At 44.5% G+C, this 72,089-nt stretch overlaps 1 protein-coding gene across 2 annotated transcripts; it reads right to left on the reverse strand.

The window, feature by feature from the left end:
* Positions 1 to 10,322: 10,322 nt before the first annotated feature.
* Positions 10,323 to 36,382, reverse strand: ABHD10 (abhydrolase domain containing 10, depalmitoylase). Of its 2 annotated transcripts, XM_040424230.1 has the most exons (6): positions 36,218 to 36,355; positions 25,269 to 25,328; positions 17,109 to 17,292; positions 14,804 to 14,915; positions 12,585 to 12,722; positions 10,323 to 11,754 (listed from the first exon to the last, which is right to left on the reverse strand). In XM_040424230.1, the coding sequence occupies exons 3-6, from the start codon at positions 17,171 to 17,173 to the stop codon at positions 11,413 to 11,415; spliced, it is 657 nt and encodes a 218-aa protein (XP_040280164.1). In that variant the 5' UTR covers positions 17,174 to 17,292; positions 25,269 to 25,328; positions 36,218 to 36,355; the 3' UTR covers positions 10,323 to 11,412. The 2 variants fall into 2 exon arrangements, with proteins under 2 accessions (XP_040280164.1, XP_040280163.1); XM_040424229.1 differs by lacking the exon at positions 25,269 to 25,328 and having other exon boundaries at positions 10,327 to 11,754; positions 36,218 to 36,382.
* Positions 36,383 to 72,089: the final 35,707 nt, after the last annotated feature.

Genomic DNA, 72,089 nt, shown 5'->3' on the forward strand with positions numbered 1-72,089 from the left:
ATTTAGTCTCATCAGACACTACTCGCTTGACCCTGAGAAACTGGGAGAAAGGCAATGATTGAATAATTTTCCTTGGATGGGAACTGTTGAAACAAAGCAAGGTATTAGTATCGGTGGGTTTCGTATACAATTCAGTATATAACACTCCTTCCTTGAGCACCACTTTGGTGTCCAAAAACTGGATCTCAGTCGTGGAGTGAATAAGGGTGAACTGCAGATCCGGATCATGGCTATTGAGAAAGCCATGGAAATCGACCAATTCAGCCTCAGAACCTGTCCATATGAGGAAGATGTCGTCGATGTATCGCCACCACCTCAGCACATGTCTGAAGTGGTGGGATAAATAGACGACATCCTCCTCATAACAACGCATAAAGATATTTGCGTAGGTAGGGGCCACGTGAGACCCCATCGCCACGCCGCTGCAGATAGAATGTATCTCTGAACAGAAAGTAATTATACTGCAATATAATCTTGAGCAAATCAATGATGAATTCAGAGGCCTGTGGGGTATATGTGGACCCCATTAGCATTTTCTCCACTGCACGGATGCCCCTCTCATGCACTATTGAGGTGTATAGTGACGTAACATCGAATGATGCAAGTAATAATGGAGGCACCTGTGTTAAGTCAATGCCCTGAAGCTTGACAAGAAAATCAGATGTGTCTAGTATGTAAGAAGACCCACCTGTTGAAAAATCCTGCAGGACTTTGTCCAAGAAGATGGAAGTGCCGCTGAAGATGGAGTCACTGCCCGAGACAATCGGACGTCCCGGGGGATCGATGAGGGTCTTGTGTATCTTGGGCAGCACATATAACACCGGAGTGACCGGATGTGCTACCTCAAGATAATCACAAAGACCCCCATCAATGATACCAGCGGTCATGGCCTCCCTCAGACATCTGCGTATGATATCAGTGATCTTAAATTTTGGATCCGAGTCAAGGGCCCTGTAAACAAGCGGGTCCCCCAGTTGTCGCATAATCTCACTTACATACTTGTCAGTGTCCATCACTACGACCGCACCCCCCTTGTCCGCAGGTTTCAAGGTAAGGGTGGGGTCGGATCTGAGGGACTTGAGAGCCTCAATCTCAGAGGTGGTCAGATTGGGGTATCTGAAGTCCAGGTCACCACTGGAGGATGACCGGAGCTCAGAAATCCCAGTCGGACAACACTGATATAGGCATCCACTGCTGGTTCATTGATAATTGGTACAAAATTGCTCCTTTGGAATAGGTTGAGAGACCCCATGGTGAATTCACTCATCTGGGGCTTAACAACTCTATCCTTTTTGTGAGACCATATTGTTAATTTAATACGGCGGAAGAAAAAAATTAATTAGATTCCAACTCAAACCAATCTGTGCGTGAAGTGGGACAAAATGAAAACCCCTTTGAAAGAACACTCACTTGAGCAGGGGTTAACTCTTTGGAGGATAAGTTGACTACAGTCATTTTCTCCTCACTGTGTTCGTCTTGGTTACCATGGGTCGATTCTTGTTGCTCCGTAGTCTGCCTGGTCCTCCCGTGTCTACGGCCACCTCTCCTGATTCGTCGGTGCGTCTCTCCGGTATTTGTGGATTTAGGTCTAAAAAAGACTGCTTTTCATTTGAAGATGCCTGGGTCGTTTTCCTCCACCTCCTCACGTCTCGCTGTTGAGTATTGTGTTGTCTCTCAGTTTGCCAATTGTAGACATTTCCTTTTTTATAGTCCTCTGTGTGCCTGCACCACTTCGTTCTTTTACTCTCCTCCGATTCCAGCTGGAACTGCTTCATTGAAGTGGATGTATCTTCCATATATTTGCTGAAATCCTCAGGGGATAAAAGAGACTGTAGAGCTGCCTCCAAGTCCCTTATTTCAGAAAGCAAAGTTGAGAGTTCATGTTGTAGATATTCAATATTAAGTAAAATAAAGTCCAGTGAGTATCGATTAGACAAAGCTTCAAATTTTTTGCAAAAAAGGGGATTGTTGTAAAAAAGATTAGGTCGGATGCTGGATCGCATCCCTCTGGGAATCTTCTGTGTTCTATGATATTCACCAAATGTCGTCATATGTAGACGGAGGGATACCATACGTTTAGAGATAGCCTCAAACTTACGTTTTAGTTCTTTGGTAGACGGGGTGTTGAGGAAGGTGGCATCTCCGCCTATGTCACGCAGGATGCAAACACGTGCATGCATGTATAATATATATGCATGCATTAACAGGCACATTATAGGATGATATGCGCAGATGTGCCCAGCATCTGCGCACATCTGCCCTTAGTAGTCCACAGGGGCTCATTGTGGCCCCTGTGGGGAATATGTGACCCCTAATATGTATATATATCCCCCTATGTGTCCCCTCATAGATATATATCCCAAAATCATGTCCATATGGTGCATACATGTGTATGGATGTGCCCCAAGCATCCATATACAGTCGTGGCCAAAAGTTTTGAGAATTACACAAATATTAGTTTTCACAAAGTTTGCTGCTAAACTGCTTTTAGATCTTTGTTTCAGTTGTTTCTGTGATGTAGTGAAATATAATTACACGCACTTCATACGTTTCAAAGGCTTTTATCGACAATTACATGACATTTATGCAAAGATTGACATTGAAGAAATAAACAACAGCACTCAATAAAGAACTATGTTCTGGTTATTTATTGGCAACTTCACCAAATTGTGACGTTTCGGTCGTAGGACCTTTATCAAACACAAGTTGCCGTTGAGAAAATGTGTGAAGAGTAGATTGAGCTGATGGTGTATCCACACCCATATAGACGCGTCTATATGGGTGTGGATACACCATCAGCTCAATCTACTCTTCACACATTTTCTCAACGGCAACTTGTGTTTGATAAAGGTCCTACGACCGAAACGTCACAATTTGGTGAAGTTGCCAATAAATAACCAGAACATAGTTCTTTATTGAGTGCTGTTGTTTATTTCTTCAATGTATGATTCTGGCTGGGAAGCCAGCACAACAAGCACCACAGTCCACAATAGATAAGAGTGCCACGTCTTGTCTATTTAAAATTTATGCAAAGAGTCAGTATTTGCAGTGTTGGCCCTTCTTTTTCAGGACCTCTGCAATTCGACTGGGCATGCTCTCAATCAACTTCTGGGCCAATTCCTGACTGATAGCAACCCATTCTTTCATAATCACTTCTTGGAGTTTGTCAGAATTAGTGGGTTTTTATTTGTCCACCCGCCTCTTGAGGATTGACCACAAGTTCTCAATGGGATTAAGATCTGGGGAGTTTCCAGGCCATGGACCCAAAATGTCCACGTTTTGGTCCCCGAGCCACTTAGTTATCACTTTTGCCTTATGGCACGGTGCTCCATCGTGCTGGAAAATGTATTGTTCTTCACCAAACTGTTGTTGGATTGTTGGAAGAAGTTGCTGTTGGAGGGTGTTTTGGTACCATTCTTTATTCATGGCTGTGTTTTTGGGCAAAATTGTGAGTGAGGCCACTCCCTTGGATGAGAAGCAACCCCACACATGAATGGTCTCAGGATGCTTTACTGTTGGCATGACACAGGACTGATGGTAGCGCTCACCTTTTCTTCTCCGGACAAGCCTTTTTCCAGATGCCCCAAACAATCGGAAAGAGGCTTCATCGGAGAATATGACTTTGCCCCAGTCCTCAGCAGTCCATTCACCATACTTTCTGCAGAAGATCAATCTGTCCCTGATGTTTTTTTTTGGAGAGAAGTGGCTTCTTTGCTGCCCTTCTTGACACCAGGCCATCTTCCAAAAGTCTTCGCCTCACTGTGCGTGCAGATGCGCTCACACCTGCCTGCTGCCATTCCTGAGCAAGCTCTGCACTGGTGGCACTCCGATCCCACAGCTGAATCCTCTTTAGGAGACGATCCTGGCGCTTGCTGGACTTTCTTGGACGCCCTGAAGCCTTCTTAACAAGAATTGAACCTCTTTCCTTGAAGTTCTTGATGATCCTATAAATTGTTGATTGAGGTGCAATCTTAGTAGCCACAATATCCTTGCCTGTGAAGCCATTTTTATGCAATGCAATGATGGCTGCATGCGTTTCTTTGCAGGTCACCATGGTTAACAATGGAAGAACAATGATTTCAAGCATCACCCTCCTTTTAAGGCTACTTTCACACTTGCGTTGTTCTTTTCCGGCATAGAGTTCCGTCACAGGGGCTCTATACCGGAAAAGAACTGATCAGGCATGTCCCCATGCATTCTGAATGGAGAGTAATCCGTTCAGTTTGCATCAGGATGTCTTCAGTTCAGTCGTTTTGACTGATCAGGCAAAAGAGAAAACCGTAGCATGCTACGGTTTTATCTCCGGCTAAAAAACTGAAGACTTGCCTGAATGCCTGATCAGGCATTTTTTCCCATAGGAATGTATTAGTGCCGGATCCGGCATTCAGAATACCGGAATGCCGGATCCGTCCTTCCGGTATGCGCATGCGCAGACTGAAAAAAAGGTGAAAAAATAAATGCCGGATCCGTTTTTGCCGGATGACACCGGAAAGACGGATCCGGCATTTCAATGCATTTTTTCGACTGATCAGGCATTTTTAAGACTGATCAGGATCCTGATCAGTCTTACTAATGCCATCAGTTAGCATACATTTTGCCTGATCCGGCAGGCAGTTCCGGCGACGGAACTGCTTGCCGGATCTCTCTGCCGCAAGTGTGAAAGTAGCCTAACATGTCAAGTCTGCCATTCTAACCCAATCAGCCTGACATAATGATCTCCAGCCTTGTGCTCGTCAACATTCTCACCTGAGTTAACAAGACGATTACTGAAATGATCTCAGCAGGTCCTTTAATGACAGCAATGAAATGCAGTGGAAAGGTTTTTTTTGGGATTAAGTAAATTTTCATGGCAAAGAAGGACTATGCAATTCATCTGATCACTCTTCATAACATTCTGGAGTATATGCAAATTGCTATTATAAAAACTTAAGCAGCAACTTTTCCAATTTCCAATATTTATGTAATTCTCAAAACTTTTGGCCACGACTGTACATGTATATTATATATGATGTCCCCTGGTTCACCTGAAACCAGATGTATCAGTGTGAATGTGCCCCAAGCATTCGCACTGATGCCATCTGGTTAATTGCATCAGAATGACCGGAATCCGGTCATCCTGTATGCTTCAAAGAGCTCAGATTCAATAGAATCGGAGCCCTTTGTAGTATTCATCCCCAGCTGTGCTGGAGATATTTATGCATAATGGGAAGAGGGGAGAAACCTCCCCTCCTTCTATTATGCGCATTCCAGCAGCACGATTACTATCACGCTGCCCGGAATGCAAAGTGCGGCAGGCGGGAGATCAAAGACTTCTCCCGCCTGCCAGCAAGTGGCGCGGCCCTGCTATGCGCGTGCAGGAACGTGCAGTCTGGCGCGGTGATGTCATATCACCGCACATTGGCCCACGTGTCTTTGCCCGTGGCGCGCGCACAACACAGCGCGGGCGGCCTGGGGGTGCGGGCTATAAATGTCCGGCATCCCTGCACTCGGGGTGGTTGGAGCCTGCAGCCTGGACCAGAAGGATCCCCCTAGAGACGAACAACCCCCCTTGAAGATGAGCATAAGTATCATTAACCCCTAACTACCCTATCCCACCAACGAATACCTACCCTATACCTATAGCCCCTACATATATACCCCTATTCATTAACCTTCCCTATACCACCAACGATTTACCCTGATTTACCCCTATGTGCACCATCCCACCAACTACCTGTGGCCCCTACCTACCCCTATACCATATACCCCTATCCCTGCTGTCCTACCATTAACCCCTACAATCCCACTGCTAGCCACTGCTAATGTGGTATTTAATCATTGCACTCCTGACCAGCTTGACTGCCCCATAGGCTGATTTTAATTAGTGTGAGTATATAGCTTGGCCTGCTCCCCTTCACTCACTGGAAGCCATTTGACACCAGGAGAGAGATAGTTTGTGGACTCTCATTGCAGTCTTTGGTGGCCATTTGGCACCAGGAGTGGTGTGGAGTGGGCCCGGCGTGCATGTTGGTACCTGCATTCCTTGGATATAATGGAGGCCATTTTGGCACCAAAAATGACAGAAATTAAAGCAGGCCCAGCATGCATGTGGAACCTACACTCCCTGAATTATATGGTAGTCATCATACAAAATAGGTAGAATTTAGTGTTAGGAACCCGTCCTACAGAGATCGCCTTGACGTGCGGCAGACGGACTCAAATAATTTTGTACAAAATGATTTGCCAAGCATCTCTAACTTATTAGTATAGCATTTGCAATTATTATGCAATTTTGTACTTTATTTGGTTTGCAGTGAGCTGTTGCATTGCATGTTTTGTTTTACAGCCCTGTAGGGAGGGATAGTTCCAGTCCAGGTTGGGTGGGTTGCTAGTGTGTGTGTGCGTGTGTGTGTGTGTGTGTGTGTAAGTGTATTAGGCCCCTTTCATACGGGCGAGTATTCCGCGCTGATGCGATGCGTGAGGTGAACACATTGCACCCGCACTGAATACCGACCCATTCATTTCTATGGGGCTGTTCAGATGAGCGGTGTTTTTCACGCATCACTTATGCATTGCGTGAAAATCACAGAATGCTCTATATTCTGTGTTTTTCACGCAACGCAGGCCCCATAGAAGTGAATGGGGTTGCGTGAAAATCGCAAGCAAGTGCGGATGCGGTGCGATTTTCACGCACGGTTGCTAGGAGACGATCGGGATGGAGACCCGATCATTATTATTTTCCCGTATAACATGGTTATAAGGGAAAATAATAGCATTCTGAATACAGAATGCAAAGTAAAATAGGGCTAGAGGGGTTAAAAAAAATAACAAATAATTTAACTCACCTTAGTCCACTTGATCGCGGAGCCGGAATCTCCTTCTGTCTCCTTTGTTGAATAGGACCTGTGGTGAGCATTAAATACAGTTACAGGACCTTTGATGACGTCACTCCGGTCATCACATGGTACGTCACATGATCTTTTACCATGGTGATGGATCATGTGATGACCGGAGTGATGTCACCAAAGGTCCTGTAACTGTATTTAATGCTCACCACAGGTCCTATTCAACAAAGGAGACAGAAGGAGATGCCGGGCCGCGATCAAGTGGACTAAGGTGAGTTAAATTATTATTATTATTTTTTTAACCCCTCCAGCGCTGTTTTACTTTGCATTCTGTATTCAGAATGCTATTATTTTCCCTTATAACCATGTTATAAGGGAAAATAATACAATCTACAGAACACCGATCCCAAGCCCGAACTTCTGTGAAGAAGTTCTGGTTTGGGTAGCAAACATGCGCGATTTTTCTCACGCGCGTGCAAAACGTTCCCGCAACGCACCAGCACATTTTCCCGCAACGCCCGTGTGAAACCAGCCTTATAGATAGTGTGTGGGGTAGAATTTGGGATTGTGTAGTGTAGTTTAGTACTGTATATTTAGTGCTGTATTTATGGTACTGTATTGTGTGTATTGAGTACTGTAGATTGATAATAAATATCTTGCATTATTTGTATTATACCTACTGTGTAACGTGTGATTATTGGCGGTAGCTAGCTCAGTTAGGCGCTTGCAGCTAGTTTAGTGATTAGTGTAAGGCAAAGTGAAAGTGTTATTAATTTATAAAGGTATAAATAGGCGGAGTCATCACTAGACGACTCCTATTTATGAATATGAATTATTGATATTTGCATAAATATTGGTAATTAATATCCTCCCTTTACACCCATAGCAACCAACCAGATTCCACCTTGTGCTTGATCTGCAAAATTATTTAGGTGCTATGTGTCAAATTAACATCCACTTGAATTCCAGGACCCAAGGTTTCTTAGCAGAACATTGGCCAGATCATCTGGTGCCGTCTCTTCCACAGGCAAGAAGCACACACACACAGCTGTCCATATTGCGTAACAGAAAATGTGTACTTGCATATTATAGGAAGTCTCTGGCGGCCGGGACCGTGGAAGTGTGCATAGGCTGGCAGTTTTCTATAGTGTGCAGGCGCCACCATCGCTGCTGAATGGATGGGTGGTCGTAACCGTGAATACGAGCAGTGTATAAAGTGATGGCAAAATGAATCCAGCCGGCAAAGGAGGCAATATGGACATTAACAGTACATTAGTAAGTGCCTTGCACATTATAAAAGCCATTTACTGAAGTGAGACAACCCCTTTAACTCCTTCAACAATTTGCTCTAGAATAACTTCTGTGGGACTGGACCAGGCAAGATCTTGCTCACGTCTGAATGACCCTGTCACTAATTTGCTAGTAGTCCTTCCTTGCACAATGCTTGGTTGCTAAGCTATATATAGTGATTCACTGCCTAGGAAATAGTGAGGTTTTGTTTTTGATAGATTTGCTTTTTCATTATAGGGTTAGGAAACTCTTCTGTTGAAGCACCAGACCTGTAAGTGTCAGTGCCCATCTGGCAGAAGCGTTGCTTGTTACTAGAGGACCAATGAGCGTTCAGTAATTCTATTTATCAGAATTATAAGCGCATAAAACCACCTTAATCCACGGTGATCACAGGCAATTATCATGAGGCCCTGCCACCAAGATGGATATTTACAATTGGCTGCTGTATTAGCCATAGGTACTGCATTGGTCAGGGTGCCCCTTCCTGATCAATCATGATCGCCAGTAGGGTGCATGTATAACCCATGATGACAGTACAGTGCCCAGCTACTTGTGGCAAGAAGGGTAAGTATGTAGCGAATTCGTACCTCCAGCTATTAAGGCTGACAGTCGTAGAGGGGCAGGACACTTCCTCAACAGTTAATTGTTGGGCAAAAACTCAAGATGAAAAGGGGGGCTAGACATGTAGAATACATCCCCCACACACCTTTACTAATGAAGCATGCATTGTCCCACCCAAAAGGGGAGCCAGGGGTATCTAATGCATTATACAGGCCCCCTTTATTCTTCCATAAAGCACACACAGGAGATTTGATGACAAAGGCCCTCAGGTCTGAGCATTCACAAGCAAAAAATAATAATCCACTGCACGTCTTTAGGTCTACACCCCACAGTGATGTTGGATGTGTTCTATACCTTTAAACTTAAAAGCATTGGGTCCCCTTCATGTCGGTCCCATAAGTATCAGGCAATCAGTGTATCCTCCCTTCTCCATACTGTATGTCACCAAAATGCTCCCCTGTGCATCACCGCAGTCCCCAGATTGTTTTCCCATGTATTGGGTACCACTCCTCGTACAATTTATGAATGATGTATGTCATATGTGTTCCAGGTTGTGGAGCTGAGGAACTGTTTGCCTGTCTGTATAACCTTACAGGCAATACATCTTGTTCTCAGGCATACGTGTTAGGTACTACCACTTAGGTATACCAGGAGTTAAGACTGTATTACACCTGTACATTTTTTTGGCAGATGATCGCTAACGAGTGTTCGTATGAACGCTGATTGGCGATCATCTTGCAGTGTAATACTGTCGCTGATTGTTCATTGGGTAATTTTTTATTTTTAAACACGCTTAAAAATCGTTTGCCGGCAGCAGATCATGCAGTGTAATTAAAATCTGCCGCCGGCAAACCACTAGACAGCATGCGGACGCGCGATGACATAACGATCGCTCCGCGCCATGCTGTGGAGGAGATTGCTGCATGTAATAGCAGTGGTCAGCAGAATTTTTTTTAGGCACTTTTTAAAGCAAAAATCAGGAGTGGATCATAAAAGTAGAGAAAGTATTAGGGGCAGACACTAATTCACCTTTTTTAATGCACTCCTGGCTTCAAAAACGGTATAAAACCTGAACGGGTTTTTATGCCCTTTTAAGGGAAATACAATAGTCTCTTAATTCTGGTTTTGTTGTACACACACATGTATTTGTACGTGAATAAGAAATGTGAACACAAACATCAAGACAACTAGAGAAACCCTTTGACAGGTCTATCGGACAAATTCTCCTGCTAGGACTCTGAATGAACAAACCATCGAGTTTCACTGCAGACAGTAACATGATGTATTAGGCTACTTTCACACTCGCGTTTGGTGCGGAGCAATCATGGATCTGCACAGACTGATCCGCACCGATAATACAACCGCATGCATCCGTTCAGAAACGATCAGTTTGTATTATCTTTAACAACATAGCCAAAACGGATCAGTCTTGAACACCATTGAAAGTCAATGGGGGGCGGATCCGTTTTCTATTGTGTCAGTGAAAACGGATCCGTCCCCATTGACTTACATTGTGTGTCAGAACGGATCCGTTTGCCTCCGCATCGTCAGGCTGACACCAAAACGCTGCAAGCAGTGTTTTGGTGTCCACCTCCCGAGTGGAATGGTGACTGATCTGAGGCAAACTGATGCATTCTGAGCGGATCCTTCTCCATTCAGAATGCATTAGGGCAAAACTGATCCATTTTGAAACCACTTGAGAGAGCCCTGAACGGATCTCACAAACGGAAAGCCAAAACGCCAGTGTGAAAGTAGCCTTACATTTACACCAATAGATGTGAAACTATAAGGATAAATTCCAGCAAGTCAGCAACTAATATACTGTATACTGGTAATATATTAAGTGCAATATAGCCAGTACAAAATATATAATAAAGATTACAATAGTCTTTTGTTTAAGAAAGAACATAGTCACATGCTTTCATCCACATAATTTTATACTTTGCAGCGTGCACATGGCAAGGCTAAGAAACAGTATGCAGATCACCAGTATCGCCAGCATCTTTTGCACTGAATGAGTTTTTTTTATTAATTGGAATAAAGGTTATACAGACTCCATCAGGTTGCTGGATATTCCTTTTCCTTCCTACATGGCAAGGCTGCATCACTTGTGCATGATCTGGTACAGTCTCTTCCATACTATGGCCTCTTTCGGAAACGTGTGTCCAGTGCGGAAAATATATTCCGTGTGTGAGCGTGATTTCCTGTTATGGGCTAGTTTCAGAGGAGCGCACCGCATTATACAGATTTATAATGCTGTACGTCTCTGCATGACCTTACTTATACTGACAGCATTAGGTCAGTACAATTCAGCAGATGCAAGGTCGGACAGAGACACGCAGCATTATAAATCAGTATAATGCCGTATCTGGAATGGGAAATCAAGAGAACGATAGGTGCATTTATATCAGCACATCAAAGGGAGATTCTAGCTGCAGAAGGTGAGGTTTATACATATACTTTATTGCTCTGCATATATTACATGCCATAGTGTTTTCACTAGTGAATCCAGTCCTGTACAGAGAGAAAGTTATTCACATTTGCTGTGGGAAGTAGAAAAGGATATATTTAGGAAATATAAAACGACATAGGAAATACTGAAGTGGATAGTAATAGAGGTCTCTTTCATGTAAACAACTATTTGCAGCCATTACATGTGCAGCCATCTACTATGCTGTGCTCAAACGGAGCCCCGCATGTAGGGAAAGCTGTCTGGTAATCTGCGGATTATTGTCGGTTACCCTAAAGTGGTGAGTTTATCAATTAAATCATCAATCGTGTACACGAGGAGTTTCATGTCATCTTTTTCACTCATCCGATGCAGGCCATGTTTGCGGAGAATGACATCTACATCAGTGCTGAGTACCCGGTCTGCAATCTGCATGGACACATGCCATGGCACTTCTTCATCTTTCATGCCGTGAATGAGTCGGATAGGAGAAGTTATGGGTATTGGGCTATTTAACAAGCAGTGGTTTTCAGCTTCTTTGATAAAAGAATACGGCAAAGTATAAAAGCCTTCTTCACTGTATTTTGAGGTAAGTTTCCATTCACCTTTCTCCTCAGCTGCTTTCTTTTCCTGGAAATAGAAAGAAATACTCACTGTATATGTTGATGGACTATTACAAACTGCTGCAGAGAGTTTCCACAGGGATGACTAGGATGGATCATGCAGATTTTAGTGCAATTTTGCTTGCACATTTCATCTGCAGAAACCACCAAAAAACAAAACAGAATACTCGCCGCCCCAGGCGTCTGTAGAAACCGACCTTCTGTAAGGACTATACTGTTGGGGACATCACATCATCACAGGGGGTCGGGATGTACAAAGACCAGCATGGGACCAGTGAAGCGCCGGGGTAGGGGGGTATAGCGATTTTAAAGGGAATCGGTCATCTGGATTTTGGGTATAGAGCCGAGGACATGGGTTGCTAGATGGCCGCTAGCACATCCGCAATATCCAGTCCCCATAGCTCTGTGTGCTTTTATTGTGTCAAAAAAAGATTTTATATATGTAAATGAGGCAAGTAAGAAGCCCAAGGGGCTGTTACTAACGTTTCCGGAGCCCAGCACCGCCTCGCATACTCCGAATCTCCTCCTTGCTCCCCAACGTCAAAAAGCTAGAGTGCCGCAATCTCGCAAAGCGCGAGCTAGCACATGCGCAGTGTCGGCATAGTGTTCCTTCCCTGTGCTGGCATCAGCCCCAGGGAACGAACCGCGCATGCGCTAGCTGGTTAATCGCGAGATTACGGCACTCTAGCTTTTGCCTTTGGTAACAGGAGCAGCACCTGCACCATAAAAGGGACCGTCTCAGATGAGCTAACCCCTTTACACATATCGAGCTGCATTTTTGCTAGAATTTTCTATAAACTTATCACTTGGGCATTTGTCTTAGTGAAATCTATGTACCTCTAGTGGAAGCTGGTTAAATACTGTAACAAAATGGTCTGCAGCAGGGGCAACACCAACAAGAGCTGCAATCTTCTCTGGCCGAGCAATAGTAGCAACAAGCATAAGCCACCCTCCCATGCTTGATCCAACTAATATCTGGAAGAACATACAAACAGGTTAGAAACGAGGGCAGCTGAAACCAAAATATATACAGAACAGACATACTCAGAAGTGACCCATGTCCAAACCGTATCTGATTTTAATCAATAGTTTTTACGCACCATGGCCATTTATTAAGCAGATTACACCCATTTTTGACATAATCTTTTCCAAAAAGCAGGCATAAGGTTTATTTTAAGGCTGTAAGTCACTTCAGCGATCTCCTTCAGTAGCACTGACGTAACCTACATCAGGCTTAGTAAATGCTGGCCTATATTTCTATGCAGGGGTGGTATGTTCTCTGTCATCAGCTTTTCACAAAGGTTTGTCAGTGTAGTGAAAAATGGTAGACTACTGCAGTCTGAAATTCCATGCTGACCACATAAATAGACCAACTGCCATATTGGTTAATATTTTTCATTTAATTACATTTTCCTATAAAGTATTGCAGTGTTAAAGCAGTTCAAGTTCAACAGCTTAACTCTCGCCATCCTCAGGGAGCTCGGGGCACATCAGTCGTAGTTCACCCTCATAGGCCACCATGACTGCGACTACTAGGGCCAGGCTTCAAGCAGCTCAGGGCGCAGGCTGGAAGAGGCCCGTGCCCTGTGTCACATTGCAGACAGCGTCATGGAGTTAATTATGGAGTTTGTTATCTTGCTTTGGCATCTTGGTGCAGCACATGCTTTTGGGCCACTATGGAGGGGAGGGGCACTATGGGGACATTAGTACTATAAGGTGCACTAAAAAAGTTTTCTACTGGGATAGTTTATGGGGGTTATTTCTAATGGCAGCACTATAAGAAGGTATTTTTCTACTGGGCCACATTATGGGCGCTTTATTACTACAGGGAATATTATAGATAATAGATATAGTACTACTGAGGGCACTATAGACTGGCATTATTACTTTGGGGCATACTATGGGGGCTTTATTGCTACTAAGGGGGTCATTTTAGAGGGCATTAGTTCTACTAGGGGCACTATAAGGGGGCTTATCTACTACTGAGGGCACCAAGTGGGCTTTATTACTACTTGGCCTCCATGCTAGGTTTTATTACTACTGGGGCACTAGCTAGGCATTGTTACTTATGGAGCCATTATGGTGGGCTCTACAACTACTTGAGGCACTAGTTATTACTCATGGGAGCATTATAATGCACTTTATTAATACTGGGGGACATTACTACTATCATGGGCTCTATGAGGGCATTATTTCTTCTGGAGAACAACAGAGGACATTATTACCATGACTTACAACACACAGTCATGGTCACTATTTGCTGGGTGCAATTATTTTTGAAGGCACTATGTGGTGGTAATTACTGAAGGAGATACTATCTTTGTGATAATAGTCCCTCCACACAGATACTATCTGTTTCTGCAGTATAGTATTGGGGAGCACAGGAGGCACAGTATAGAGGGTGGCAGGATGGAGTATTGAGGAGGTGGGGAGAATGATGAAAAAGCAGAAACCTAAAGAGGTCTGTGTGAGAGAGATGAGACATGGCTGAAAAAAAAAATCATCATGGCAGTCTGGTCCGAATAGAGAAGATGAGGAAAGTAATTATGTATCTGAGAAGATGCCACTGGATGTAAGTATGGTATGTAGTGCTGCACTCTCCTGTATGTTTGGTAGTGCGGAATGTAATTTACATAATAACAGTCATCCATATTGGGTCCTAATGTGGTGTCTCATTTTGACAGGAAGATCAGAACTGTATGCTGTGCTATTCTTTCTGTTAAATCTGAAGGAACTGTTGGCAGGGGCTTACAACAGGCCTATGACCGCAGCGTGAGAATAGACTTATTTTGTTAGCATCACTCTTAGTTTCCTTGAGGGTCTTGGTTCGAGCTTCCTGTCACTACAGGGTACTTGGCGCAAAAAGGTTCAAAACAGATCTAGACTATAGTCCAGTTGTTTGAGAGGACCATCCCTCTAGAAGATCACGTTCAATGCAATTTTTCATAGGGAGGGGTCATCGAGGACATTTACAGGTACATGTAAAATATTTTGTTTACTAGTAATAACCATAAAATAATGTCCTAAAAGGAATGCCTAAGCCATGGAAAACTTACCTGTGGCCCTTCAGACACATCATCCAGAATTGAAAGTACATCTTTCTTCCATTTCCCAATGGTGCACTCTTTTATATTTCCCTCTGAGTTTCCACATCCAGTGTAATCAAACCTGAAAACATAAAATGCATTCCTTCAGTGGTGCTCCTCTTCCAGTCCACAGATACTGTACCTCCATGACTTTGAGTAGGACTACACTGCACAACAACTGGACAGTTACAAGAACATAGATTAACGCATGTATCAACACCGGCAGACAATATGCTGAAATAAACTCACCAATAGAAGTGAATATGCATAAGCAAGGGTAAAGGAGATGGGAGTATGGCAATGGCATACAGGTTTAGAGAGGACGAATGACAGTGAACTGACCCTGTTCTGAAATACAACCCAGCAAGACAACCAAGGCTAATCAAGAAACTAAACCCATCAAACAAGTAATAACAGAATCACAGGAAAATAAACTACAAACTTCAATGCTGACAGCAGTGAAAGACTGCAGGACCACGGGTCCTAGGATATACTGACAGAACAAGATAAGAAGGACACATGCACACAACTCACATGATGATGTGAGTACAGTACAACAGACCCTTGGTCTGACAGGAGTTCAGGTCAGATGAGCAGCCGTCAGTGCAGGAGATGTGATCGACACACAGGCTGTGTTTCCCAGACTGCACATGGTGTGTGCATGAGCCCTAAGAATCTAGAAACAAGTGCATATAGCATACATCATCTCTAGCAACCAGAACAGCCTGGACTTCAAGGAGGCGAAGTAATTAACAGCCCCCTCCTAAATTAACCAGGCCAAGCTAGGCGATAACCTGACCCAGACTCACAAGGAAGGAAATGGCATAGCAAATACCTCAAAGTTAGTAAATAGGATGAGGCAGCAAGGACATCCGTGTTGCTTGTAACACCAGGACAGTGACAATTTGAAAATTACATATTTTCAATGAAAAAACTGGTGAATTTGCACCTATTCATCCATAAAATGTCAGGGGGAAAAAAAACGTGATCTACTAAAGTGATCATAAAAGATTTAGGAGCGAGTCATTTTTCAAGATTTATGATTATATAGTCTTCTGTAGGAGCATTCAAAGTCTAGTATATACTGATGGAAGCGCTCACCTTGTTCCTTTCAGTATGTTCCCATGTTCTTCAATTATGTAAAAGGAAATTGAAATAAATCCCACGTTCTGGGGTCTACCAAAGTCTCTCACTTGATGTTGTTCTTACACACAGAGGACTCTAGCAGGGTAACTTGATAACTTGAGACCCAACTGAAATGCCACCATTTAGAACCCTTAGGCCCCTTGCAGACAAACCATACGGATGAGGTCCGGATGCGTTCAGGAAAACTCCCACCATTTCGCTAGAGAGTTCAGGCAGTTTTGTTTGCGATTGCGTTCAGTTTTTATTGCGCGGGTGAAATGTGCATTGATGCGTTTTTTCACGCGCATGATAGAAAACTGAATGTTTACAAACATCTCTTAGCAATCATCAGTGAAAAACGCATCGCATCCGCACTTGTTTGTGGATGCAATGCGTTTTTCACGCAGCCCCATTCACTTCTATGGGGCCAGTGTTGTGTGAAAAACACATAATATAGAACATGCTGCGATTTTTACGCAACGCACAAAAAAAAAAACAACACTCATGTACACAGCCCCATTGAAATGAATGGGTCCAGATTCAGTGCAGGCACAATGCGTTCGCATCACACATTGCACCCGCGCGGAAAACTCGCTCGTCTGAAAGGGGCCTTAGAAGACCTTCCGGCTGTACACATCAATTTTGATTCATATGTTGTTTTCTTGTCACTTTACGTTGAATGAAAAGATGCAAATTCGCCCATTTTATTAAATAGATATATTTCAAAATATCACTGTCTTAGTCACAAAAGCTTTGTAGACTACGAGGAAAAAAAGCCATTAGGAAATATCACTCAGGAACAAAAAAAAAATGATACACAAGTCTTTTTTTTTTGTCTGTCAATTTCAAGGTTCATTCTTTAGTAACTGAATGTGAAACTTCATCATTTACTTTCAAAGGCTAAAAATCTGTCCTTGTTACAGGGACAGTACAGTTACTGGCGGTCTCCCTTGTAAGAAGCTCTACAGATGTGTGATGCTTTTGGGGCATTTTTTCAAGAGTTTGTTGCAAACAGTGCGTTTTCCCACTAGTGTTTTGTTAATGGCGTTTTTTTCCCCCTATAGAGAAATGTAAACACCTGAAAAAACATCAAGAGATACTTTGAAAAGGAGCCAGATTTCTGTAAGACAAAAAACACCATCCAATTTACCGTATAAACGAGTGTCCAAGAGATTTGCAGAAGTCTTCGAGGGCCACGGCTTTCTGAGCATTCATATCGGATGCAAAGCCAGGTAAGAAAATGACTCCAGGACTTTTGCCTTTGAGTTTCTGGTAGGCCAACTTTGGTAAATCTTTCCGTGTTAGGTACTGTATAGAGGACTTAAGCCTGTAAGCTTAGAAGAAACAAAGGGAAATACATACGGTAAGTAAAAATATCCTAATGTTCAGAAGAGCTTTTCTAGCATTAGACGTAATGACACATCCATAGGTTACGCCATCAAGTTATCAGGTGGTACAACTGGTGGAACCTCCATGATACTCAGAATGAAAGGGAAGCATAGCTTGTTAAATGCTGCAGCTCCTTCACAATCTTTCCTTGCACAGCAATGGTCCTGTCCACCCGCTGCTCAGGGCTCTTAAAACCAGGCCCGATTTACTTAAAACCCAGCCATAACATTCTAGGTTTTCAATGCAACATGTGTTTCTTCACATGACCAGGAACCAGAAAGGACAAGACATTTAAGGGAGTTTTGTTTTTTTGTTTTTTTAATGGCCACAAAGGGTTAACAAAAAAAGGCAAAAAAAATAAAAAAGCCATCCTCATCCTCACAGCCATTGCTGCTCTCCTCAAGACACCAGACAGCCCCCTGTTACAGTCTGTGATTGGCTGAGTGGGTCTTTCCGGACACTTCCAGTAAGTCAAGTCATGGGGCAGTAGGACTGGGGCTGGGGATCTGTGAGGGAGAGTATGGATTACCTTTTATTTTTAACCCTTTTTTTAATGGCTTCTCCCAAGAAAATCCCTTTTTAAATAATGTTTTCTGGATTTTACATTCATGAAATAAAATACAAGGCTGTTTGTTTATTCTGCTGATTTGTGGGGTCCTCCGGTCAGACCACCACTGATCCCACACTGAAGTCCTATTCATGAAATTATCTTTTTATTTTACTGACTGGATCTGAAAGGTTTACAGTCACAGTATGTATTGCGTTCTGTATAAGTAAAATATTTTCCAGCACTGGATGTAACATGTCCTAATGACATTTCCAGTTGGATGCTATCCTGATTCTAGCGATTCTGTCAGGCATCCCTAAAATCTGGGAATGTTTACATTATTCATTATATAATGCTAGGTTTACTTTGCTGTGTGACTGAGGAATACATCAACTAAAAATATCAAGCACACAGATCTGGGACACAGTGTTGCCACGGGCACAATGAAGGCTTTGTCACATACTGGCAGAATAATACGGCTGCTTTATTAAGTAATCACAACACAAAGCGAGCAACATTTGATGAAGCTTTAGGAAGATCAAGGAGGTCATGCTGAGGTTTGCCATCCCCAGATGACTGCAATATTACAACCTATGGGAGAATAAATTCATGGGATAATGACATGGCTATCTTTAAAGAGTCACACGTACGATCATCATAAACTGGAAGGAGGCCAGTGTTGGCAGTACAGAGGAGGCCTGAAGACAGGAAGGTGAGGCTGAGACACGTCGTCATTTAATACCTGGCCTTCAATGTGACCAGTTGACTAAAGCCAAGTCATGCGGAATTGCTGATGCACTGAATCTGCATTAAATACTGTCATGTGTTCTTGCCAACGATCTGATGACTCAACCTTTTCAAATGCTTTAGTTGAGTTGGCATCACCATCTAGTCTGGACTCTACTGTCATGAGGCAGTTGTGCTTGAAAGGTGCCTTCCAAAAACAGAATATATATTGGGGGGGGGGGGGGGGGGGAATGAAATTCCTGTTAAATTCCCTGAGGTTCTACACTTTTAAACCATTTTTAAAGTGAATCGGTCTATTTCAAGCTGCCTGAAGCTAGAGAGCCATGTTTTACACTGAAACACTGGCATTTCAGAGACAAAGTATTAAAAAAATGTATACAAGGGCAGAAAAGTCCACTTTGTGGATTTTCCCTGCCCTGTTTGTCTTCAGGGCAAGGAAAATCAGAGGCACAAAATATGGACCTAAAGGCGAATTTCACACGAGAGTATTCACTATGGGAAACATGCTCCATGATGGCTACATTTTATGGACTGGACACTGCTCGTCTGACGTGAACTCACAGCATTGTAATGATTTATGATGCTGTGAATTCCTGGTTTGACCATAGGTCTATTGTACTGTACAATAGACTAGCACTCAGGGAGGAACACACAGAATCATAAATCATTATGATGCTGTGCGTTCAGGTCAGAGGAGTAGTGCTCAATAAATACAGCCATTACATGGAGAGCCTTTCCTGGACTAATACACTCGTATGACATTGGCCAAAAGCAGTGTGCGAATCCCGCCTTATAAGCCAGCCTTCAGAGCTCAAATTTCAACAAGTTCCAGTGATTTGCAATTCTTTATACCAGGCATTGCGTAGTAATCTGATGAAGGCTGGCTAACTATCATTATAGGAAGCTCGGCTAAGCTTGTCAACTCTCCAGTGAAGGTACCTTTGGGCTCCAACACATATTTACTAAGCTATTCAGGTTACACAACCACGTTAAAACCAATAATTATCAACGGTGAAAGAACACTTTAACTCCTTAAAAACCGGGCCTATTTTCAACTTTAAGTATTTCAGTTATATTAAAGTAATATCTGATAGGCGGTGGTCAGACATTCATTTCAGGGTGGCTCCACGGGGCCCCCAGCAGTAGGACCCCCACCAATCTAATTGTTATTCACTTTCCTATATATAGCTGGAATGGCCCTTTAATCCCTTCCCACATTATCACGTACGTGTACGTGAGCGAATGTGGCTCCTTGCCGCATCCTCACGTGCATGTACGTGATGGGATCGGGCAGGTGCAGGCGCTGCACCCGCCCGATCCACAGCAGGAGCCCGGCTGTTACTGATAGCCGGGTCCCTGCTGCATCCGCCGGCATCTGTGTGTGCGGTGATGCCGGCGGATTAACCCTTTCACGTGCGGCAGTCAGCACTGACCGCGGCATGTGTGGGGTATACAGAGGGAGGGGGCTAGCTCTGACTCCATCACCCCCACCGCGCTGCGCTGGCAGGGGGTCGATGGTTGCCATGGCAGCCCCGACGCCTTACACAGGCATCGGAGCTGCTAGCCTACAGAAGCCCAGGAGAGACAGCCTGAGCGCTGGGTCTCCTAGGCAACTGTCAGTGTCTCACTGTGTGAGACGCTGACCGTTCAACTCAGTACAATACAGAATGTATTGTACTGAATTGAAAAAGGGATCAAACCCTTAAAAGATGAAGTCTAACAGTGAGACAAATATAAAAAGTAAAAAAAAAGTTTTTTTTAATAATAAAAAATTTAAAGTTTCAAGTAAAAAAAAAAGCGTCCTTTTACCAAAATAAAGTAAAAAAATAAATAAATGTAAAATTTTTAGAAAATAGAAAAAAAAAAAAAAAAAAAAGAAAAGTAGACATATTACGTATAGACCGGGGCTCTAAAAATATCACATGACCTAACCCTTCAGATGAACACTGTCAAAAAAGTTAAATAAAAACAGCTAAAAAAAAATAATTTGTCACCTTACATCACTAAAAGTGCAACACAAAGTGATCAAAAAGGCGTATGCCCCCCACAAAATAGTACCAGTCTAACCGTCACCACATCCCGCAAAAAAGAAATTAGCCCCTACCTAAAAAACAATTGCCCAAAAAAATAAAAATAAACTATGGCTCTCACACTATGGAGACTCTATGACATGATTTTTTTTTTGTTTGTTTCAAAATATTAGTGTATAAAACATTAATAAATTTTAAATAAGTAGACATATTAGGTATTACCACGTCTGTAACGACCTGATCTATAAAAATATCACATGATTTAACCCCTCAGGTGAAAACCGTAAAAAATAAAAACAGTGTCAAAAAAGCCATTGTTTGACACCTTACATCACAAAAAGTGTAATACCAAGTGAACAAAAAGTCATACACACTCCAAAATTGTACCAATAAAACTCATCTCATACCGCAAAAAATGAGATCCTACATAAGACAGTCGCAAAAATAAAAAAAATGGCTTTCAGAATATGGAGACACAAAAAAAAAATCTTTCAAAAATGCTTCTACTCTACTCTAGGGGTGCATCAGGGGGTCTTCAAATGTGACATGGCCCTCCAAAACCATACGGCATTCCTTTCCTTTTGCGCCCTGCCGTGTGTTACAAATGGGGTGTTTCTGTAATCTACAGAATCAGGGTAATAAATATTGAGTTTTGTTTGGCTGTTAACCCAGGGTCGTCTTTAATATTGATTGGACCCTGGGCAAGAATTTACTTGGGCCCCATGGATCCCGCCTTCCCACACCCTAGCATGTAATCACGGCCTCCACCACAACACACACAAAAAATAAAAATAAAAACACACACCTGGTAGAGTCCCGTGAATGACTGTAAATACTTCCGGTTCTGAAGACTCCAGGATCAGTGCTCTCGGCTGGAAGTGGGCACCGCTCTACAGTTCAGGAAGGAGACCGGGGCACGGCTCACCCTAGCGTTACAGTGCACCCCAGCACCCCACAGTATGCAGTATAGCACCCTACAGTATACAGCACCCCATAGTATGAAAGCAGTATAGCACCCTATAGTATCCAGCACCCCACAGTATGCAGTATAGCACCCTATAGCATACAGCACCCCACAGTATGCAGAATAGCACCCTATAGCATACAGCACCCCACAGTATGCAGTATAGCACCCTATAGCATACAGCACCCCACAGTATGCAGTATAGCACCCTATAGCATACAGCACCCCACAGTATGCAGTATAGCACCCTATAGCATACAGCACCCCACAGTATGCAGTATAGCACCCTATAGCATACAGCACCCCACAGTATGCAGTATAGCACCCTATAGTATACAGCAACCCACAGTATGCAGTATAGCACCCTATAGTATACAGCAACCCACAGTATGCAGTATAGCACCCTATAGTATACAGCAACCCACAGTATGCAGTATAGCACCCTATAGTATACAGCAACCCACAGTATGCAGTATAGCACCCTATAGTATACAGCAACCCACAGTATGCAGTATAGCACCCTATAGTATACAGCAACCCACAGTATGCAGTATAGCACCCTATAGTATACAGCAACCCACAGTATGCAGTATAGCACCCTATAGTATACAGCACCCACAGTATGCAGTATAGCACCCTATAGTATACAGCACCCACAGTATACAGTAGAGCAGTATAGCACCCCACAGTATACAGTAGAGCAGTATAGCACCCCACAATATACAGAATACAGCACCTCACAGTACACAGTATACAGCACCCCACAGTATACAGTAGAGCAGTATAGCACCCCAGTGTACAGCACCCCAAAATATATAGCCCCCCAGTATACAGTACAGCAGTATAGCACCCCACAGTATACAGCACCCCACAGTATACAGGACCCCACAATATACAGCAGAGCAGTATAGCACCCCACAATATACAGCACACCACAGTATTCAGCACCCCACAGTATTCAGCACCCCACAATATACAAAACCATAGTATACAGTAGAGCAGTATAGCACCCCACAGTATACAGTATATTAGTATAACAGCCCCTGTCACCTTTTCCTGATGTAATCTTCACAAAAAAGCTCCACGGTTAAGGCAAACTTCTCCTGCAGCAACACCCCTGGTAGAAAGGACCTTTGATTACCTCATAGCCATGTGACCAGTAATATTGCTAGGTTACTGGTCACATGGTGATGATGTCATCTAAGGTCCTTTCTGCTAAGAGAATCACAGCTCTCACAGTTTGCTGCCTGGAGTGCCGGCAGGCAGGCATGGCATGGCATGGCAGCACCCCCCTGTGTAGCTGACAGTCTGACACCCGGGGCAGTGGCCAGCAGGGCTCAAGAGGGAGCTGCCTTGGGCACCCCAGGAGCAACTGGGCCCAGGGCAGCTGCCCCTTTTGCCCCTTGTTAAAGATGGCTCTGTTTTAACCCTTGCTTTGTTACTGGAAATAATGGAAAATCTGAAATTTCAAATCCATTTTCCTTTAATTCTTGTGGAACACCTAAAGGGTTAACAAAGCTTGTAAAATCAATTTTGAATACCTTGAGGGGTGTAGTTTCTAAAATGGGGTCATTTCTGGGTGGTTTCTATTATGTAAGCTTCACAAAGTGACTTCAGACCTGAACTGGTCCTTAAAAGTGGGATTTGGAAATTAGGAAAAATTTCAAGATTTGCTTCTAAACTTCTAAGCCTTCTAACTTCCCCAAAAAATAAAATGGCATTCACAAAATGATCCAAACATGAAGTAGACATATGGGGAATGTAAAGTAATAACTATTTTTGGAGGTATTACTGTCTATTATAAAAGTAGAGAAATCATTTGGAAATTTGCAAATTTTTCAAAATCTTGGGTAAATTTGGTATTTTTTTATAAATAAAAATGAAATTTTTTGACTCAATTTTACCATTGTCATGAAGTATATGTGACGAGAAAACAGTCTCAGAATGGCCTGGATAAGTAAAAGCATTTTAAGTTATTACCACATAAAGGGACACATCAGATTTGCTAAAAATGGCCTGGCCAAAAATGTGAAAAATGGCAGGGTCCTGGAGGTAAAAACTAGCTTCGTCTTGAAGGGGTTAAGGCCCCTTTCATACGGGCGAGTATTCCGTGCGGATGCGATGCGTGAGTTGAACGCATTGCACCCGCAGTGAATCTGGACCCATTCATTTCTATGGGGCTGTTCACATGAGCGGTGATTTTCACGCATCACTGGTGTGTTGCCTGAAAATCGCAGCATGCTCTATATTCTGCGTTTTTCACGAAACGCAGGCCCCATAGAAGTGAATGGGGTTGCGTGAAAATCGCAAGCATCCGCAACCAAGTGCGGATGCGGTGCGATTTTCACGCACGGTTGCTAGGAGACGATCGGGATGGAGACCCGATCTGTATTATTTCCCCTTATAACATCGTTATAAGGGAAAATAATAGCATTCTGAATACAGAATGCATAGTAAAATAGCGCTGGAGGGGTTAAAAAAAATAAAAAATAATTTAACTCCCCTTAATCCACTTGTTCGCGGAGCCGGTATCTCCTTCTGTCTTCATCTTAGCTGTGTGGAGCAACAGAACCTGTGGTGACGTCACTCCGGTCATCACATGATCGATGGATCATGTGACGTCACCACAGGTCTTGTTCAGCAAAGAAGACAGAAGGAGATGCCAGGCTGCGCGAGCAAGTGGATTAAGGTGAGTTAAATTTTATTTTTTTTAACCCCTCCAGCGCTATTTTACTATGCATTCTGTATTCAGAATGCTATTATTTTCCCTTATAACCATGTTATAAGGGAAAATAATACAATCTACAGAACACCGATCCCAAGCCCGAACTTCTGTGAAGAAGTTCGGGTTTGGGTACCAAACATGCGTGATTTTTCTCACGCGAGTGCAAAACGCATTACAATGTTTTGCACTCGCGTGGAAAAATCGCGGGTGTTCCCGTAACGCACCCGCACATTTTCCCGCAACGCCCGTGTGAAAGAGGCCTAAGGATGCAGCATTTTTTTCTCAGGAAACTGAGATAGAAGTAGAAATGGCAATAATTAAAAGGTATAGATGTCAGCACAATATATCACAAAGCCCACACAGTGGTGCTAGAAAGCCCACTGTCTTTGTATAAATATACAACCTCAACTACAAAACAATTGGGACGCTGTGTAGTGAAGTGTATATAAATAAAATAAAGGAATGAACAGGCACAACCACCTACTGGAGTGTATACCAACAGTTTAATTCAACAATTCAGTGATAAAAACAATAGTAAAATCAGTAATAAAATCTCATATACATAATTAAATAAATTGCTGTGTTTATTTAATTATGTATATGAGATTTTATTACTGATTTTATTATTGTTTTTATCACTGAATTGTTGAATTAAACTGTTGGTATACACTCCAGTAGGTGGTTGTGCCTGTTCATTCCTTTTTTTCTTTATGACTCACTTTACTGGGTAGGTGACCCAGTGAACAGTGCACCCACCGCTATCTACCTGTCCAGGTGTTGAGCCCTTTACGTGTATATACGGTAAATGTAGATAACAGAATGCAATGATTTATAAATCTCATAGACCCACATTTCATTCACAGTAGATCATAGAACACATATCAGATATTGAAAGTCAGACATTTTACCTCATTTAGAACGTGATGGCAGCAAAGCATCTCAAGAAAGTTGGGACGGGCAGCAAAAGGCTGGAAAAGCAAGTGGTACTGGTTAGGGATCAACCGATATAGATTTTTTAGAGCCGATACAGATAACTTGTGAACTTTCAGGCCAATAGCCAATCACAGAATATCGGTATAAGTTCATTTTTATTTTTGAAAAAATAAAAATTCAAAATTTATGTTACGGCGTTTACCACATAGATTTTTTTTCAATATTTTAATAGTTTGGACTTGGCAATATGTGATATAAAATATATAAACAATAAACAAACATATGTAAAATTGGGAAAGGGGGTGATTTATACTTTTTTTTTTTTTTTTTTACTTTTTATTTCATAACTATTTCCCCCCTTAGGGGCTAGAACCTGGGATCTTTTGATCACTTGTCCTATTCACCCTAATAGATCTCTATCAGGGTGAATAGGACTTCACACACTCCCTGCTGCCCTGTGCATAGTACACACAGCTGCCATGGTCCCCAGGATTACACTGCTGGGGCTCCGATCAGAAGCTGCCACTGCCACCAATGAAGAGGAGGGGACCCTGTGGCCACTGCCATTTAAATACTGGGGGGGGTGACACTGCTCCACCAATGTTTTTAATACTGGGGAGGGTGCACTGCGCCACCAGTGATAATAACGTTTAATACAGGAGGCGGGTGTGTCAGCGCAGAATCACATAGCCGGCACCCTGCCTCCGACAGGGAGCTGCGATCAGCGGCAGCAGTTTACCCCTCAGGTGTGGTGCGGGGTTAACTGCCGCCGATCGCAGCTCCCTGTCATATAGGCTGGGCACTGCCTCCTGTATTTGTATTAGACATTAACTTTCATTGGTGGCGCAGTGCGCCCGCCCCTCCTCCTCCTCCCATCTCTCCTCATTGGCAGTGTGGCACAGGGGGGAGGGAGAGAGTGACTCATTCTCCCCTGTGCTACTTTGGGAACATGGCGCGTTGACAGCAGTGTGCTCATGCTCTGTGATAGCGCGCTGGACGCATTATCGGCAAGGTTAGATGCCGATAACTTTGAAAATAATGAATATCGGCCGATAATATTGGTAACTGCGATAATCGGTCGATCCCTAGTACTGGTAAATAAACAGCTGGGGGAGCTGTTTGGTGCTAGGTCATATGACTGAGTATAAAAAGAGCACGATAGAGAGGCAGAGGCTCCCAGAAGCAAAGGGAAAATTCACAGTTGCCAGAGTCTACCATCCACCAGATTGCCATTGACTATAATGGGATCTGGCCGTTTTCCAGCAAAAATGCCGGTTTTCGACAGACAAATACTGCTGCATGCAGTATTTTTTGTCTGGCCAACTGCCCGGCATTTATGCCAGAACAGGCTACCAGAATTTGAACCGGAACTGTGAAAGATGGGCAGTAGTCCACTAATCTGCATCTAAAAACTAAAATGTTCCTCCACTTAAAATGGAGAACACCCAGAACTGTAGAGCAGCTAGAATCCTCCATCAGACATCATTCTTCTCTCAGAACTCCAGCAACTCATTTCCTCACTTCCCAGACGTTTGCAGACTCGTTAAAATAAGAGGGGATACCCAATGGTAGACACAGCCCTGCCTTTTTTGAGATTCGTTGCCGCCATAAAATTCTAAAAGAGTTAATGTTTTTTTTTCATGAAATGGTAAAATGTCTCACTTTTCTGTGATCTACTGTGAATAAAATATGGGTCTATGAGATTTGCAAATCATTGAATTCTGTTTTAGTTACATCTAAGGCTACTTTCACATTGGTGTACGGTGCGGATCCGTCTGGTATCTGCACAGACTAATCCGCTGTAATAATGCAAACGCTTGTATCCGTTAATAACGGACCCGTTTGCATTATTCATATAAAAAAAAGTCTAAGTCAAAACGGATCTGTCTTGACTTACATTGAAAGTCAATGAGGGACGGATCGGTTTTCAATTGCACCATATTGTGTCAGTGAAAACGGATCCGTCCCCATTGACTTACATTGTGACTTACATGCTGCGTTTTGGTGTCCGCCTCAAAAGCAGAACGGAGGTCAAACGCAGCCAAACTGATGCATTCAGAACGGATCCTTATCCATTCAGAATGCATTGGGGCTGAACTGATCCGTTTTGGGCCGCTTGTGAGAGCCCTGAAACGGATCTCACAAGCGGACCCAGAAACGCCAGTGTGAAAGTAGCCTTACACAGCGTCACAAGTTTTTGGAATTGGGGTTGTAGATCCAGCTGACATTTACAGTCCTATATGTAATAGTTTTACATGCTGTGTGTGAACATACCCTAATGTATGCAGGAAATATTATAATTATTATTAAAGAGCCATTCATTCCATAGCGCTGTACATATGATAAGCGGTGCACATACATAATACAGACAATTGCACTAAGCATGAACAAGACGAGTTACAAACTGGTACTGAAGGAGAGAGGGCCCTGCCCGTCAGGGCTTACAATCTACATGGTATGGGAGAAGGACACAGTAGGTGCGAGTTAAGTTGGTCATGGCGGTATAGAGGCAGCAGGGTCACTGGTTGTAGGCTTGTCTGAGGAGGTGGGTTTTCAGGTTTCTTTTGAAGGATTCCAATGTAGGTGAGAGTCTGATATGTTGGGGTAGCGAGTTCCAGAGCATGGGGGATGCACGGGAGAAATCTTGGAGGCGATTGTGGGAAGAGGTGATAAGAGGAGAGTAGGAGGTCTTGTGAGGATCGGAGAGTGCGTGTGGGGATGTATCGGGAAAGTAGCTCAGAGATGTAGGGAAATGTAAGAATCGGGAGGTACTGACTCACTGTTGAGTGTATATGTAAGGCTCACATGACTTTTTTACCCCTTCTCTGGCATTCTACTACACCTTCAATAGAGAAGTGATCATTACTTACCTGGCAGATCCCATGCCGCCATTTTCGTTGTCCCAGAGGAGATCAGTTTACCTGGCTTCAGCGGTGAGGTAATGTCAACGATATCTGATAATCACTGGTGAACCAAGAGATGAGTGCTTGGCTGCAGCGGTCACCTGCTGTCGATGTGACATGACTGCAGCAGCTGGTAAACACCAGAGCAGCGGTCCGGGATGTGGCAGGTAAGTAATGATCACTTCTTTATTCCAAGGGGCTCTGTGTATTCTCTATGAGAAAGGCTCTGTGTATGAGCCGAAACGTTGCCTCACTGTACCACATGGGTGACTAAACCATCACGCATTTTCTACTGGATGTGCTGTCCATTTCTTTGACTATTTTATTGGGTAAGGAGCTATACCCCTGGACATAGCACCCACTATATTGTTTTTTCATTGGTGCCGACATTTTTTCTAATATATATATGTGTGTATGTGGGCACAGCTTACTGTGCTGTCAGAGAGTATATGTGAGATATATATATTATATAATGCAGAGCTTACTGTGCTGTCAGAGAGTATATGTGAGATATATATATTATATAGTGCAGAGCTTACTGTGCTGTCAGAGAGTATATGTGAGATATATATATTATATAGTGCAGAGCTTACTGTGCTGTCAGAGTATATGTGAGATATATATACATATATATTATATAGTGCAGAGCTTACTGTGCTGTCAGAGAGTATATGTGAGATATATATATTATATAGTGCAGAGCTTACTGTGCTGTCAGAGAGTATATGTGAGATATATATATTATATAGTGCAGAGCTTACTGTGCTGTCAGAGAGTATATGTGAGATATATATATTATATAGTGCAGAGCTTACTGTGCTGTCAGAGAGTATATGTGAGATATATATATTATATAGTGCAGAGCTTACTGTGCTGTCAGAGAGTATATGTGAGATATATATTATATAGTGCAGAGCTTACTGTGCTGTCAGAGTATATGTGAGATATATATATATTATATAGTGCAGAGCTTACTGTGCTGTCAGAGAGTATATGTGAGATATATATATATATATTATATAGTGCAGAGCTTACTGTGCTGTCAGAGAGTATATGTGAGATATATATACATATATATATTATATAGTGCAGAGCTTACTGTGCTGTCAGAGAGTATATGTGAGATATATATATTATATAGTGCAGAGCTTACTGTGCTGTCATAGAGTATATGTGAGATATATATATTATATAGTGCAGAGCTTACTGTGCTGTCAGAGAGTATATGTGAGATATATATTATATAGTGAAGAGCTTACTGTGCTGTCAGAGTATATGTGAGATATATATATATTATATAGTGCAGAGCTTACTGTGCTGTCAGAGAGTATATGTGAGATATATATACATATATATATTATATAGTGCAGAGCTTACTGTGCTGTCAGAGAGTATATGTGAGATATATATACATATATATTATATAGTGCAGAGCTTACTGTGCTGTCAGAGTATATGTGAGATATATATATTATATAATGCAGAGCTTACTGTGCTGTCAGAGAGTATATGTGAGATATATATAGTGCAGAGCTTACTGTGCTGTCAGAGAGTATATGTGAGATATATACGGGTATATTATATAATGCAGAGCTTACTGTGCTGTCAGAGAGTATATGTGAGATATATATACATACATATATTATATAGTGCAGAGCTTACTGTGCTGTCAGAGAGTATATGTGAGATATATATATTATATAGTGCAGAGCTTACTGTGCTGTCAGAGAGTATATGTGTGAGATATATATATACATATATATTATATAGTGCAGAGCTTACTGTGCTGTCAGAGTATATGTGAGATATATATACATATATTATATAGTGCAGAGCTTACTGTGCTGTCAGATAGTATATGTGAGATATATATATATATATATTATATAATGCAGAGCTTACTGAGCTGTCAGAGAGTATATGTGAGATATATATACATATATATTATATAATTCAGAGCTTACTGAGCTGTCAGAGAGTATATGTGAGATATATATACATATATATACATATATTATATAATGCAGAGCTTACTGTGCTGTCAGAGAGTATATGTGAGATATATATACATATATTATATAATTCAGAGCTTACTGAGCTGTCAGAGAGTATATGTGAGATATATATACATATATATATTATATAGTGCAGAGCTTACTGTGCTGTCAGAGAGTATATGTGAGATATATATACATATATATATATATATTATATAATGCAGAGCTTACTGTGCTGTCAGAGAGTATATGTGAGATATATATATTATATAATGCAGAGCTTACTGTGCTGTCAGAGAGTATATGTGAGATATATATAGTGCAGAGCTTACTGTGCTGTCAGAGAGTATATGTGAGATATATACGGGTATATTATATAATGCAGAGCTTACTGTGCTGTCAGAGAGTATATGTGAGATATATATACATACATATATTATATAGTGCAGAGCTTACTGTGCTGTCAGAGAGTATATGTGAGATATATATATTATATAGTGCAGAGCTTACTGTGCTGTCAGAGAGTATATGTGTGAGATATATATATACATATATATTATATAGTGCAGAGCTTACTGTGCTGTCAGAGTATATGTGAGATATATATACATATATTATATAGTGCAGAGCTTACTGTGCTGTCAGAGAGTATATGTGAGATATATATATATATATATATATTATATAATGCAGAGCTTACTGTGCTGTCAGAGAGTATATGTGAGATATATATACATATATATACATATATTATATAATGCAGAGCTTACTGTGCTGTCAGAGAGTATATGTGAGATATATATACATATATATTATATAATGCAGAGCTTACTGAGCTGTCAGAGAGTATATGTGAGATATATATACATATATATATTATATAGTGCAGAGCTTACTGTGCTGTCAGAGAGTATATGTGAGATATATACGGGTATATTATATAATGCAGAGCTTACTGTGCTGTCAGAGAGTATATGTGAGATATATATACATATATATATATATATTATATAGTGCAGAGCTTACTGTGCTGTCAGAGAGTATATGTGAGATATATATATATATATATATTATATAGTGCAGAGCTTACTGAGCTGTCAGAGAGTATATGTGAGATATATATATATTATATAGTGCAGAGCTTACTGAGCTGTCAGAGAGTATATGTGAGATATATAGATATATATTATATAGTGCAGAGCTTACTGTGCTGTCAGAGAGTATATGTGAGATATATACGGGTATATTATATAATGCAGAGCTTACTGTGCTGTCAGAGAGTATATGTGAGATATATATACATATATATATATATATATTATATAGTGCAGAGCTTACTGTGCTGTCAGAGAGTATATGTGAGATATATATACATATATATATTATATAGTGCAGAGCTTACTGTGCTGTCAGAGAGTATATGTGAGATATATATACATATATATATATATATTATATAATGCAGAGCTTACTGTGCTGTCAGAGAGTATATGTGAGATACATAGATATATATTATATAGTGTAGAGCTTACTGTGCTGTCAGAGAGTATATGTGAGATATATATATATTATATAGTGCAGAGCTTACTGAGCTGTCAGAGAGTATACAGTGGCGGAAATAATTATTTGACCCCTCACTGATTTTGTAAGTTTGTCCAATGACAAAGAAATGAAAAGTCTCAGAACAGTATCATTTCAATGGTAGGTTTATTGTAACAGTGGCAGATAGCACATCAAAAGGAAAATCGAAAAAATAACTTTAAATAAAAGATAGCAACTGATTTGCATTTCATTGAGTGAAATAAGTATTTGAACCCCTACCAACCATTAAGAGTTCTGGCTCCCACAGAGTGGTTAGACACTTCTACTCAATTAGTCACCCTCATTAAGGACACCTGTCTTAACTAGTCACCTGTATAAAAGACACCTGTCCACAGAATCAATCAATCAAGCAGACTCCAAACTCTCCAACATGGGAAAGACCAAAGAGCTGTCCAAGGATGTCAGAGACAAAATTGTAGACCTGCACAAGGCTGGAATGGGCTACAAAACCATTAGCAAGAAGCTGGGAGAGAAGGTGACAACTGTTGGTGCGATTGTTCGAAAATGGAAGGAGCACAAAATGACCATCAATCGACCTCGCTCTGGGGCTCCACGCAAGATCTCACCTCGTGGGGTGTCAATGGTTCTGAGAAAGGTGAAAAAGCATCCTAGAACTACACGGGAGGAGTTAGTTAATGACCTCAAATTAGCAGGGACCACAGTCACCAAGAAAACCATTGGAAACACATTACACCGCAATGGATTAAAATCCTGCAGGGCTCGCAAGGTCCCCCTGCTCAGGAAGGCACATGTGCAGGCCCGTCTGAAGTTTGCCAATGAACACCTGAATGATTCAGAGAGTGACTGGGAGAAGGTGCTGTGGTCTGATGAGACCAAAATAGAGCTCTTTGGCATTAACTCAACTCGCTGTGTTTGGAGGAAGAAAAATGCTGCCTATGACCCCCAAAACACCGTCCCCACCGTCAAGCATGGGGGTGGAAACATTTTGCTTTGGGGGTGTTTTTCTGCTAAGGGCACAGGACAACTTATTCGCATAAACGGGAAAATGGACGGAGCCATGTATCGTGAAATCCTGAGCGACAACCTCCTTCCCTCTGCCAGGAAACTGAAAATGGGTCGTGGATGGGTGTTCCAGCACGACAATGACCCAAAACATACAGCAAAGGCAACAAAGGAGTGGCTCAAGAAGAAGCACATTAAGGTCATGGAGTGGCCTAGTCAGTCTCCGGACCTTAATCCAATCGAAAACCTATGGAGGGAGCTCAAGCTCAGAGTTGCACAGAGACAGCCTCGAAACCTTAGGGATTTAGAGATGATCTGCAAAGAGGAGTGGACCAACATTCCTCCTAAAATGTGCGCAAACTTGGTCATCAATTACAAGAAACGTTTGACCTCTGTGCTTGCAAACAAGGGTTTTTCCACCAAGTATTAAGTCTTTTTTTGTTAGAGGGTTCAAATACTTATTTCACTCAATGAAATGCAAATCAGTTGCTATCTTTTATTTAAAGTTATTTTTTCGATTTTCCTTTTGATGTGCTATCTGCCACTGTTACAATAAACCTACCATTGAAATGATACTGTTCTGAGACTTTTCATTTCTTTGTCATTGGACAAACTTACAAAATCAGTGAGGGGTCAAATAATTATTTCCCCCACTGTATGTGAGATATATATACATATATTATATAGTGCAGAGCTTACTGTGCTGTCAGAGAGTATATGTGAGATATATAGATATATATTATATAGTGCAGAGCTTACTGTGCTGTCAGAGAGTATATGTGAGATATATATATTATATAGTGCAGAGCTTACTGTGCTGTCAGAGAGTATATGTGAGAGATATATATATATATACATATATTATATAGTGCAGAGCTTATTGAGCTGTCAGAGTATATGTGAGATATATATTATATAGTGCAGAGCTTACTGTGCTGTCAGAGAGTATATGTGTGAGAGATATATATATTATATAATGCAGAGCTTACTGAGCTGTCAGAGAGTATATGTGAGATATATATATTATATAGTGCAGAGCTTACTGTGCTGTCAGAGAGTATATGTGAGAGATATATATATATATACATATATTATATAGTGCAGAGCTTATTGAGCTGTCAGAGTATATGTGAGATATATATTATATAGTGCAGAGCTTACTGTGCTGTCAGAGAGTATATGTGTGAGAGATATATATATTATATAATGCAGAGCTTACTGTGCTGTCAGAGAGTATATGTGAGAGATATAGATATATATTATATAGTGCAGAGCTTACTGTGCTGTCAGAGAGTATATGTGAGATATATATATTATATAGTGCAGAGCTTACTGTGCTGTCAGAGAGTATATGTGAGATATATATACATATATATATTATATAGTGCAGAGCTTACTGTGCTGTCAGAGAGTATATGTGAGATATATACGGGTATATTATATAATGCAGAGCTTACTGTGCTGTCAGAGAGTATATGTGAGATATATATATATATATATATATATATATATTATATAGTGCAGAGCTTACTGTGCTGTCAGAGAGTATATGTGAGATATATATATATATATTATATAGTGCAGAGCTTACTGAGCTGTCAGAGAGTATATGTGAGATATATATATATATATATATTATATAGTGCAGAGCTTACTGTGCTGTCAGAGAGTATATGTGAGATATATATATTATATAGTGCGGAGCTTACTGTGCTGTCAGAGAGTATATGTGAGATATATATATATATATATATTATATAGTGCAGAGCTTACTGTGCTGTCAGAGAGTATATGTGAGATATATATATATATATATATTATATAATGCAGAGCTTACTGTGCTGTCAGAGAGTATATGTGAGATATATAGATATATATTATATAGTGCAGAGCTTACTGTGCTGTCAGAGAGTATATGTGAGATATATATACACATATATATATATTATATAGTGCAGAGCTTACTGTGCTGTCAGAGAGTATATGTGAGATATATATACATATATATATTATATAGTGCAGAGCTTACTGTGCTGTCAGAGAGTATATGTGAGATATATATATATTATATTGTGCAGAGCTTACTGAGCTGTCAGAGAGTATATGTGAGATATATATACATATATTATATAATGCAGAGCTTACTGTGCTGTCAGAGAGTATATGTGAGATATATATACATATATTATATAGTGCAGAGCTTACTGAGCTGTCAGAGAGTATATGTGAGATATATATATTATATAGTGCAGAGCTTACTGTGCTGTCAGAGAGTATATGTGAGATATATATATATATTATATAGTGCAGAGCTTACTGAGCTGTCAGAGAGTATATGTGAGATATATATATATATATATTATATAGTGCAGAGCTTACTGTGCTGTCAGAGAGTATATGTGAGATATATATACATATATATATATATTATATAGTGCAGAGCTTACTGTGCTGTCAGAGAGTATATGTGAGATATATATACATATATATATTATATAGTGCAGAGCTTACTGTGCTGTCAGAGAGTATATGTGAGATATATATACATATATATATTATATAGTGCAGAGCTTACTGTGCTGTCAGAGTATATGTGAGATATATATACATATATATATTATATAATGCAGAGCTTACTGTGCTGTCAGAGAGTATATGTGAGATATATATATTATATAGTGCAGAGCTTACTGTGCTGTCAGAGAGTATATGTGAGATATATATATTATATAGTGCAGAGCTTACTGTGCTGTCAGAGAGTATATGTGAGATATATATACATATATTATATAGTGCAGAGCTTACTGTGCTGTCAGAGAGTATATGTGAGAGATATATATATATTATATAGTGCACAGCTTACTGTGCTGTCAGAGAGTATATGTGAGATATATATACATATATATTATATAGTGCAGAGCTTACTGTGCTGTCAGAGAGTATATGTGAGATATATATATATATATATATATATATATATATATATATTATATAGTGCAGAGCTTACTGTGCTGTCAGAGAGTATATGTGAGATATATATATTATATAGTGCAGAGCTTACTGAGCTGTCAGAGAGTATATGTGAGATATATATACATATATATTATATAGTGCAGAGCTTACTGTGCTGTCAGAGAGTATATGTGAGATATATATATATATATATATATATATTATATAGTGCAGAGCTTACTGAGCTGTCTGTCTTCTGTCTGCCCCAATATCAAGCCCCAGCAATAAGAGAACCCATCCCTGTGACCACTGCCTATAGGAAACAGTAGACTGCAGTAAACCCCAGGACAGGACACAGGGTTTACCCCGCTCATATGTGAACCTTTGCCTTACTAAGGGCAGAAAGGTAAAATCACAGGACTCCGTTACTCCCTTCCGGGGCTGCAGGTCTACAACCAGGTATCAGCAGTGCACCTCCTCCGGCGGCCGCTGGTGGCGCACTCTCACCTGGAGCACGTGCCGGGACTTTGGGCTGTAGAATGGCCGCTCCGTGCCTGCACAGTCGCAGCACCCATGGGCGATGTCCGCCCAACGCTCTAGACGCCATATTTTCTCGTGCCTAGCGCACCGACAAGTCCGCCCCGCCCACCCTGACGTACGCGGAAGCCCGCTACATGGCCTCTCCGTCTGTCACGGTGACTAGTAGCACGTGACATGGCGGGGGCAGCCTCCCAGGATCACGTGACTGGCAGCAGACTCCCTCCCTATGGGCATCTGCTCCACTAATCCGGTTCCATTTTTAACCCATTAAGGACCACGCTTTTTACAGCATAGAAAACGTCCGGTCCATCCTTTAGGTGGCGCAGGAGAGTCAGGTTTGTACAAGAGCTGATGGTATACTCCCCAGGCTGGTGTCAGGTACATCAGCTATGGCCTTTATTATTATATGTACTGTATGGCAGTGAGTATACACCCATCAGCTCTTTTAGTGTCAGGTGGGGATACAACGCCTGGAGCCGCTGGCAGTGCACATGTGTGGTTTCTTATTCGTCAGTTTCTTACATCATTAGTTTTTTTTTTTTTTTTTATGAATTATATCCTAAGTAATAGAAAAAGTAAATCAGTTGAAATCGGCATTAAAATACAAATGATTGGCATAAAAGTGGGCACAAAAAAGTGAGATTTAAAGAATAATCTCATACTGTCAGCACACAGAGGGTGATGCCCGTCAATAGGTACAGTTGACGTCAGCCTGGCCCAAACAAGTTCTGGGCATGAAAATTGGCATCAAAGTGGGCAGACAGACACTAATTTGAATAAGTAACTTGTGTTTTTAAAGGGTTAAATGAATTCAGCACACCAAAATAAAATGAATAGGATGTGAGGCATCACCTTCTGTATGGTTGCAGTGTGAGATCAGTGGCCCGAATTAATTTAACCCTTGAAAAACACCAGTTACTTATTCAAATCAGCGAAAAGTGTCCGCCTGCCCACTTTGATGCCAGTTTTCACACCCAGAACCTGTTCGGGCCAGTCTGAAGTGAACAGTATCTGATGCGGGGTATCACCCTCTGTATGTTGGCAGCGTGAGATCAGTGGCCCAAATTAATTTACTGTATTTTTCGCTTTATACGATGTACCTGAATATAAGACGCACCCCAGGTTTTAGAGGAGGAAAAAAAATATATATATATTTTTAACCAAAAGGTGGGCTAAAACATGTGCAGTACATGGGTGCATACCTATTGATGAGGGGGGTTATAGTCATATAATATAAACACTGTCCAGTGTATCGTAATTCACCTAAGTGTTATAACCCCCCTCATCCATAGGAATGCACCCATGCACTGCTGCACATGGGTGTATTCCTATGAATGAAGGGGGTTTATAGTCACATTTAATGCAAACACTTAGGCCAATAATAGTACATCTCCTGGACAGTGTTTATATTAAATGTGACTATAACCCCCCTCATCCTAAAGATGCACACATGTACTGCAGTACATCGCTGTAATCCTGTCACGAATAATGGGGAGAGGAGGGACAACAGAAGGGAGAGAACAAAGAACTAGGCCTCAAGGCTAGGGAGAAGGGAAAGGTCACCTCCTAGGGTTAAGATCTGGCCCTGAAACCTGTCGGTATGTATAGACCCTGAAGGTGGGAAAATACATACGCCAGAACCTGAGCCCTAGGAGCCCTGAGATGCCCTAAAGGTAGTGAAAGGTAATGAGACTACTGGTTCCTTCCCAGGTGAACGAACTAGTGTCTCCCTGAGGCCTAGTAACAACAAGGACAAGGGAACAACCAAATACAAGAGAAGTACAACTTATCTTATAGAAAATGGATGAGCAGGAATACAAGCAAGGTCCACACACCAACTCCAAATCCAAGCAGAGAATATCAACCGCATGGTATGAAGTGAAGTGTGAAACCAAACTAAATAAGGAAGCAGTAATGACCAGCAGCTGCACCTGAGAAGAGGTGTGGTCATTACAAAATAACAACACTGAGAATCATGAGACTGTCAGTTAGCCTCATGTGCAGTCAGTCTCTCCGATCTTCTAACCTCTGTTACAGAAGGTACCCTCTTCTACAGGTGACCTCCGGACACCTAGGACCAACCTTATCCGGATTAGCCCTGTGAAAGGCTTTCACAAGGCGACTGGCATTAACATCGGCCACTGGAACCCACATTCTCTACTTTGGACTGTAACCCTTCCAGTGAATGAGATACTGGAGAGATCCTACAGAGAATTCGGGAGTCCACTATCCTGGCGATCTGAAATTCAAGATTACCGTCCACCATGACAGGAGGGGGTGGCAGGGAGGACGGTTCAGCAGGTTCGACATATCTCTTCAGTAATGATTTGTGAAACACATTATGAATCTTTAAAGCCTGCGGAAGTTCAAGACGAAAGGCTACCAGGTTAATAATAGCAGAGATCTTATATGGACCAATAAATCTTAGGCCTAACTTCCAAGAAGGTACTTTCAACTTAATGTTTCTTGTGGACAGCCACACATAATCACCCACTCTCAGGTCCAGACCACTCATACGTCTCTTGTCAGCCATACGTTTATACTTGTTGCTCATTTTTTTTAGATTATTTAGAATTTTCCGCCAAATAGATGACAGAAGAGGAATACCTTTCTTCTTCAGGTATACCAGAAGTCTCAGTACCATAAAATGTGCCAAACTGCTGATGGAACCCATATGCCCCAAAAAACAGCGACTTATCAGTGGACTCCTGCCTATGGATATTTATGTCGACCTTGGCCAAAGACAAAAAAGAAGACCACTCCTCCTGATTCTCTGAGACAAAACATCTCAGATAAGTCTCCAGATTCTGGTTAGTGCGTTCAGTCTGTCCGTTCGACTGAGGGTCAAAGGCCGAAGAGAAGGACAATTGTACCCCCAAGCGAGTGCAAAACGCCTTCCAGAATCTGGAAACAAACTGAGTCCCACTATCAGACACCACATCAGAGGGAATACCATGTAGCTTCACGATGTCAACAAACACTTGTGCGAGAGTTTTAGCATTAGGTAGACCTGATAATGCTATAAAGTGCAACATCTTACTGAAGCGATTAACAACCACCAGAATCACAGTTTTTCCTGAGGAATTCAGCAAATCTGTGATAAAGTCCATGATCAAATGAGTACAAGGTCTGGAAGGGATGGACAATGGAAGTAGAGATCCTGAAGGCCGAGTATGTGTCACCTTAGCACGTGCACAAGTACTACAAGCTGACACATAGCCCTCCACACATTTGCGCAACCCCGGCCACCAGAATCTACGAGAGATGAGATCGAACGTGGATCTGCTCCCAGGGTGTCCTGTAAGAACTGTACAGTGATGTTCCTTGAATACCTTGTGCCGTAATTCAGAAGGAACAAAGAACTTTCCTGGAGGACAAGAATCCGGTGTATCTCTCTAGGCCTCTCACACCTCTGCCTCAAGGTCGGGATAAAGGGCGGATATTATATTACTACCCCTTCAGACAAGATAGGACCAGGATCTTCTGAATCACTCCTCCCAGGAAAGCTACGAGACAAGGCGTCCGTCTTTACGTTCTTAATCCCAGGGCGATAGGTGACAATGAAATTAAATCTGGTAAAAAAACAACGACCATCTGGCCTGCCTTGGGTTCAGACGTTTAGCCGACTCCAGGTAAGCACAGTAATGAGATGAATCGCTCCTTCCAATCAATGCCGCCATTCCTCAAAAGCAAACTTAATGGCCAGCAACTCTCTATTACTGTTAGGCAAATATTCCTTCACCTATAATTGTTGAAATCCAAATTAAAATTGGATTCGATTTGAGCGCTCAGGGAAACTGACACTCAGGGAGACACAGATATAGTGTAAGATAAAGTCTCTTACCTTTTAGCACTATTTCTTATATCTGCAAATCCCGGCCTGGAACGTCCAATTTGTCGGAGACCAGATGAAGTGTCCTTTAGTTGAGCCCCATGTTGGGTGCCAAGATTTTGTTAGGGAAATATCACTTCACCTATAATTTTTGGAATCCAAATTAAAAGGGATTCGACCCCTTAGGGGAAACTGACACATACATTGGATATAGTTGTATCAGATTTCTCTTTATTTCAAAGACAAGCTCACAATAATATATGCTTCAAACAGAAAAAAAGACCATCCCATGAGAAACATGACATTCGCAGTTACAAGATATAAATCACAAGAACATACAAGACCATAAGTAGGTTTCCATTCCTCTCTCCTCTCCCCCCCCCCCCCCCCGCACTTCCTGAGGCTCAGACTCCTCCTCTGCTAGAGAGGAAACTGGGGGGAGGGGGAGGGGTGTGTGGGTGCAATCAACACACATTTTTGACCTAGTTTTTAGCTTTATTATTATCTGTCTATTTAACCCTGTAAGCTCCATTTAGGACCTGACCTAAATCTCCCATATACACAAGATGGAGGACACGTTTATACAAAATGGATTCTCATCCCTTACATTACCTATATCATAATTTCTTTCAGCAGCCAAGAGTTTCTTAGAGAAAAATGCACATGAGCGCCATTTACTAGGTGAAGAACCTTTCAACAAGACTTCTCCAACCCCTAGCTTGGATGCGTCAACTTCCATAATGAATGGCTGTGATACATCAGGTTGCACCAGTAGAGGAGCAGAAGCAAAACACTCCTTAACCGGTGAAAAGGCATGTAATGCCTCCTCAGACCAGACTGAGAAATCCACACCTTTCTTAGTCATATCTGTTAATGGTTTAACAACAGTCGAGTAATTCAAGATAAATTTACGGTAGTAGTTGGTGAACCCCAAAATTCGCATTAGCACTTTCGGATTTTTGGGTCAATCCCAGTCCAACACAGCACGGACTTTTTCCGGATCCATACGAAAACCCGAAAATGAGAGTAGGTAACCCAGGAATTGCACTTCCGGAGCTGCAAATACACACTTCTCCATCTTAGCATACAATTTATTCTCTCTTATTGTAACACTTGTCTCAAATGATCCTAATGAGTTTCCATGTCTGGAGAATAAATTAGAATATCATCCAGATACAGCACAACAAACCTGCCCACCAGATGATGAAAGATGTCATTAATGAAATGTTGGAAAACCGCAGGAGCATTGGTCAACCCAAAAGACATGACCAAATTCTCAAATTGACCTTCAGGGGTATTAAAGGCCATCTTCCATTCGTCCCCCTCCTTAATTATTACCAGATTATATGCCCCCCTCAAATCCAATTTAGAGAACACCTTGGCACTGACAATCTGATTGAACAAATCCAGGATCAAAGGAAGGGGATAAGGATCATGGACAGTAATGCAATTAAGCTCACGGAAGTCCAAACATGGCCTAAGAGTTCCGTCCTTTATCTTAACAAAGAAGAACCCCGCATCCACTGGGGATTTGAATGGTCTAATATGACCTTTAGAGAAACTCTCAGTGATATATTCTCGCATGGCTATTCTTTTGGGTTCAGAAAGATTATACAACTGAGACTTGGGAAACCTAGCTCCGGGAATAAGGTTGACGGGGCAATCATACTCCCGATGACGAGGTAACTCCTGGTCTCCACTTTCAGAGAATACATCAGAAAAATCAGAAATAAACAAAGGTATAACTTTAGTGGCTACAACAGAAAGCGACGTGCTAAGACAGTTGTCTATACAATAATCACTCCAATCAAGAATCTGTCTCGCTTGCCAATTGATGATAGGATTGTGTTTGCTTAACCATGGTAAACCTAGCACCAAGGGAGCAGGCAGACCTTCCAGCACAAAACACAAAATAGATTCTTGATGAAAATTACCCACCATTAAACGAATGTCCTGCACCATTTGTGATAAACATTTTTGTGTGAGAGGAGCGGAATCAATAGAAAACACTGAAATATTTTTGTTCAGTGCATTGTTGTAAACCCATGCATACGAACGAACTGAACATCAACTAGGTTAACCCCTGCCCCACTGTCAATAAATACTTCAATTCCCACAGTTTTAGAGTCTAGCTCCACCTTGGCAGGCAGGAGAAATCGGGTACTACCGGTAAAAGACAACAGTAATTTCTCAGATTCCCCACCCACACCACCAAGAGTGAGATGAGGACTAAACATTTTTTTTCTCTTTTTCACCTTGACGTTTAACATAAGGACATACGTTAACAAAATGTCCCCCTTTTCCACAGAAAAAGCAGAGTCTCATCTTAAGCCTAAAGTTCGCATTACCAGATCCAGGGGTAGTTCCCTCCAGCTCCCTTGGCTCATCACCAGACATGTACTCAAGTGTCTCTTTACCCAAAGTGTCGGAAGAGGCCGCCACCTTATATGATAGTACGTCCTGAGTGTGAGGAACCTTAGATCTCTCTCTCAAGTGTCTATCAATATGTACAGCAAGGGACATAGCCGCCTCCAATGACTCAGGATATACGTGAAACGCCAATGCGTCCTTCAGACCCTCGGATAGCCCTTGGCAGAATTGACTACGGAGAGCAGGACCATTCCACTCCGTATCCATAACGCATCTCCTAAATTCAGAGCAATAGGTCTCCGCAGAACGTCCTCCCTGCCGTAAGCCCCGAAACTTGGTCTCGGCCAGGAAGATCCGATCTGGGTCATCATAATTAAGCCTTATAGCTCTGAAAAATTCATCTACTGACTGGAGGGACTGTGATCCGGTCGGCAACAAAAAAAAGCCTAAGACTGAGCATCACCTTTTAGCAAAGAAATGATTATACCCACTCTTTGACTCTCATCGCCAGAAGAGCGTGGACGCAGTTTAAAATATAATTTGCACGACTAATATTGTCACTTCCCCCGGAAAATCTGTCCGGAAGAGCCACCTTGGGTTCAGGGCAGACCTGGTTCCCGCTGTCGGAACCAGCAACCTGTGGTCTCTGGATCTGTGAGACGGTCGTGTGGAGGTCAGCTACCTCCAGAGACAACCCCTGGAGTTGTCCGACCAGTGCAGAAATAGGATCCATTGCCGCACTGATACAAACAAAATGGCGGTTATTTGGCGGTTGATAATGTCACGAATAATGGGGAGAGGAGGGACACCAGAAAGACAACAGAAGGGAGAGGACAAAGAACTAGGCCTCAAGGCTAGAGAGAAGGGAAAGGTCACCTCCTAGGAAACCCCTAAATCTGTCCCTGAAACCTGTCAGTATGTATAGACCCTGAAGGTGGGAAAATACATACGCCAGAACCTAAACCCTAGGAGCCCTGACATGCCCTAAAGGTAGTGAAAGGGAATGAGACTACTGGTTCCTTCCCAGGTGAACGAACCAGCGTCTCCCTGAGGCCTAGTTACAAAAAGCATGAGGGAACAACAAAATACAAGAGCAGTACAACTTTTCTTATAGAAAATGGATGAGAAGGAACACAAGCAAGGTCCACGCACCAACTCCTCCAAATAGAAGAATATCAACCGCATGGTATAAAGTGTGAAACCAAACTAAATAGGGAAGCAGTAATGACCATCAGCTGCACCTGAGAAGAGTTGTGGTCATTACTAGTGATGGACGAACATCGGCCAGGACAATTCGCGAACGCGATCGTGCGAATGCGATCAAATGTTCGTGAACCGCAAGTTCACGGCGGGTCCCATTCACTTTAATGGCAGGCGAACCTGAAAAACCTTCAGCTCATATTTGCAGCCACCAAATAATTACAAGAAGTGCACAAATTGTCCCACAACATGGACAGTGACATAACAGAGGGGGATCAATGACAAAAATTCCCACAAAAAATATGTATTTTAATCAGGGGCAATTTTTATGCGTGTTAAATTGAAACTCTCAAAAATGTACCATGTTGGAGCCTTGAAATTTTTTATTTTAGGCCATGGGAGTACGGGCCCTAAACATTAGGCATTCACCAGACAGAAAACATCAAGTGAATATGTGGCTGGAGGTATATTAGACGGTCATTAGATATCAATTTTACTGCAGGCCAGTGGAGTACAGACCCCAAAAATTATTCATTCAATGTACAGAAAAGAACAAGCTTTGTCTTCTTCTTATTGCCTGTCACTAGTAGAGGCCTAAGCCTGGCAGGCAGGTTCCCCCAGAAGTATCTTGCTGGATGAGCAGCCAATACTGCACTTGCATCAATCTTGACAGGATTCGGCTCCAGGTGTAGAGCAATTGTTTTTTTGGAATGCTTTCTCCATTGCAACACCCTCCACGTTGTTGAATAAACTGAAGACTGGCTGAGTCTCTCCTAAGAAGAAAATAAAAAATGTTTAAGCATTTTATTATGAAATTTATTCCATATATATTATAAAATTCTGTGTCTCCATGATCACTCTGCAGCATGGGGGTCCCACACGGGTTCTACACACTTCCAAAATAAAATGTAATTTTTTTTGGAATGCTTTCTCCATCGCAACACCACGTCGTTGAATAAACAGAAGACTGGCCGATTCTCTCCTGTCTTACACAACATTTAATTTTTATTATTACATTTATTAAATATTTTAACATAAATTTTATTAAACCAAAACTTGATTAAAATTATAAGAAAGTATACTTAAATTTCCCAAACCTGGCCTAATAACTTAAGTATGAACTCTGCCTTATAGGTATGAGGAGGCCACCGATTGGCACAAACACAGAGTATGTAGTTGGCAGCAGTATGTGGAGGCCAGTGAGTGGCCAGGTTACATAGTGTGGAGATGGCAGTAGCAGCATGATACAACAGAGTGGCACTGTGACATAGTGTGGACATGGCAGCATCAGTAGGCCACAGAGTGGCAAGGTGACAGTGTGGACGTGGGTGGAAATACTAGTACTCGCTGAAGATGGTGGGTGAAAGAAGGAGCACTTGGCATCAGGTGGGTAACAGCATCAAAATAGTAGCTGAGGCAGGTAGCCAGAAGAAAACGGTCTCTTTTGTCAAAATGTTGGTGTGGCACCATGGATGATCTAGTCTGATGCATCAGGCATTGTTGTGTTGAAATCCTGGCTGATCCACACCTGATTCATCTTGATGCAGTGTCCCACTATGTGCTATATGTGGGCACTTTAAACTCTTGTAAATGTCATATCAAATGTATTGTGGTATCATGCTGTAGTTCCCTTTAACAGGCAGGCAGTATCATATACCTTTATTCGCTTCTAGGTGGTGCAGGAACCACTTAGATATATAGCTTGGGGGGGGGGGGGGGATGTAAAGATAGTGTGTCCGATGTTAATGAAGAGATGTAGAAGTTAATGGAGGAGGTGGAAATTTTTATTTCCACCGAAATAATTCACGAAAGATTTTACCGCATATAAGTGCAGCGCTTAACGCTGAATACAAGATTTTTTAACAACCAAAATATTTTAAAAAAAGATTTTAGCGCATATCAGTGCAGTGCTTAACACTAAATGCATAATTTTTTGCCATCCAAATATTTCAAAAGAGATTTTAGCGCATATCGGTGCAGCGCTTAATGCAGAATACAAGATTTTTTCTGAAGTGAACGGGACGTAGCGGAGGAAGTAGGTCCGTGCTGGAAGAGCGAGACGCGGACCTCGTGCGGTTTCTGTGCTGCAGAAAAGTCCCAGTAGTGTCCAGTAAGCAATACCGTTGAGAGATGCGGGCTGGTGTGAATTATTTAGCATTTTTGTGCAGGGTTAGTACATAGTGTATTCACCTATATTGTTGCGCCGCTCTTATGGACGTCGTAACGTAAGTGCGCAGTGTGTGAAACGTAAATACAACATTTTAACACAACGTAATTCAGTCCATACCGCAAAAAGGACTTTCCCACATATAACTACAGCGCTGAACGCTGAATATATCTTTATTTTTGTACAGAAATACGCCACTAAAGGCTTTACCTCATATAACTGCAACAGTGAAAGCTGAATATATTTTTATTTTTCTACTAATATACGTCAATAAATATTTTTCAAGATATAACTGCAGCAGCAAATGGCGAATGTATATTTCTTTTTCTACTGCTATACGCCAGTAAAGGCTTTACCAGATATAACTGTAACAGTGAACTGAGAATATATTTTTCTTGTAGTACTGAAATACGCCCCTATACACTTTCACCGGAAATAACTGCAGAAGTGACCTGAGAATATATATTTCTTGTTGGACTCAAATAGGCCACTATACGCTTTCAACAGAAATAACTGCAGAAGTGAACTAAAAATTTATTTTTCTTGTTGGACTGAAATAAGCCACTATACACTTTCACCAGCAGTGCGTATGTATTTTTATTTTTTTAATTAAATAAACCCCTATACTCACCAGAAATGAATGCAACCATGCAGTGTGTTTAAATGTTTAGTGTATCTGGACTCAAACTGAGTCCCCATATCAGACACCACATCAGAGGGAATACCATGTAGCTTCATGATGTTGTCAACAAACACTTGTGCAAGAGTTTTAGCATTAGGTAGACCTGATAATGCTATAAAGTGCGACATCGCTTCGATCAACAACCACCAGAATCACAGTTTTTCCTGAGGAATTCGGCAAATCTGTGATAAAGTCCATGGACAAATGAGTCCAAGGTCTGGATGGGATGGACAACGGAAGTAGAGATCCTGAAGGCCCAGTATGTGTCACCTTAGCACGTGCACAAGTACTACAAGCTGACACAGCCCTCCACACATTTACGCAACCCCGGCCACCAGAATCTACGAGAGATGAGATCAACCATGGATCTGCTCCCAGGGTGTCCTGTAAGAACTGTACAGTGATGTTCCTCAAACACCTTGTGCCATAATTCCGAAGGAACAAGCAACTTTCCTGGAGGACAAGAATCTGGTGCATCTCCCTGGGCCTCCAACACCTCTGCCTCAAGGTCGGGATAAAGAACGGATATTACTACCCCTTCAGACGAGATAGGACCAGGATCTTCCGAATCACCCCCCCAGGAAAGCTATGCGACAAGGCATCCGCCTTGACGTTCTTAATCCCAGGGCGACAGGTAACAATGAAATTAAATCTGGTAAAAAAAAAAAAATTCTAAAAAGTGATCAAAAAGTCATAGGCACCCCTCACATGTAAATACAAAAAGTTATGGGGGGCAGAATATGTCAATTAAAAGAAAAACGTTTTTTTTTAAGTTTTTTATTTTATTTTAAGTATTAAGCACAAGACAAACTATCCAAAAGTGGTATTTGGCTTTGCTATCTTATCAACTTCTGCTCCAAATTGCAAGATGTTAGTGAGTCGTGCACGACGGAGTAAACCACACTGACACCTCTCAAAGATCAAAGCAGAATTCTCATTTATTATAGGAAGTTAAGCAGTATATATGTAAATCAGAGGGGGCGTCCCCCTCTGAGGCTCGTGGCATTGTTCCATTGGTCATGATAAAAAAATACATTACACTTCTGCGCAATTAGCATAGCTAAGGAATGTAAACTATAGATAAGTAGAGAGTAGTCCTGCATGCCAGTGCCATCTTGTAATAGCTTCAGATCTTTCAGTCTCATATCCACAACAGTCCCCCCTTTGAAGCCGTTCCAAGCATGGTCTGTCCTCCTGTCCCTAGCCTGAGTAAGGCTACTTTCACACTATCGTTCAGAGCGGGTCCGTCTGATGTCTGCTCAGACGGATCCGCTCCTATAATGCAGACGTTTGGATCCGTTCAGAACGGATCCGTCTGCATTATAGTTTAAAAAAATTTCTAAGTGTGAAAGTAGCCTGAACGGATCCGTCCAGACTTTACATTGAAAGTCAATGGGGGACGGATCCGTTTGAAGATTGAGCCATATTGTGTTATCTTCAAACGGATCCGTCCCCATTGACTTACATTGTAAGTCTGGACGGATCCGCTTGCCTCCGCACGGCCAGGCGGACACGCGAACGCTGCAAGCAGCGTTCAGGTGTCCGCTTGCTGAGCGGAGCAGAGGCTAAACGCTGCCAGACTGATGCATTCTGAGCGGATCCGCGTCCACTCAGAATGCATTAGGGCAGTACGGATGCGTTCGGGGCCGCTTGTGAGCCCCTTCAAACGGAGCTCACAAGCGGACACCCGAACGCAGGTGTGAAAGTAGCCTTAACCTAACAATCTGTCCCATTGTGACCGTTGTTTGTTTCACCACTTTGGAGACAATCTATTCCTTGGATAGACTCCCTCTTAATGGACTTACACAATGGGAAGTCAGATTCTCACCTGTCCCTAACACAGAACACAAGGGGGTGACTCTTGATGTTGATCGTCTGTAGAGGATTTAGGTATCAGTTCTTTGGTCTTCACATCTTCAAACTCTGGGAAGTCAGCATACATGGTCGGAGTGGCTTCTGCGATCATCTTGGTAAGAAGTTTCCGAAAATACACAGGACCACACAGCAAGCGATTAAAGCAAGGATTATAAGAATGCATACTATAGCCGTACCGATTTGGTTTAATGCCATCTGCCAGTCACCCAACCACCCAAACACTGAATCCCAAGCATTCTTTATCCCTGAGTTCCTTGCAACTTCATTTGACAAATCTGTGAGACCTTTTAAGGCCTTGGTGATACAGTCTTTTTAGGTATTTTAGGATCCTATAATTTTACATATGCCCCCTTGTTCTGCAAGTACCATATCCAAGGTCATATGGTTCTGGAAGGCCATAACTGAAGTTGGGCCTAGTCGTTCAACTACCCCTTTTAGGGCATCTCTGGTGTAGTTGACAAACCTTTGTTGATTGTAATACAGGTAGTTGATCCAGTCTACATTCTTGTTGATAGTGACAACGGGTATCAGGGATTCAAAACCAGCTGCTATCTGATCCCGGGCTTTGAACTCATCAGGGACACCTCGTGGAATACCTATTGCATCAATATATATATACAGTACTGACCAAAAGTTTGGACACACCTTCTCATTCAAAGAGTTTTCTTTATTTTCATGACTATGAAAATTGTAGATTCACATGGAAGGCATCAAAACTATGAATTAACACATGTGGAATTATATACATAACAAACAAGTGTGAAACAACTGAAAATATGTCATATTCTAGGTTCTTCAAAGTAGCCACCTTTTGCTTTGATTACTGCTTTGCACACTCTTGGCATTCTCTTGATGAGCTTCAAGAGGTAGACCCCTGAAATGGTTTTCACTTCACAGGTGTGCCCTGTCAGGTTTAATAAGTGGGATTTCTTGCCTTATAAATGGGGTTGGGACCATCAGTTGCGTTGAGGAGAAGTCAGGTGGATACACAGCTGATAGTCCTACTGAATAGACTGCTAGAATTTGTATTATGGCAAGAAAAAAGCAGCTAAGTAAAGAAAAACGAGTGGCCATCATTACTTTAAAAAATGAAGGTCAGCCAGTCAGCCGAAAAATTGGGAAAACTTTGAAAGTAAGGGCTATTTGACCATCAAGGAGAGTGATGGGGTGTTGCGCCAGATGACCTGGCCTCCACAGTCACCGGACCTGAACCCAATCGAGATGGTTTGGGGTGAGCTGGACCGCAGAGTGAAGGCAAAAGGACCAACAAGTGCTAAGCATCTCTGGGAACTCCTTCAAGACTGTTGGAAGACCATTTCAGGGGACTACCTCTTGAAGCTCATCAAGAGAATGCCAAGAGTGTGCAAAGCAGTAATCAAAGCAAAAGGTGGCTACTTTGAAGAACCTAGAATATGACATTTTCAGTTGTTTCACACTTGTTTGTTATGTATATAATTTCACATGTGTTAATTCATAGTTTTGATGCCTTCATAGTCATGAAAATAAAGAAAACTCTTTGAATGAGAAGGTGTGTCCAAACTTTTGGTCTGTACTGTATATGTGGGTCAATAGAGCCTTTTACTTCCCTTCTTACCCTGGTTACCTGGGTGTACTTTGTAACCTGTTCCCACTCTGGTTGCTCAAAAATCTCTGATGAGGGTGCATTGACCCCTCCATCTCATTTGTAACCTGGGTCTCACCTTCATGTCTCCACACAGCCAATATAAATCTGGAATCTGTTCTGTCTGCTCTCCCCCCCTCCCCCTTAAACTCAGAAAAAGGATATATATTAGCAAGATCTGGTCCCATCCTCTGGTTCCTGGGCCTTCTTGCAATGGGAGGCACGAATCCATGTTGGTTTCCTTTCCAACTTGACTGAGGTATCTATAGTCAGCAGGACTTGATAGCCCCAACCTAGGGATGCTGTCAAACAATATCTGATAAGGACTGAGTTTCTGGGGTCCTCTTGGTGTGTGTATCTCACTGAAAGAGCTAGGGCCAGGCTTTCTTTCCAGATTTCCCAGTGTCCTAGGCAGCTTTCAGCATTTTCTGTTTCAACGTGCCGTTCAGTCTTTCGACTTTTCCGCTGCTTTGATACCGGGTGATACAGGGTGTGCCAAGCTAATTCTGTCCCCAACTGTGTCCATACTTCTTTGGTAACATTGGCTGTTAAGGCTGGTTCTCTGTCACTTTCAATTGTCTCTGGTAGGCCAAACCGGCAGACTATTTCATTCAGGAGTTTTTTGGCAGTGGTGATCGCAGATTTATTCTGGGTGGGGAAAGCCTCTGGCCATCCTGAGAACAAGTCAATTACCGCTAGAGCATACTCATAAGGACCTGCTCTTGTCATCTGTATGTGGTCAATCTATATCCTCTGAAATGGTTAGAGTGGTTTGGGAGTGCACTTCTGTGGAGTCGTCTCTATTTTTCCTGCATTACACCGTGCACACACAAGACATCCCCGAGTACGGTATATTGTGTTGATGCCGTGGAGAATTCTGGAGCAAAGTAATATGATGCCACCAAGGTGTTCATCTTAGTCTTGGACTGATGTGTGGTTCCATGAGCCCACTGTGCCACCATTTGATATATGGTTCTGAGCAAGCAGGGCTTCTTCATGTAGACTCCTTTTTCTGTTATCACCGCTCCCTTCTTTATCCATTCTTCTTGTTCTCCCTTTGGAGCTTGTTTCTGTGGAGTAATGATCAATTCCCAAGCCTGGGAGTCTATTTTCTTGTCTTCTTCAGTTTCCTCCTTGTGTTCTTGTGTCATTATAAGATCAACTTCTTCTGTAAGCGCCTCAGGGTCCTGAGCCGCTCTCTTTGCTGCCAGATCTGCCAATTTATTTCCTCTTGCCTCTGGCGTCTCTGTCCTGGTGTGGGCTTTTACTTTGATGATTGCTACCATTTGGGGTAGCAGCAGAGCTTCCAAGAGGTGGGCTATGGCCTTGTGATGTCTGACAGGCATTCCATTTGCTGTTATGAAGTGTCTAGCCTTCTAAATGGGACCATAATCATGGGCCACTACATATGCGTATCTGGAGTCCATGTATATGTTGGCTCTTTTCCCTGTTGCCATGTTACAGGTGGACATCAGAGCCTTCAACTTAGCCTCCTGGGCTGACAGATGAGGTGGTGGTGGTCACTGCTATACCCGTGTGAAACCGTCCTTTCTCATCTGTAAACCTGGAGCCATCCACAAAAAGAGTTAGGTTTGCATCCTGTAAGGGGGTATCTGTAACAGAGTCAAACCCAGATGTCTCTTGGCTCATAAATGCAAGGCAGTCATGTGGTAGGTCCGAAACTTCAACTTCCACGTGCATACCCACATCATCTTCAGTTTCAACTTCTTCTTCACCCCCCTTTGGAAGAGGAAGTAGAGTGGAGGGATTGAGTACTGCACAATGGGAGAGAGATACATTATCAGGAATTAGAAGCGAGCACTGGAGATGCAGATGTCTCAGGTGTTTGGGTTGAGTCTGCTGCAGTATGGCAGTGATATCATGCGGAGCCAGGATCTTCAGGGCATAGGCCAGTAGAAGTTCTGAGGTTTTATCCAGGAGAAGATGCACTGCAAACACAAGTTCTGAGGTTTTATCCAGGAAAAGATGCACTGCAAGATGCTCTCATGCATGATGGAGCTCCTCTTGCAACTGGGTCTAGTCTTGCAGAGTAATACCCAAGAGGTCTTTGTCTGCTCCCATGTTCTTGTTTAAGGACTCCTGTGGCGTGGCCTTGTATCTCCATTTCATAAAGTCTGAAAGGCTTACTGTAGTCAGGTAGGTAATTGTAGGCTTGAATATCAGCTTTTCGGTCCTTGGTAAGGTGTTTTGCTTGATGGGAGATACAATGCCCCAAAAAAACAACCTTCTCTTGGGTTAGTTGAAGTTTTTGTTTTGAGGCTTTACAGCTATTTTTGTAGAGAAACTGAAGAAGAGTGATGGAGGCCTTGTTGAAGAGCTCTGTGGTGAGTGCACAGAGGAGGAGATCATCCACGTACTGTAGGAGTACAACCAAGGGATGTTCCATCTTTCATGGTTCCAAAACTTGTGTCATAGCTTGGGAGAACATTAAAGGGCTATTCTGGGCCCCTTGTGGCATGACTGTCCAAGTATATTGATTACCAGCGTGGGTGAAGGTAAAAAGGTATTGACTGTTCACATATAGAGGTACGCTGAAAAATGCATTTGCCAAGTCTATCACTGTGAAATAAGTTGCAGTAGAGGGGATTTGAGCTCGCAGGGTGTGAGGGTTAGGCACCACTGGAGTATCCGAAATTGTAGCCTCATTAACAGCCCAAAGGTCTTGGAACATGCGGTATGCTGCTGGTTCTCCTTTTTTTTGTTTTCTTCTTCTCAGGAAACAGAGGAGTATTACAAGGTGACTTTGTAGGGATGATGGCACCAACGGCAAGGTAGGCCTTAAGTTGTCTTGATATGGATTCTGTCTGGGCTATTGTCACGACGGGGAGTGGGGGAACCCCCCCATCGTGCAATGCCCTGGGCTACCAGGCCGCAATGCAGGGAAAAGGGAGCTGGTCACCTCCTAACGCTTCCCTCAACAGGCCCTAGTCTCCTAGCTGTATGAGCCCCCTTCAGTGGTAAGAGGACTCATACCCACGTGCCTAGAGATCTAGGAATCCCTGCATTGCCCTACAGATGATGTCAGGGCAGAGAATACCTGTGCATCCAAGACACGGATGACAGGCGTCTCCAGAGGCCCAGTAGCTGACAGGATGCAAGACTATGGGTGAAACAGTATGGCAGGTAAGTCACACAGCAACATAATGCTATCAACACTTACCTGCCACAGCCAAGATGGACGGAGGCTCCAGGCTGGGAAACCCACAGTCTTGCCTTCGCTTAAACCCCTCCGGGAAAGCAAGCCCCTTCCGGAGCAATCACACCACCATGCGCACCTCCAAACAGGGACCACACCAAAACTACATACACCAGGTGGGGGAGGGATAACAGAAACACACAGGGGGGGGGGACAAACTGGCACAGCAAAGGAAACAGAATCACAAATAAGGGTGGCTCACATAGACATCAAACATACAGCCAGGGAGCAAAGCTCCAACACAGGCTGACAAGCAAACTCTGACCTCAGGCAGCAACACACCAACATATAAAGAGGCCAGAGGTCACACCCACCACAAAACATTAACCCTGTGCAAACAAAAAATGGGGAAACATCATAACCCAGGGAAAATGCCTCACATGCGAACACCGTTGCCAACAGCAACCACACGTGTAGACACAGAGTCACGACTTAACCAAGGGTCGTGACAGCTATAGAAAGAGGGTACTGCGGCTTGCATGGGAGAACATTCATGTGGCTTCAATGCGACCTTGACTGGTGTCACTTTTAATCTGCTTATGTCTTCAGGGCCTGTGGCCCATAGACCTTCAGGAACAGCTTCTAAAGTACTTTCCTCTCTCATGTTTGAAATGTCATCTTCAAGGTAAAATAGGCCAAAAACTTTGGTGGTGTCCTCAGGGTCCAGGGTGATGTGCTATCTTCATGAAATTGGATTGTAGCTTGTATCTTTGCAAGGAGGTCCATTCCCAACAGGTTGACAGGGCATGTAGAGGATACAACTAATTGTGCTAGCATGGTTTGAGTAGGTTGTATGTTCATGTGTAGAGGCCTGGACATGGGGGAGCGTCTAGTAGTACCATCAACTCCTACACATGCCACTGTCTCAGAAGAAAGGCAACCAGGGTCAGGGAGGTCCAGATGTCAAATCACACTTCTGGCTGCACCAGTGCCCACCAGTAAATCAAGTGATTTTCCCACTACATTCACCTGGACAAAAGGGGTTGGTCCACTGGGTTGTTTTGTTTCAAGATCTAATAGTGGACAGGGTGGTGGAGCTGGCTTGCCCGTTTCCTAGCGGGATAAATCTTCTTCTTGTCGCCCTGTGGGAGGAAGAAACAACTCTGATAGGCCCTGGTTTTGGTAACACGCATAAGGGTGAGAACCATTAGGGTTTCTTCTCATACCTTGATGTTCTGGGGTCCTACAATTTCTCCTCACATGTCCGGGCTTTCCGCAGTGGTAACAAATAATTGTGGATCCTCTGTTGGGGTCTTGCTCCGGTTGAAAGGCCATTTTGGCAGCGTTGGGCTTCTGGAGAAGACAGTTCTGCTCAATCCCCTTTGCCACTTGGTACAGGACTTCTGGCCCCAAGGTGCGGTATTCAGGCCTTGTCATCAGCACCTGTTTTCTGATAGGCTCTCTCAGTCCCTGTACAAAGGCTTGTGTCCAAAGTTGTTGGTGTGACTTTTCCCCTTGCTGTAAATCCCAGATCATGGAACATCACGTTTAGATGGTGGAAGAATTTCTCAACTGATTCACCCTTCTCTTGGGTTATATCTTGTACTAGACATTAAGCCTATTACAATAACGGGCGCTAGAACAGTAGTGCGTAAACATTAGTAGGAACAGTCTATATTAAATAGAAAGGGAACTTGACCACATTGTATGGCTGAGACTGCAGGCACTGTAACTGGTGGCTGTGGCTGGTGGCACTGACTGCTGGCTGAGACTGCTGGCACTGACTGGTGGCTGAGACTGCTGGCACTGACTGGTGGCTGAGACTGCTGGCACTGTGACTGGAGGCTGTGGCTGGTGGCACTGTCTGCTGGCTGAGACTGCTGGCACTGTGACTGGTGGCTGTGGCTGAGACTGCTGGCACTGACTGGTTGCTGAGACTGGTGACTGTGGCTGGTGGCCAAGACTGTTAGCTGTGGCTGAGACTGCTGGCACTGACTGCGGCTGAGATTGCTGGAACTGACTGGTGGCTGTGTCTGAGACTGCTGGCTGTGGCTGAGACTGCTGAGTGCTGGCTGTGGCTGAGACTGCTGAGTGCTGGCTGTGGCTGAGACTGCTGACACTGACTGGTAGCTGAGACTGTTGGCACTGACTGATGGCTGAGACATCTGGCACTGATGGATGACTAAGACTGCTGGCACTGTGACTGGTGGCATTGAGTGATGGCTGGCACTGACTGCTGACTGAGACTGCTAGCACTGTGACTGGTGGCACTGTTACTGGTGGTTGAGACTGGTGCCTGTGGCTTGTGGCTGAGACTGCTGGCTCAGACTGGTGGCTGAGACTGTTGGCTTGTAGCAGAGACTGCTGGCACTGAGTGCTGGCTCTGGCCGAGACTGCTGACTACGGCTGGTGGCTGACACTGACTGGTGGCTGAGACGGCTGGCACTGACTGCAGGCTGAGACTGCTGGCACTGTGACTGGTGGCACTGATTGATGGCTGAGACGGCTGGCACTGACTGGTGGTGCTGAGACTGCTGGCAGCGGCTGCTGTCTGTGGCTGAGAGTGCTGGGACTGTGCGGCTGTGTGATGCAGGGACAGTAATGGCGGCGGTCCAATGTGGAGAGAACACCATAACCTGCGAGTGGCCGGCACGCAGTTGTGGGTGGTGCGGGGCGGCATATGGAGCCCCGTGTGATGATTGGTTGTCACGCAGTGGGCACTGGTGTGGACAGCGCGGTTGTGTGTGGGGCAACGGTGATTGGGTGGCACGCTGGTGTGGGCGGTGCAGGCAGCGTGTGCAGCGCCGTGTGTTGATTGGTCGGCACGCCGCGCATGCCTAGTTCAGTTATCGGCACACACGCACGGACACGCAGCCCTGAGCACGCACACAGGGCTTTTATTATTATGGATGAATTGTGTTTGCTTGATCAGCCAGTCTTCCTCTGGCCCATTTTCCCAATTCCTGGTGAAATGGTCTCCTGATTCTACTGTTTCATCTGACTCTTTATACTCTATACTAGCACGGGTATATTTCATTTCATGTTTGTGTCGTTAAAAGATATCGACAGTATCCCCCATAACAGTGACCCAGTGACCTCTACAGCACCCCGCCCCTTTAACAGTAAACTCCACAGTACCCCACCCCTTAACACTGACCCCCCCCACAGTACCCCTCGACTTTAAAATGGGACCTCCACAGCAGCCTGTCCCCTTAAATTTGATTTTCACAGCAGCCCGCCCCTTTAACATTGAGTTTCACAGCACCCCGCTGCCTCCACAGCGCCCTGCCCCTTTAATACTAGGGCTACATGACGACGTGTCGCGCGACATTTTGTCTCAACAAATTTTAATAATGATAGGCTATGGTGTCGCACTGCGACATGCTGCGACTGTGGCACGACAGTTGCAAAAAAATCCATCCAAGATGGATTTTTCTGCGACTGTCGAGTCGCAGTATGTCATGTCGCAGTGCGACACCATAGACTATCAATATAAAAATTGTAGTGCGACACATGTAGCAGTGTAGTGCAAAATATTGTCTTCGTGTAGCCCTAGCCTAAAGTTGACCTACAGCAGTGAAGAAAAATGGCTGGGTTGTTATGGAAACCTGGAGTAAAACTGTGTGTATGTGGAGACTAAGGGCCTGCTAGCTTCTATTGGCTGATAAGGGACATGTGACCGTGTGTATGGCAGTTGGGATATGAAGAGAAAGACTTGCAGGCTTGTATTGGCTAATGCAGGTCATTTAATGGGAATATCTCAGGAACGGTATGTCCTAGAGAGCTGGGACCCCCACAAAAAAAAAAATTTCAGGTAGCAAGGGATGCCTATAACAAGTTTCGTTGAAATCAATGGTTGCGTTTTTGAGTGATCGTGGAACATACATACACACATATACATTGCTCAAAAAAATAAAGGGAACACAAAAATAATACATCCTAGATCTGAATTAATTAAATATTCTTCTGAAATACTTTGTTCTTTACATAGTTGAATGTGCTGACAACAAAATCACACAAAAATGAAAATCAAATTTTTCAACCTATGGAGGTCTGGATTTGGAGTCACACTCAAAATTAAAGTGGAAAAACACACTACAGGCTGATCCAACTTTGATGTAATGTCCTTAAAACAAGTCAAAATGAGGCTCGGTAGTGTGTGTGGCCTCCACGTGCCTGTATGACCTCCCTACAACGCCTGTGCATGCTCCTGATGAGGTGGCGGATGGTCTCCTGAGGGATCTCCTCCCAGACCTGGACTAAAGCATCTGCCAACTCCTGGACAGTCTGTGGTGCAACGTGACGTGGGTGGATAGAGCGAGACATGATGTCCCAGATGTGCTCAATTGGATTCAGGTCTGGGGAACGGGCGGGCCAGTCCATAGCATCAATGCCTTCGTCTTGCAGGAACTGCTGACACACTCCAGCCACATGAGGTCTAGCATTGTCTTGCATTAGGAGGAACCCAGGGCCAACCACACCAGCATATGATCTCACAAGGGGTCTGAGGATCTCATCTCGGTACCTAATGGCAGTCAGGCTACCTCTGGCGAGCACATGGAGGGCTGTGCGGCCCTCCAAAGAAATGCCACCCCACACCATTACTGACCCAATGCCAAACCGGTCATGCTGGAGGATGTTGCAGGCAGCAGAAGGTTCTCCACGGCGTCTCCAGAATCTGTCACGTCTGTCACATGTGCTCAGTGTGAACCTGCTTTCATCTGTGAAGAGCACAGGGCACCAGTGGCGAATTTGCCAATCTTGGTGTTCTCTGGCAAATGCCAAACGTCCTGCACGGTGTTGGGCTGTAAGCCCAACCCCCACCTGTGGACGTTGGGCCCTCATAGAGTCTGTTTCTGACCGTTTGAGCAGACACATGCACATTTGTGGCCTGCTGGAAGTCATTTTGCAGGGCTCTGGCAGTGCTCCTCCTGTTCCTCCTTGCACAAAGGCGGAGGTAGCGGTCCTGCTGCTGGGTTGTTGCCCTCCTACGGCCTCCTCCACGTCTCCTGATGTACTGGCCTGTCTCCTGGTAGCGCCTCCATGCTCTGGACACTACGCTGACAGACACAGCAAACCTTCTTGCCACAGCTCGCATTGATTTGCCATCCTGGATAAGCTGCACTACCTGAGCCACTTGTGTGGGTTGTAGACTCCGTCTGATGCTACCACTAGAGTGAAAGCACCGCCAGCATTCAAAAGTGACCAAAACATCAGCCAGGAAGCATAGGAACTGAGAAGTGGTCTGTGGTCACCACCTGCAGAACCACTCCTTTATTGGGGGTGTCTTGCTAATTGCCTATAATTTCCACCTGTTGTCTATCCCATTTGCACAACAGCGTGTGGAATTGATTGTCACTCAGTGTTGCTTCCTAAGGGGACAGTTTGATTTCACAGAAGTGTGATTGACTTGGAGTTACATTGTGTTGTTTAAGTGTTCCCTTTATTTTTTTTAGCAGTGTATATGTCCTTCTTTATATAGATTACTAGCTAATGACCCGGCGTTGCTCGGGTATTTATTGCAATCTTATATTAAATAACAGTGACTTTCGCAATGGCCGCCCCTTTAACAGTGACTTTCACAGTGGCCGCCTTTTTAACGGTGACTGCCCCCTTAACAGTGACTTTCACAGTGGCCGCCCCTTTAATGGTGACCGCCCATTTAACAGTGACTTTCACAGTGGCTGCCCCTTTAACGGTGACCTCCCATTTAACAGTGACTTTCACAGTGGCTGCCCTTTTAACAATGACTTTTACAGTGGCTGCCCCTTTAACAGTGACTTTCACAATGGCCGCCCCTTTAACGGTGAAAGCCCCTGTAGCAGTGACTTTCACGGTGGTTGCTCTTTTAACAGTGACTTTCACAGTGGCTGCCCCCTTAACGGTGAACGCCTATCTGTGACTTTCACGGTGGCCGTCCCTTTAACAGTGACCGCCCCTTTAACAGTGACTTCGCCCCTTTAACAGTGACTACCATAGTGACCACCCCTTTAACAGTGACTACCATGGTGACCGCCCCTTTAACAGTGACTTTCACGGTGGCTGCCCCTTTAACGGTGGCCGCCTAACAGTGACTTTCACGGTGGCCGTCCCTTTAACAGTAACCCCCCCCTTTAACAGTGACTTTCACAGTGACCGCCCCTCTAACAGTGACCGCCTTTTTAACAGTGATTTTCACAGTGCCCCCTCCTTTAACAGTGAACTCCCCGGTGCCCGCCCCTTTAACAGTGAACTCCAGGGTGACCCCCCTTTTAATGGTGACCAGCCCTTTAATGGTGACCAGCCCTTTAAAAGTGACTTTCACGGCGGCTGCTCCTTTAACAGGGACTTCCATGGTTACCGCCCCTTTCACAGTGGCTTTCACGGTGGCCGCCCCTTTCACAGTGACTTTCACGGTGGCCGCCCCTTTAACAGTGACCGCCCCTTTAAAGGGAATCTGTCACCTGCTTTTACCATTTTAAGCTGTCCCAATCGCTATGTTCACTAAAGTACCTTATTTCCAGCAGTCTTTTTTTTGTCCTTTTGATATAAAAGCGCTTTTTATGTTATGCTAATGAGGCTCCAAGGTGCCCAGAGGGGCGTTTTTTTCCCTCTCCGGTGCCCAGTGATGCCCCCTGCAGTGCCCAAGAACACCTCCTGATCCTGAAATTACCTCCCACAGCCCGGCAAACTGTTCCGTCCCCTCCCCACGTCATCGTCTACCTTATAGTAATGCCCGTCCTTCTTCCTGTTGGCGGCCAGAAAACTCGCGCAGGCGCAGTACCACCTGCCGCCTGCGCGATCATCAACCTCCTCAGGGCAACAGCGCTAGAAGCATTATACTTACCTGCGAGCTGCGATGTCTGTGACCGGCCAGGCGCTCCTCCTACTGGTAATTGACAGGTCTGTGCTATAGGCAATGCGCCGCACAGACCTTTCACTTACCAGTAAAAGGAGCGACCGGCCGGTCACAGACATCGCAGCTCGCAGATAAGTATAATGCTTCTAAAAATTGCTAAGTAACCATGGCAACCAGGACTGCAGTAGCGTCCTGGTTGCCATGGTTACCGAGCGGAGCCCCAGCAATTAAACTGGGACTCCGATCGGAACTCTCTACTGCCACCAATGATGGGGGAACGTGATTTTTAACTGGGGGGGGGGGGGAGATGTGAGGCCGCATTGGCCACCAATGATGGGGGATTCGGAATGTGATTTTAACTAGGGAGGGGGGAGATGTGAGGCCGCACTGGCCACCAATGATGGGGGATTCGGAACTTGATTTTAACTGGGGGGGGGGAGATGTGAGGCCGCACTGGCCACCAATTATGGGGGATTCGGAACGTGATTTTAACAAGGGGGGGGGAGATGTGAGGCCGCACTGGCCACCAATGATGGGGGATTCGGAACGTGATTTTAACTGGGGGGGGGGGGGGAGAGGGGAGGCCGCACTGGCCACCAATGAATATAATATTGGGGAGGGAGGGGATCTGCCCCCTCCTGCCTGGCACCCCCTGATCTCTTACAGGGGGCTATGATACGCACAATTAACCCTTTAGGCCAGGCAGCAGGGGGCAGTCATGTACACAGTTCGTAGGATATTCTAACTTGAAGCGTCCCCATCACTATGGGAACGCCTCTGTGTTAGAATATACTGTCGGATATGAGTTTCACGATCTAACTCAAATCCGATGGTATATTCTAACATAGAGGCGTTCCCATGGTGATGGGGACACTTCAAGTTAAAATATACCATCGGATTGGAGAAAACTCAGATCCTATGGTATATTAACTCCTGACTTTACATTGAAAGTCAATGGGGGACGGATCCGTTTGCAATTGCACCATATTGTGTCAACGTCAAACGGATCCGTACACATTGACTTGCATTGTAAGTCAGGACGGATCCGTTTGGCTCCGCACGGCCAGGCGGACACCAAAACGACTTTTTTTTCATGTCCGTGGATCCTTCAAAAATCAAGGAAGACCCACGGACGAAAAAACGGTCACGGATCACGGACCAACGGAACCCCGTTTTGCGGACCGTGAAAAAATACTGTCGTGTGCATGAGACCTAATACAGGTCATTTTTGGGGAAAATCTTGGGAACAGTACATCCTAGAGAGCTGAGACTTCCGCACGCAATATTTCTTTCCAGGAAGCAAGGGGTGTGTATACCACGTTTCGTTTAAATGGATGGTTGCGTTTTTGAGTTTTCGCGGAACATACACACACAGATACATACATACGTCTATATATATATATATATATATATATATATATATATATAGAATGATGCAAATTCAGGGCAACACACCTAGTAAAAAATGCTGGGTGCCAGCGGTGTCGACACTAGGTCCAAAAGTGTCAAATAGACAAAGAAATAAGTACACCGCAGCACATCCGTCTGGTGAAAAATGGTGGGATCCTTTATTCACCCAGGTAGCGACGTTTCGGTCCGCTTACTGGGACCATTTTCAAGCAATGCATACATTACAATTGTGGGTGAATCCCACCATTTTTCACCAGACGGATGTGCTGCGGTGTACTTATTTCTTTATATATATATATATGTGGTTCCATGACTGGCCAGAATCCATCTCCCGCTTTAATCTCCACGAGGGTGGAGGCACACTGGTCTGTTTTTACAACTATATAGGGCTATACTTGGTCATCCTAATATGTGTAATTACTTTTGATCCTTAAAGGGGTTCTACAGTTTGTTTTAACCGATGATCTATCCAAGTGAACGGAGCTTAGCCCCATCCAGGCCATTGATACTAGTCGTGACTAGAGTTGAGCGAACACCTGGATGTTCGGGTTCGAGAAGTTCGGCCGAACTTCCCGGAAATGTTCGGGTTCGGGAACCCGAACCCCATTGAAGTCAATGGGGACCCGAACTTTTCGGCACTAAAAAGGCTGTAAAACAGCCCAGGAAAGAGCTAGAGGGCTGCAAAAGGCAGCAACATGTAGGTAAATCCCCTGCAAACAAATGTGGATAGGGAAATGAATTAAAATAAAAATTAAAAAAATTAAAATTAACCAATATCAATTGGACAGAGGTCCCATAGCAGAGAATCTGGCTTCACGTCAGCAGAGAATCAGTCTCTTCATGCCATAGCAAAGAATCTGGCTTCATGTCAGCAGAGAATCAGTCTCTTCATGCCATAGCAGAGAATCTGGCTTCATGTCAGCGCAGAATCAGTCTTCATGTCATAGCAGAGAATCAGGCTTCACGTCACCCACCACTGGAACAGGCCACTGTCACATATTTAGGCCCCGGCACCCAGACAGAGGAGAGAGGTCCCGTAACAGAGAATCTGGCCTTATGTCAGCACAGAATCTGTCTTCATGTCATAGCAGAGAATCAGGCTTCACGTCACCCACCACTGGAACAGGCCACTGTCACATATTTAGGCCCAGGCACCCAGACAGAGGAGAGAGGTCCCTTAACAGAGAATCTGGCCTTATGTCAGCGCAGAATCTGTCTTCATGTCATAGCAGAGAATCAGGCTTCACGTCACCCACCACTGGAACAGGCCACTGTCACATATTTAGGCCCCGGCACCTTGACAGAGGAGAGAGGTCCCGTAACAGAGAATCTGGCCTTATGTCAGCACAGAATCTGTCTTCATGTCATAGCAGAGAATCAGGCTTCACGTCACCCACCACTGGAAAAGGCCACTGTCACATATTTAGGCCCCGGCACCCAGACAGAGGAGAGAGGTCCCGTAACAGAGAATCTGGCCTTATGTCAGCGCAGAATCTATCTTCATGTCATAGCAGAGAATCAGGCTTCACGTCACCCACCACTGGAACAGGCCACTGTCACACATTTAGGCCCCGGCACCCAGACAGAGGAGAGAGGTCCCGTAACAGAGAATCTGGCCTTATGTCAGCGCAGAATCAGTCTTCATGTCATAGCAGAGAATCAGGCTTCACGTCACCCACCACTGGAACAGGCCACTGTCACACATTTAGGCCCCGGCACCCAGACAGAGGAGAGAGGTCCCGTAACAGAGAATCTGGCCTTATGTCAGCGCAGAATCAGTCTTCATGTCATAGCAGAGAATCAGGCTTCACGTCACCCACCACTGGAACAGGCCACTGTCACACATTTAGGCCCCGGCACCCAGGCAGAGGAGAGAGGTCCCGTAACAGAGAATCTGGCCTTATGTCAGCACAGAATCTGTCTTCATGTCATAGCAGAGAATCAGGCTTCACGTCACCCACCACTGGAACAGGCCACTGTCACATATTTAGGCCCCGGCACCCAGGCAGAGGAGAGGTTCATTCAACTTTGGGTTGCCCCGCAATATAATGGTAAAATGAAAATAAAAATAGTATTGAATGAGAAAGTGCCCTGGAGTAGAATAATATATTGTTAAGGGGAGGTAGTTAATATCTAATCTGCACAAGGGATGGACAGGTCCTGTGGGATCCATGCCTGGTTCATTTTTATGAACGTCAGCTTGTCCACATTGGCTGTAGACAGGCGGCTGCGTTTGTCTGTAATGACGCCCCCTGCCGTGCTGAATACACGTTCAGACAAAACGCTGGCCGCCGGGCAGGCCAGCACCTCCAAGGCATAAAAGGCTAGCTCTGGCCACGTGGAAAATTTGGAGACCCAGAAGTTGAATGGGGCCGAACCATCAGTCAGTACGTGGAGGGGTGTGCACAGGTACTGTTCCACCATGTTAGTGAAATGTTGCCTCCTGCTAACACGTTCCGTATCAGGTGGTGGTGCAGTTAGCTGTGGCGTGGTGACAAAACTTTTCCACATCTCTGCCATGCTAACCCTGCCCTCAGAGGAGCTGGCCGTGACACAGCTGCGTTGGCGACCTCTTGCTCCTCCTCTGCCTTCGCCTTGGGCTTTCACTGGTTCCCCTGTGACATTTGGGAATGCTCTCAGTAGCGCGTCTACCAACGTGTGCTTGTACTCGCGCATCTTCCTATCACGCTCCAGTGTAGGAAGTAAGGTGGGCACATTGTCTTTGTACCGGGGATCCAGCAGGGTGGCAACCCAGTAGTCCGCACACGTTAAAATGTGGGCAACTCTGCTGTCGTTGCGCAGGCACTGCAGCATGTAGTCGCTTATGTGTACCAGGCTGCCCAGAGGTAAGGACAAGCTGTCCTCTGTGGGAGGCGTATCGTCATCGTCCTGTGTTTCCCCCCAGCCACGCACCAGTGATGGGCCCGAGCTGCTTTGGGTGCCACCCCACTGTAAACATGCTTCATCCTCATCCTCCTCCACCTCCTCCTCATCCTCGTCCTCCTCGTCCTCCAGTAGTGGGCCCTGTCTGGCCACATTTGTACCTGGCCTCTGGTGTTGCAAAAAACCTCCCTCTGAGTCACTTCGAAGAGACTGGCCTGAAAGTGATAAAAATGACCCCTCTTCCTCCTGGGCCACCTCCTCTTCCATCATCGCCCTAAGTGTTTTCTCAAGGAGACATAGAAGTGGTATTGTAATGCTGATAACGGCGTCATCGCCACTGGCCATGTTGGTGGAGTACTCGAAACAGCGCAACAGGGCACACAGGTCTCGCATGGAGGCCCAGTCATTGGTGGTGAAGTGGGTCTGATCCGCAGTGCGACTGACCCGTGCGTGCTGCAGCTGAAACTCCACTATGGCCTGCTGCTGCTCGCACAGTCTGTCCAGCATATGCAAGGTGGAGTTCCACCTGGTGGGCACGTCGCATATGAGGCGGTGAGCGGGAAGGCCGAAGTTACGCTGTAGCGCAGACAGGCGAGCAGCGGCAGGGTGTGAACGCCGGAAGCGCGAACAGACGGCCCGCACTTTATGCAGCAGCTCTGACATGTCGGGGTAGTTGCGGATGAACTTCTGCACCACCAAATTCAGCACATGCGCCAGGCAAGGGATGTGCGTCAAACCGGCTAGTCCCAGAGCTGCAACGAGATTTCGCCCATTATCGCACACCACCAGGCCGGGCTTGAGGCTCACCGGCAGCAACCACTCGTCGGTCTGTTGTTCTATACCCCGCCACAACTCCTGTGCGGTGTGGGCCTGTCCCCCAAACATATGAGTTTCAGAACGGCCTGCTGACGTTTACCCCGGGCTGTGCTGAAGTTGGTGGTGAAGGTGTGTGGCTGACTGGATGAGCAGGTGGAAGAAGAGGAGGAAAAAGCTGAGTAGGAGGAGGAGGAGACAGGAGGCAAAGAATGTTGCCCTGCGATCCTTGGCGGCGGAAGGACGTGCGCCAAACAGCTCTCCGCCTGGGGCCCAGCCGCCACTACATTTACCCAGTGTGCAGTTAGGGAGATATAGCGTCCCTGGCCGTGCTTACTGGTCCACGTATCTGTGGTTAGGTGGACCTTGCCACAGATGGCGTTGCGCAGTGCACACTTGATTTTATCCGACACTTGGTTGTGCAGGGAAGGCACGGCTCTCTTGGAGATGTAGTGCCGGCTGGGAACAACATACTGTGGGACAGCAAGCGACATGAGCTGTTTGAAGCTGTGTGTGTCCACCAGCCTAAATGACAGCATTTCATAGGCCAGTAGTTTAGAAATGCTGGCATTCAGGGCCAGGGATCGAGGGTGGCTAGGTGGGAATTTACGCTTTCTCTCAAATGTTTGTGAGATGGAGAGCTGAACGCTGCCGTGTGACATGGTTGAGATGCTTGGTGACGCAGGTGGTGGTGTTGGTGATACATTGCATGTTTGCTGGGCGGCAGGTGCCAACGTTCCTCCAGAGGCGGAGGAAGAGGCCGAGGCGGCGGCGGCAGCAGCAGAAGAGGCCGAGGCGGCCGCAGCAGCAGAAGAGGTAGCAGGGGGAGCCTGAGTGAGTTCCTTGTTTTTAAGGTGTTTACTCCACTGCAGTTCATGCTTTGCATGCAGGTGCCTGGTCATGCAGGTTGTGCTAAGGTTCAGAACGTTAATGCCTCGCTTCAGGCTCTGATGGCACAGCGTGCAAACCACTCGGGTTTTGTCGTCAGCACATTGTTTGAAGAAGTGCCATGCCAGGGAACTCCTTGAAGCTGCCTTTGGGGTGCTCGGTCCCAGATGGCGGCGGTCAGTAGCAGGCGGAGTCTCTTGGCGGCGGGTGTTCTGATTTTGCCCACTGCTCCCTCTTTTGCTACGCTGTTGGCTCGGTCTCACCACTGCCTCTTCCTCCGAACTCTGAAAGTCAGTGGCACGACCTTCATTCCATGTGGGGTCTAGGACCTCATCGTCCCCTGCATCGTCTTCCACCCAGTCTTGACCCCTGACCTCCTGTTCAGTCTGCACACTGCAGAAAGACGCAGCAGTTGGCACCTGTGTTTCGTCATCATCAGAGACGTGCTGAGGTGGTATTCCCATGTCCTCATCATCAAGAAAAATAAGTGGTTGTGCGTTAGTGCATTCTATCTCTTCCACCCCTGGGGAAGGGCTAGGTGGATGCCCTTGGGAAACCCTGCCAGCAGAGTCTTCAAACAGCATAAGAGACTGCTGCATAACTTGAGGCTCAGACAGTTTCCCTGATATGCATGGGGGTGATGTGACAGACCGATGGGCTTGGTTTTCATGCGCCATCTGTGCGCTTTCTGCAGAAGACTGGGTGGGAGATAATGTGAACGTGCTGGATCCACTGTCGGCCACCCAATTGACTAATGCCTGTACCTGCTCAGGCCTTACCATCCTTAGAACGGCATTGGGCCCCACCAAATATCGCTGTAAATTCTGCTGGCTACTGGGACCTGAGGTAGTTGGTTCACTAGGACGTGTGGCTGTGGCAGAACGGCCACGTCCTCTCCCAGCACCAGAGGGTCCACTAACACCACCACGACCATGTCCACGTCCGCGTCCCTTATTAGATGTTTTCCTCATTGTTCCCGTTCACCACAATTTTGAGAATGGCAAATTTGGGAATAGTTTTTCAACCCAGAACAAAAAGTGTGCTTTTACGGTCACTACAAATAACTTGACCAGCTAAAACAGTACAGATTTGGTTAAATAGAAATGTGAGGCCTGTTTTTTTTTGCGCTGTGTGACAGGTATAGGTTTAATCACAGAATTAGACTTGTATCTGCACGGTAGCGTGTGTGTTAAGTTTTTCTGAATGACACTATCAGCACCTTCAATGTAAGATATCCTTTTTGGGATAGATTTCAAGTAGGCCTCATATAGCAGAAACTAGTTATTTTGAGAATGGCAAATTTGGGAATAGTTTTTCAACCCAGAACAAAAAGTGTGCTTTTACGGTCACTACATATAACTTGACCAGCTAAAACAGTACAGATTTGGTTGAATAGAAATGTGAGGCCTGTTTTTTAGGCGCTGGGTGACAGGCTCAACTTGCCCCTGATGTAGTATATGGCCAAAAAATAACCACACTATTGATGGTTAAATGCACTTGGGTGACACAGGCTCAGCCTGCACCAGATGTAGTATATGGCCGAAAAATAACCAGACTGTTGATGGTTAAATGCACTCCGGTGACACAGGCTCAGCCTGCAGCTGATGTAGTATATGGCCAAAAAATAACCAGACTGTTGATGGTTAAATGCACTTCGGTGACACAGGCTCAGCCTGCAGCTGATGTAGTATATGGCCCAAAAATAACCAGACTGTTGATGGTTAAATGCACTTCAGTGACACAGGCTCAGCCTGCAGCTGATGTAGTATATGGCCAAAAAATACCCAGACTGTTGATGGTTAAATGCACTTCGGTGACACAGGCTCAGCCTGCAGATGATGTAGGATATAGCAAAAAATAACCACACTATTGATGGTTAAATACACTTGGTGATAGCTTGTGCTGGCGCACCACAAGCCACAAAATGGCCGCCGATCACCCCAGAAAAAAGTGATCTAAAAACGCTCTGGGCAGCCTCAAAAAAGTGAGCAAGTCGATATTAGCACTTCAATGATCCACAGCTGCAGATCGATCACAGAATGAAGTCTTTTGGAGGAGTTAATCTGCCTAATCTCGCCCTAACGTCGCAGCAGCAACCTCTCCCTATGCTTGAATCAGCAGAGTGACGTGCAGCGCTACGTGACCCAAGCTTATATAGAGGCTGGGTCACATGCTGCACTGGCCAATCACAGCCATGCCAATAGTAGGCAAGGCTGTGATGGCCTCTTGGGGCAAGTAGTATGACGCTTGTTGATTGGCTGCTTTGCAGCCTTTCAAAAAGCGCCAAGAAAGCGCCGAACACCGAACCCGAACACGGACTTTTACGAAAATGTTCGGGTTCGGGTCCGTGTCACGGACACCCCAAAATTCGGTACGAACCCGAACTATACAGTTCAGGTTCGCTCATCCCTAGTCGTGACGTCACTGGGCCAGCAGTAAACAGTGAGAAGGCCGCACACTGCTGGAGCGCCGCTGCCTTCTCAAACGGATGATCGGCGGGGGTCCCGGGTGTCGGACCCCCACCGGTCAGATGCTGATGATCTATCCAGAGGATAAATCATCAGTTAAAAAACTGTAGAACCCCTTTAAGTTTCTACTATTTTTGTTTTCATCATCTATTGCTTTGGGAATTTTTCTAGTAGCAGTAAGCACCTATTGTGGATGATAGACTTGAATACTCTAACTTAGGCTACTTTCATACTGGCAAAACTGGCTTTCCGTTTGTGAGATCCGTCATGGGTAGTGTTGAGCGAACTTGTGTTTTAAGTTTGGCATCTAAAGTTCGGGTTATCGAAGAATCGAGTTATGTATTCCGCTACCACGGACCATAACGGAATTTAGAATCCATTACGCGATTCTTCGATAACCCGAACTTTAGACACCGAACTTAAAACACAAGTTCGCTCAACACCCGTCATGGGATCTCACAAGCGGTCCAAAAGGGATCAGTTTTGCCCTAATGCATTCTGAATGGAAAAGGATGCGTTCAGAATGCATCAGTTTGCCTCCGATCAGTCTCCATTCCGCTCTGGAGGCGGACACCAAAACACTGCCTTCAGCGTTTTGCTGTCCGGCTGACGAAACTGAGCCAAACGGACGGATCCGTTTTCTCTGACACAATAGAAAACTGATCCGTCCTCTATTGACTTTCAATGGTGTTCATGACGGATCCGTCTTGGCTATGTTACAGATAATGTTACAGATAATACAAACGGATCCGTTCTGAACGGATGCAGACGGTTGTATTATCTGAACAGATCCGTCCATGACAGATCCGCACCAAACACGAGTGTGAAAGTAGCCTAAGACTCTGTAAACCCTTGATATATGGGACATTTTACTACATGACGATTGTTATCTTCTTTTTCATATGTGCATGCCGTTGCTGTGACTAATTTTAGATGTTTATTATTTTGTAGCTAAACTAATAAAGATATTGTTAGCCAGTATCTGTGGGGGTTTGGTGTTATTCACCAGCTAGAATGGCTGCATGCAGGGAAGTTCAGCCCTTTCCTTAGCAGCTAATAGCGCTGCCGTTGGCTTGAGCATTGTTCCAGCTAATCGCAGCGCTGGGAGGGGACCCCAATCACGGGTGTCCCCTGCCTCACCTTGGATGTGACTGGTGCTGACCAGTTCAGCACCTGCCACCTCCCCCCGACGCTTGTGACAATTTCTTGCGCTGCGCCAGTCATCATTGACCAACCAATCGCAGTGCTTGGAACTGCAGAGGGGTGGTGCAACACAATGGTGCCCTTACCCGGCATGGCTGCCTGCCGGTAAGAGCAGCCATGGTGCCACGATTCCGCACTGATTGTTCCCCAGATCCCTGCAGCCCTTGTGCCAATGTACGGCGCTGGTCCTTAAGGGTTAATGCACCCGCGCGATAAAAACTGAACAACGGAACGCAATCGCAGTCAAAACTGACTGCAATTGGGTACCTAATTGCGCGGGTTTGCCGCAACGCATCCGGACACGCTCGTGTGAAAGAGGCCTAAGAGTTCTTGTGGGTTCCATGTCTTAACAGGTCATAGCTGTTTTGGTGTCATGAGGTGGGCGACTGGGTTTCGGAGGGGCCTGGCTACCAGCCTCTTGCCTCAGGATTATGGCCCATACTAACTTTAAAGGAGCAGACAGACCGGCCGCACAGCTTAAATCTGTCTTTGCAATTGTATTTTGTTATGTGAGGGTACCCAGATAGCTAATTGTATTGTATTTGTGTATTCTGAGTGCCATTCACCTAATGATATGCACTCAGACTTGAGCTATCTGGGAATATGTTAAATGTCTGTGTTTGCTGTGGGGGTGTGACATTGTGTGTTTGGGTGGTGATTTCTGTCCGGTTGTCCCCACATGTGTATTGGCGATTTCCCTTTGTCTTGAGAGATAATTGGATTACTCCTCGGGTGTCTCCAGGGCAGAAAGGTGGAAACCATGATGCATTGTGGGGATGTGTTGTGTCTGTGTATCCCGAGTTGCTGCATATCTGTCCTGTGTCGCAGTCTTCCTTCTGGTCCACTAGATGGGGCGTGTCCACCAGATGGGGACCTGCATAAATACGGGCGGGAAGCCCTCAATAAAGTGTTCCTGTTTTACCCTTTATCATGGCTGGGGATTGCTATACGCTGGGAGATTTGCTATACTCCCCTGGCTATAACTACTAGCTCTTTCAAGAGCTATTCCTGCTCTCTGGTTTTAGGAGAGGTTCACCCACTGGAGCCTGGAGCCTTGTCTTAGGTCCAGGGTGGGTAGGAGACGGTGAGACCTCAACCAAGCTTCGGCGGTTCGTGGGGTCTGCAGTGCGTACGGTGTCAAGTGGAGTGCTTGGAGTCCTCGGGAAGCACTAGGAGCATCTATCAACGGAGGTACCCGGTCGGGGTGCCAGGAGATCCGTTACATTTGGTGGCAAGCAGTGGGATGGCATCCTAGTGTGAGGAGAAGCAGCTCGGAGACACTGTTCGTGGATTTACTAAATTGAGGGCAACGCTAGTATCCGTACAGCGCCCCTGGCTACAGCAGGATGGAATCGGCTAGTCTTCGGACAGCGTTCTATGACGAGGAGGCAGCCGCAGACTACAGGGATGCAGACAGAAAGGAAGTCTGGTATGATGCCCTGGAAAATGCCCAGCGGCGGCGAGAGTCTCCCCAGTTATGAGCAGCGGCTACGTGGCGATGCGGATGGGTCTCTTGGGAGAGCAGCCCCTGGATGACTGGGTAACAGAGCTCCAGAACCTGGTATGTAAGGAGCTTTGGCTAGAGGACGCTTACCAGGCCCTAAGGTGGCATGTCATTCAACATTCCCCCTGGATGGCTGAGCACGACAGACCCGAGGGTGAGGAGTTTGATGGACCGGGGTTACTATGGGATGCCTTGAAGGAGGACATTGATCTTGGCAGCACAGAGGAGTCTAAGTTTTGGGATATCTACGACTACCGGATGGGCATGTTTTTTTATGCTGACGGAAGGGAGGTGAGCAAAGACATGACCCACCTGGTACCAAGGGAGTGGGAGCTGGAGCAGACCTACCAACACCTGCTCAGCTCCATTCATCCCCAACCTACTCGACAAGCAGAGCCAGATCCGCCCTCCTGCAACTGGGAAGACTTGCCGGCGATACCCCCTGCTTCCCTACCAACTCCCAAAGTAGGGAACTTCATCGACTGGTTCTGGGAAGACCTCCCGATGGCAGGTGGAGATGGGACCGAGGTCTCTCCACCGGCCCTACAGAGATGCTGGACGGCCGGTTCAGATCCCCCACCAACCCTGCAGGAATGCCAAGAGGAGAAGGTAAGCGATTCCTCCTCTCCACAGCCGATCTGCAACAAGGTCCTGGAGATAGGATTCCCTGACCACATCCCAGTAGAAGAGCTGGCATCTGGGCAGAGCGCAGTCAGCCTCTGCCCTCCCCTATCCTCTTCTCCAGAGCCGGACATCCCACAGGCTACCCCAGCGGAAGCGCTGGCATCTGGGCAGAGCACAGTCGGCCTCTGCCCTCCCCTATGCTCTTCTCCAGAACCAGACTTCCCACAGGCTACCCCAGCGGAAGAGCTGGCATCGGGGCAGAGCGCAGTCGGCCTCTGCCCACCAAGTACCTACAGCTCCAAGC

The sequence above is a fragment of the Bufo bufo genome, chromosome 3 (assembly GCF_905171765.1).
Source record: "Bufo bufo chromosome 3, aBufBuf1.1, whole genome shotgun sequence".
NCBI lineage: Eukaryota > Metazoa > Chordata > Amphibia > Anura > Bufonidae > Bufo > Bufo bufo.

Bases quoted from the DNA above. Each gene is read 5' to 3' on its own strand.
- ABHD10 (XM_040424229.1), bottom strand. From the start codon at position 36,317: ATGGCGTCTAGAGCGTTGGGCGGACATCGCCCATGGGTGCTGCGACTG. The intron at 14,916-17,108 runs GTAAATTGGATG...TTATGTTTTCAG, and splicing joins CTTGGACACTCGTTTATACG to GTTTGATTACACTGGATGTG. The intron at 11,755-12,584 runs GTACATAGATTT...TTCTATTTCCAG, and splicing joins TTAACCAGCTTCCACTAGAG to GAAAAGAAAGCAGCTGAGGA.